The following is a 60,948-nucleotide window of genomic DNA, read 5'->3' as shown; positions in this document are numbered from 1 at the left end:
TATGAAGATACATATTAAGTTTTCCATAGTATTTCAAAGAGTTAATTAAATGAGCATTCATTTTATAGAAATTGAATTTGGAAGATTAATAATGGAAAATTAAGAGATACCAGATGAATTAAACTGGCTTTTCTAAGTCGTTACTATAAAGGGAACAGGCAACATCGCTGAAATGGCTCTGAATTGAGAAGTAGAAGGGAGGGAGAAACTCCATTGTTGTTGATTACAATATGAGCAGAACGATATGGAGCTGCAGGATAACAAGTCTGTGTCCTGATGCATTTCTTTTTTTTAAAAAAAGAGCTGAGATAGTGAAAGTACGTCTTGCATTTTTTGGATGATATTAATACACAAGAATTAGATCTGGAAATGTGCGCAAACTAACAAATGGATTCGATAGGTTGTGTTACAAGGATAGATCAGCCAGCTTATATTTTCTAGAGTTTAGAAGAGTGGGAGTGAACTGGATTAAAATGTTCAAGCTCCTAATGGGTTGGAAAAGGACAGAAGAAAATGTTTCCTCATAGGAGAGCACATATTTAAGACAATGGTAAAACACTGTACCAGTGTTGCAAAAAATTATCACCTGCATGATAAATAAGAATACAATATCCTTGAATCAAAGACATTCAAAAAAAACATTAACCAGATAAATCCACTGCATACAATTAATATAAAATTTATTTCAGCACTTGTCAAATAACATTTTAAAATTATTTCTGGATACAATGTTGATCCAAGATTATGTAAAACTCTGCTGCCAGTACCACTTGCTGCACCATGTCCTAGTCACCGATTTCTGTGCTTTTTCCCTTCCTGCTTCACCAAAGCCCAATTTTAAAATTCTCATACAAATTAATTCTACTTTCTCAGTGGAATTTATTAAAATTGTCATATGTACATTTATACAATTAAACATTTCTCTCAATACTTACAGTGCAAACTTTAATGTAAGCGGGGCAGTTAGATACAACAATTAAAGTAGAAATACTTCACTGCATTAGGCAATTTGCAAAATCTAAAATGTTTCCATTAAATGCCACAAGTTTAAATCTTATCCATAATGTACAATATTGTTACCAGCACTACTGCATATACACTGTACAAAACCACAGAAACAAGTGCATATCTGTGATTAAATAGTAAACATGCACTTTGGTTCAGTTTTCCACATTTCATTGCATTAAGTGTACTGTAAGTTTTAAGACTTGGTTACTTGCTTCCTGCAGAATTCAAAAATGTGTCTATTTTAAAAAATTAGTACAATGTACAAATTGCCAACCTGATCATCCAAATGTCCGTAATATTATGTATCTTAAAGAAAAATGGGCTTGGTAACTTTAGAACACATTTAAATTGTACTTGATATTATTTAAATAGTAACATAAATGATATCAAATGAAACGTAACCTCAGAGAAAAGAGTGAAAGATTTATTAAAGCAAAAATAATTAAGATATGAAAGCAATGTTGTAAAGAGCATTCCTTGGTTTATTTTTCACTTAGATACTTAAGATATCCAGGATGATTTAATCCATTACTGCATGTAATGGATGCAATTGAACTGCAACAGGACCATTCCAATGTTCATTAAATCCTTTGACGTTTAGCGATATGGACCTCCTAACGACACATGCAAATCAAGTTTACAAAATATGTTTAGTATTATGGATGGAGGCATGTTCAGTACAGATTGGAAGATAACCAAAGCCAAATATAGCCACTGCCAAGAGAAAAGCTTTATTACAGTATCAATAAATTAATTGCACCATGGTTAGATATATGGCTGTAGATTAAAAACGTAATTAATTTCTTCAGCACATCAGAAGGACCTTTGTGCTACACCCCAGGAAGTTCAGATATATTACTTAAGAAGAGTCCTGTTCCAGCTGTAGCCCATTTATTTGATTGGCATTTTCAATAAAGCAGTTGAAAACATGGTTCTCAAATTCTAGATATAATTGAAATAATATCTAATTAGTCCGTTTCCTTCCAACCCTTTTCCCTTTAAAATTTTGTGGAAATTACATGTATGCAGTATATAGTTTTCATAAATACAGCACCTTGGAGATCAGATAATCAGTCTTGAATCTTTTCTCTTCCTCTTTTGTCCTGTCTTATTGGTGCCCTCCTATTCCACTCTCACCTGATGGAAAAGGTTTCATTTAAAAACTGTAGAATTGAAATTAGATGCTTACTCATTCATTCTGTACACCAGCTGGTCAGCAAGTTCTGATACCAAGGGCAATGCACCATTACCTTGTGAATTGCTCATAGCAGTCTCATTATGGACGTACTGGTCCAAAGTCAATCATGTGACATGTACAACTTTGATTCATCTTTAACTGGTTATTCTATGACAATTACTGGACACATTACGGATGTTCAAATGATCCAAAGCTGGAGTTCTTTGACAAGAAGGAAAAGCCTACACTTAACCAGTGGATAGTCAATTCCAGAAGTAGTGTACTTGCACACAGAACAATGTTCCTAAACAGTCAGGAAATACAGAACCAAAGCCTTAGTCCTGATACAGTTAGATTTAAAGTTTTCAAAAGATCAACTTGTTCTCTCCATGTTGCACAATACCGGGCAATCGATAATCCTCAAAATTGGGGGAAAATAACAGTTCAGATAATGCTTGACTGCATCGATTACTCATGTCTGTGCTGTCAGTTAAAAATAAGGTAGCAGATGCAGACCAGTAACAAACACTTCCTTCTAATTAGCAGCATGGTCCTCTTCCTTACTCTGATCTGCAGTAACTCTGTAATGATTGATCAAAGCAACTGCAGCCAATACTTCAGGATTGATTTTTATGACGGACAAGGTTCTGGTCAGTGGCAGGCGAACTACGGGGCTTTGTAGCACAGTGGATATGAACAAGACTCCCATCTGGGTATCGCACAAACATTGGTTCTGTGAAAGAGCTGCAACATACTTGGCAAATTTTTTTATCTGAAAGTTTAATACTGTTTCCTCTTGATTTTACCTAAAAGGATGAGAAATTTTTAAAAAAGTTCAGTTTGCTACACAAGATCTTAAACTTCCATTGAAAAAATATAAATAACAACATGTGATACAGCAAATAGAATTAGACTTTTCACATGACCTGGCAACCCAAGGCAGCTGCATAATAGATCTGATCCAAATAAAATTCTGTGTTGATGACAGGAACAAAATCACTAAGTGAATGTCAAGCGAAATGTCTAAAGGAAAAGAAAGCACCACTGCAGTAAGGGATGAGAGATTGATTTGAAGTGAACATGTCGTTGATAGAAATGAGAATAGTAGAATTCAATAAAGGACAAGATGTCTTCATCTAGAAACCAAGTTTTTACTGAGGCCATCAGGCATTGCAATTAGATGTGCAAAGAACATGAACAATACAAGTGGGAGCAGGGTATTTCAACTCCTTGTATTCCACCATTCAATCAGAACATGGCTGATCTTTCTTCTCAGTACCTTCCATGCACTATTCCTAGATTTTTTATTCTCTTAATATCTAAGCATCTATCTATTAAGAGACAGTGAATCAGAAGTATTAAAATAAGATGGTGCATGCCAAAGATTGCATTCATAGCAAATAAGTTATTCTAAAGAGAGGTGAAGGGATGAACAACGATTCTCAACCTGTTGGCTTGAGCCAAAGATGTGAACAAGGTGAAAAGGAGGATACAAATTACAGAAGCACATCAACACAAATGGAAACCTAGAGGATTCCGTTTCATTTAATCATACAACTGTTTAGAATAAATCCACGATTAAATAAAAGATTGCATCAGAATCCAGGTTTCTAAATTAATAATGCACAATACATGTAAAATAATTATATATTTGACTTCTTGAAAGATCTATCCAACCCACTTGTTGAAAATAACTTTGGTAAGAGCAATGCTTACTTCTCCAAAAATCTACTCACCTTTGTGTGTTTAAAAATTAAGTTTTCAGACTTCGCTAAGTTGGATGAAAGTTCTGCTGTGCACTTAGAATGAAAGCTCTTTCTCATTGCTTTGGTTAAGAATGGTGAAAGCAGTTGCAATGACCACTCTTCTGGGATCAGCTGCAGAACTCGAATTGCATCAAAATGAACAGCATGTTTATTCAGAAGGTCCACACCAGCCATTACTAGCTCATCACTGGTGTCATCTGGCTGCAAATAAAGGGTTAATAACATGTGGAAGAGCCTCTGCCTCCGTAAAGGATCCTCGCCATTGGAATTCCACAAACAATAGTCCTCAGCAGCTTGGAAATCTTTTAACTTGTGAACCAGGATCTCGAGAGCTTTTTCATGTTCTTCCAGTTTTCCATGTAATATTGCACGTTCCATGTAGAGATCTGTCTCCCTAATTTTACCTGTAATGTAGAGATAAAGGAAAACACTGATTTCTATTTTTTTTAAATGTTAAGTTCCTATTTTTCAGAATCACCTTTAATGTCACTGTATATGTCATAAAGTTTGTTTTTTTTGTGGCAACAGGACATTGCAAACATTTTTTGTGGATGATCATGATTTAACTTTGGAAATTCTAATGGTTCAGCGTCTATTTTGCCAGCTGTCGTTCCCCTGCTCTCTCAAATCCTCAAAGGGACCCCAGTCCTAGGCTTCTCCCAAAACTCACTATTTTTCCCTGGAGAAGTTACTATAAGTGTATAATATCTAAAAAAACACTAATGCATTGACGTATTAATAACATCCAACTGCCTGAATAACCTGCCAGGTCAGAGACCAATGAAATCATGACTGTACCAGATTACTGAAGTTTCAATACAGTTGGTTTCAACAGTTACTTTGAAAAACCAAAGTTCAACCTTTCATGCTAAAGCCAGTTACAAAAATCTAATTATATACCAATGCATGCATCAAACCAAAATGAGCTACATTGCAAATACTGTTCAACTCTTTAGTGCAGGCGTAGCCTAGAGATGGGCGGTAGGGCAGCGTATCACTTCACAGCACCAACAAACGGGGTTCAATTCCTGCCGCTGTCTGTAAGTAGTTTGTACGTTCTCTCCATTACTGTGTGGATTTCCTCCAAGTGCTCCAGTTTTCCCCCATATTCCAATGGCATATGGGTTAGTAATGCTTAGTATGGACATGTTGACACTAAAAGCATGGCAACACTTCTAGGCTGCCTCCAGCACAATCCTCAGACTGTGTTGGTTGTAACAACGCATTTCACTATGTTTCAATGAACACGTGACAAATAAAGGTGATCTTTATATGATTATAACACCATTGTGCATAACAAACAGAAAAATGTTAACATTTTACCTAGCAAAAGATGAACTCTATAAAGATTTGAGTGCTGTAGTAAGTTTTTCAGAGTACAACGTGCTAAAGATAGTTCTTCTGAAACATTTTCTCCCTGGGAGTGCAATTCTAGTACTTTATCCAGGTATAATATAGCCAAATGTGTGTGGTATTTCTCCTTCTGTAGATGCAAACAGAGCAAGGATAAATCACTAAAGGTAACAGATAACATTGTTCTGCTACATAATTTTGAGAGAAGTCAATAGGCTTTTCTGGTCCTTTACATTTAGGGACAATTGTATATCTGTTTGAACATCAATTTGAATTGGGGGAGAAACAGCATACCCAGCAGACTGTTGAATACAAAATGTAAATTTAAAATTTACAGCATACATTACACAAATACAGTGGATTGGGATACACAAGGATCATTTTGGCCCAACTAAACAGCTGCCTCAATTAGCCAGTATCAAGGAAATAGTTAGGAACGCATAAAAAGATAAACTACAATTCAACTAAGTAATAAATTATGTATTTAAATGAAATACCAAACAAAGTAGAAAACTAACAATAACTTTACAGTATCATAAAAGTGTAATTGTTCCCAACAGATAGAGAAATTCATCCGGTGTATGCTGCCATATTCTTTTGATTAAATATAAATTAATAAAATCAGCAGACACCTATTGCAGATAATGAACTGACTTCATACAATGCTTTTGATGATAACATCCTCCAAATTTTAATTTTCATTGTAACATTCAAGATACATTCAAATTCTTCGTAACTTGAAGATGTGAAATCATTTTCACTCCTGTCCACTTCTGGCATCGCCAAGCCTGAATGCTTGAAACCATGGTGAGCAAATCAGTTCTGAATTGTCTTACCTCTTATTTCTTGGTAACTATCAGTGACAAAATTTACTGCTTTTTGAACAGAGAAACACACAACCGATGCCACTTAAAAACTGCTCTAAGCACAGTGTAGTGTCTAAAAGCCGCACAAGTGCACTCAACTCACGTTAGTTAGAAACTGTATGGTAACTGTCTCCAGTCCCAAATAAGCAGCTACTCTGATTAACCAACGGCTCAATTAACAGGAATCCACTATTTAAACATTTATATTTAAACCTAGTGATACAGCACAGAATAGGCTCTTCTGGACCTTCGAGCCAAGCCACTGCAGCACCCCCAATTAAGCCTAGCCTAATCACAGGACAATTTACAATGACCAATTCACCTACCTCGTACGTCTTTGGACTGTGGAAGGAAACCAGAGCAGCAAGGTAAACCCACATATTCCACGCAGACAACAGCACAGTATGACGCCGGAATTGAACTCCAAAGCGGCCCAAGCTGTAATAGCATCTACACTATGCTATGATGGCACCAACATACTTGAGGTAATAAAACTAGCTCCAGGGTAAAACCAATGCAAAAGAACACAGCAACATGTTCTAAATCAAGCTTCGTCAGAAATTACTTCAGACGCGTATGTAGCAAATTAAACATTCAGTGAAGGCAATGAACATAAACTCAATAAATGGATTCTCAGATGAAACATCAGGGTGGGAGGTGAGGATAACTGAAAACAAAAGGGGATAAAAGATCGACACACCAATACTTCTCAGTATGCATAAACTTAGAAGGATCAACTCCATTCCTGGGAAGAAAAAACATCAATGAGAGAAGGTAACTGATAGTTATTTCGTTTCAAAATGAGTGCTGTTTTCCCAGAGGTTTCTTCAAAACAACTCTTCAATTCAGCACAATGAAATAGAGGTGCTATTCAGCTTCTTATAATCAAATTTTTACATTGATATAAAGTATTTGAGTAGCTTAGGTGTTTTCAGTTGGTCATGCAAAACTACATGAAATATATTTTAATCTGGTATTTTCCATGAAAGTGCACCTAATAATTATAAATTAAATATCAGAATAGGTATTTTAGAACACAAACTGCATTTTCACATTTGTTGATTTGATGAATTTTTACCTGAATCTTTCTTTCAAATACTAAGTGTTCCAAATACACAACAATAGCTTTCTTATACTTGTGAAGATAGTTGACAATGTCATCTGGATTCATAGAGGTTGTCTGGTTTTCATCAACTGGTCGCCTTGTGAAAATCCGGACACCAACCTTACCAGAAACAGCAAAATGACAACCGTATTACTGGTGATTTTTAATTTACCATATCATGACCTTTCTCCTAACAGCATTTCTACTGTTTTTAAAAAGGAATATTTGAAAATTTTGCAATAATCATACAAATCAATATCTTCATTTAAGCTCCATGCACTTTAACCATCCATCACTCTTAAAAATGGACTCAAAAAACAACAGTAACAGTGAATGGAATACAATTCAAATATAAACAATCTGTAACTTGTGCAGTTAAGGGAGTTACAGTGTTTTTAAACATTGTATGCTAAAAAAAAAGTTGTGATAATTCTCAATGTAATTGGTGCTTCATTTCAAAATTGTCATTTTTCTTTAAACCCTTGCTCCATGGCATAATCCACAAACCATAAAAACTACTGCTTCAGTTGTTCAGGTTTTCAAAAAATATGTATCAAACATTTCATGGTGGATTTAGCTCTTGCACCATTTTCCATAATGTACTGCTGCTGTTCTTGATAATTAACTTACTGTAACACAAGTTAAACATTAACTCGTGTGAATGAACTCAGGTATTTTTTTTTTAAGTTTATTAATTAATCCTGTAGATATAAAGGACATACTAAACAAATACATTTTTTTTAAATTTTAAAAAATTCTTATTTATCTATATTAAGCAAAAAATATTTCAGATGCCACAAGAATACAAAAGCCATAGCCCACAATTTGCACTTAGCTGTGAGGCCACCATGTTTTTTAATGGACTACAGAAAAAAAAATTCATTTACCGGCACAGGGCTTAAAGAGAAGGCGAGGCCTTCATAGGCTTCTGCAGTGTTATCTAGCGTAGCCAAAAAAAATGTCCGCAAAAGCAGCTTTATGGACACTTTGGTAGTCAAACAACATCAATTCTAGCGTAGCCAATCATCAACACGCTCAAAAATATTGAATATTTCTGACACTTGAATAAAATTAAAAATTTACTCTAGCTATTAGAAAAGTAAATCTCAAGAGAGAGACACATACAGAAAATATTTAAATGCATGCAAATATCAGTACTTAGTACATTGGAGCTATTCTTCATTCGAATCAATTGAGTTATTTGCTTAGGTTTTTTGAGGAAATGCAATCACAAGTGGTGGGAAAAAGCCATAGATATCCTTTAGGGAAATGTCTGCAGATGAGCAAGGATCTGCTGACATTTTCCTGTAAACTCTGCAGCTCTATTAAGAAACGTTAAAACAAGATCAACTTATTTATTATTTATATCAATGAAATGAAAACCAAACCTCTTCAATTCTCTGTAAGGCCCAGTCAGCATACTTCCATACCAGTTCGCGATTAGAGCAGAAGCTTAGAAAATCAACAATATATTCAAAAAGATCGGAACGGGTTGTATCCTGGAGCTGTCCATTAACGATCTTCACCCACAACTACAAGGAAAGAAATATTGGTTCATAAATGCTTTGAATCAGAAATAGAAAAAAACTTAATAGAATTTGCAGTAATCTTTTGCCAAAGAATTTTTAAAAACTTAAATTACAAACTCAAACACTTCAATACTATAACACTTCAACACCATATTACAAATCAATACTATACCTCCAACTGTCATCACACAACCAATATTGGGCCTCCTTCCTCACCCCCAAAGCCGATCAGTGCAGAATGACACATCAGAATTCAAAAATAAATCATAATAGCAAATAAATCCATTTGTCATGTAGCTTAAAAACTTGTCAAATAGTTGAAATTACTTTCCCCTTAATATTTAACTGAATAAAGTAGCTTAGTTTGAACATGATAATTTAATCTTTTCTAAAATAAATATAACAAAAACATCAGATAGTAAGTAATTATCAAGTCACTTCTATTAGTTATCTGAAGGAAACGGTTGACATTGTCCTGAAAAACTGACTGTGTTTCTGCATCTTTCTGTTTTGGCTCAAATCTGTAAGGTTTTCTCCCTCTTTGGTCCTGATTTTCTCCAAAACAAATATTTGTTTATTCTCCAAATCAAAGCAGATATTAAGTTGATATTGAAAATACTTTCATATTCCTCCTCTGTATTTTGGGTCATGATGCTGGAGAGAAATTTTACCATAACCCAATCATTTTATACAGTTCTAGCTTGTATTCTAAGTCTTAACTAAGAAAGGAAGTACCCCAAACTCATTCCTATCATCTTACCTAAACGCTTTGCTACCTTTGGGGCGAGTGGACACACATATACTCTCAGCTCCTTGTTCTCTCATCTTCTCATTACTTACTGTCAACTAGTTTCTCAGTATCATACTGTCTGTTACCATCCCCAAATATAAGCTGCTTTTCTCTCGATCCATTCCTACCTTTCACTTTTCTTCCCTCAAAAGTTAATTCATTGGGCTTTATTCTGATGATATGGTACTTACAGATAAATGCACACAAGTTTGTGAGCATTGTTATACACGTTGAAGGAGCAACAATCACTCAGACATCCAAGACACGCTTATTTGATATAAGCAGGCAGCATCTATTGTTGGCACCCGATACAAGACTAGAGGCATTGCTCTTTTGCTAGATTGTCCATTTTAAGGATAAGGATTTCTTTGGATACCGAGCGAATTAAAATGGAGAAATCTAATGTTTTTCCAGTTCTTGGAAAGATTATGCTGATTCATCACCATCAGCAGTATCTGCAGTTGGCACTGCTCAAGAAGTCAACATGCATCAAAGATCCCAACCATCATGGCCTTGCATCTTCAGCTACCAGGAGTTAGAAGGCACAGAAGCCTGAGGACACACCATCACATTCAGGAAGAGCTACTTCCCTTCATCCATTCTGATATTGAACCAAGTGGCACAACCCTAATCACTAGTTTAGCACCACTAACTACTTTGATCATTTTGCACTAATTTTGCTACTTCTTGTAAAAATTGTGTATAATTTTTGAATTTGTTTTTCTCGTGATTGCTGCTTTATGATGGCATGTGCCTGTAATGCTACTGCAAGCAAGTTTCTTGCTGCATATGTACTTGAGCATATGACAATAAACTTTACTTTGACAGAATGCAAAAGCTATTCATTCTACAACTGTTGAAAGGTTCACTTCCAAACCTTAGGTTTGAAATGTTTCCTGCTCATCTCCCAGCTTCCCCTCTCTCCCAATCCACTTCTTGTCAAACACCACCTATAAATTCACAGATGACACAGCTGTTGTTGGTAAAATCTCTAATAGTGATGAGGAAGCTTATAGGACTGAGATAGATTGTGATGGTTGAGAGCTGCCACAACAACAAACTTGCACTCAACGTCAACAAGACCAAGGAATTGATTCTGGATTTCATGAAGGAGAAGTCCGAATAACACACATCAATCCTCACTGAGGAGTCAACAGAGGAAAGGATGAGCAGCTGTAAGTTCTTGTATGGCAACATCTTGGAGGATCTACCCTGGGCCCAGCACATTGATATAACCACGAAGAATGTGCAACAGAGGCTGTACTTCATTAGGAGTTTCAGGAGATTTGGTACGTCACCAAAGACTTACAAATTTCAGTAGATGCTTGGTGAAGGGCATTCTGATTGGTTGCATCACAGCTTGGTATGGAGTATTCAACGCACAGGGTCACAAGAGGCTGCAGATGGCTATAGACTCAGCCAGCTCCATCAGGGGCACAACACTCCTCACCATCAAGGATATTTTCAAGAGAAAGTGTTTCAGGAAGATGGCTTCCATCATAATCAGATTTATTATTATTGACATACAGTATGTTGCGCAGTTTGTTGTTTTGTGGCAGAACAGTGCAATACATACAATATATTGTAAACATAGTGCAAAACAGAGAACAAAGTAGTGAAGTAGTGTATTCACGGGATCATTGTCCATTCAGAAATCTGATGGCGAAGGGGAAGAAGCTGTTCCTAAAACATTGCGTGTGTGCACCTTCAGGCTCCTGTATCTCCTCTCTGATGGAGTCATGTGAAGAGGGTATGTCCTGGGTAGTGGAGTCCTTAAATGATGAGACATCGCCTTTAGAAGATGTCCTCAATGCTATGGAGGCTAGTGTCCACAATGAAGCTGGCTGAGTTTACAACCCTCTGCAGCCTTTTCTGATGTTGTGCATTGGCCCCTTCATACCAGATGGTGATGCAGCCAGTCAAAAGGTTCTCCTCTTTACATCGTTACTGACATATCAAATCTTCTCCAATTTCTAATGAAATATAGCTGCTGATGTGCCTTCTTCATAACTATATCAATATGTTGGGCCCAGGATTGTTCTTCAGAAATGTGGACACACAGGAACTTGAAACTGCTCACCGTTTCCACTGCGGAGCTCTCAATGAGTACTGGTGTTCCCTCCACTTCCCCTTCTTGAAGTCCACAATGAATTCTTTAGTCTTACTTATGCTGAGTGTAAGGTGGTTGTTGCAAAACTGCTATCATTAAGGACCCTCTCCATCTAGGGTATGCCCTCTTCTCATCACTACCAGCGTGGTGGTACAGGAGCCTGAAGGCCCTTATTCAACAATTTAGGAACAGCTTCTCTTCAATCCTCAGATTTCTGAATGGTCCATAAACTCATAAACACTACCATTTTATTGTTTATTGTACTATTTATATAATTTGTAATTTATAGTAATGTTATGTCTTTGCACTGTACTGCTACTACAAAACAAAGTTGACATCATATAAGATCGTGATAACATCCGCCATCTAATTTACACCTCTTCCTGCCCCAAATTACCCAGTTTGACCTCCTCCTGCTTCCATCCACCTGCACTTTTCACTCATCAGACCCCTTCCCCCACCAGGTTCTATCTATCCTTCATCTTCACTCCATGTTCACTTTATTTATCAGATTCCAGCATTAAGAACTTTAGTATCCTCTTTTTGCTTCCAGCAACTGTCTCCACCTTCATCTTGCACACCACTACCAGTCCTGGCTCCATCTGTTGTATTCACCCCTTTATCTTTGTCTGCTTCCATCAGCCTGTCTCCCAACTCCATCCCACCCCACACAAGACTATTAGACTTCATCACCTACTAATTGCCTGGCCACCTCACCCCTCTCCCCTCCTCTTTATACCAGCTATCTTTCTTCACCACTCAGTCTTAATGTAGAGTAGTGACAATTCCAAAACACAAGAGATTCTGCAGATGCTGGAAATCAAAAGCAACACACAAGCAGTTGACAATTCCTTCTCCGTCCCATCAGTCCCCACACCCCAGATGCTGCTCAATATGCTGGCTTTTTCTTTCCAAAATCTGCAGCCTCCTGTATTGCCATGTACTTTAAATTACATGCTAATATAGGACTTTACCCGTGGCTTGCTGAAAATCAAAGTAAATCATATCCAGTGATCTTCCCTTATCAATCTTAATTATTTATATCCTTTAAACTCCAGCAGGATTGAAAAACAAGCTTTATCTTACAGAAACCATAATGACCCATCCATTCTCGTTATTTTCCAAGTATTCACTTTCATCATCCTCTGGCATTTTCCCCAGTACTAATGTTAGGCTCACTGTACTATAGTACCATCTCCATCCTTTGGGGGGCTTCATTATTCATTGCTTCACAACAATGGGTAATTGCTTGAAGGCAAAACTGTTCTTTTGGCCAAAATCTTCACTTTTAATAGATTCCTTTTTCCTACTTTAGATGCTATTCAGCTGTTTAATTTTATTAAATGATCTTGACAGAAGAGGTTGTCAGCTTCATTTGACTTACACAGGCTGTAACTATAACTAGTAAAATGATAAACCCAGAACAAGAATTTATATCATTATGCATTTTGTCTGTACGGACTTATTATTTAGAGACACAGCACAAAACAGGTCCTTCCAGTGCTTTCTGCCAGCAACCCCTGATTTAACACTCGCCCAATCATGGGAAAATTTACAATGACCAATTAACCTATTAATCATTACATCTTTGGACTGTGGGAGGACACTGGAGCACCTGGAGGAGACCCAAGCATTCACAGGAAGAAGTCCGGATTGAACTCCAACACCCTGAGCTTTAACAGTGTTACACTATCTGCTATATTATCATGGCAACCTTTAAACAATGTCAGTCATAACTTTGTAATGTAAATATCTATTTACATTGTACTATTTCTAAGTTGAATACTTATGTTTTCTTGAAACTCTAGATGCAACTGCAAAACATCAATTAAACCACCACTAAGATGGTACCTGGTAAACATTACAGTTAAATCACTTGGAAACTGTTCTCATATTCCACATTTGTTTACCCAGCTACTCGTACATTTCTCTTCATGCCCATTTACACATTGAGAGAACTCAGTTTTCTTCCAAAGATTTTCACAAATGCATGCATTGAAGCAAATGCAAATTTTAAGACAGTCCAGAAAAACTAAACACAACTTTACCTGTAGTGCTGCTTCATTTTGTCCATTATAGTGATAAAGAAGACCAAGTGCAAAGTATCTGTTCAAGAAACACATTGAACTCGTTAAACTTCAAAAAGATTACATCCAGCAGAAAAATGCAGTATTTAGAGCACACAAGACAGTCATTCAAGACAACAAATATTCATTCTTTATAAATATACATGCAATCTGTTTCTGCGCATAATCGAGTCCCTGCTGCTGCACTTTTGTCTTTACAAAAAGTGATTTTGTTTCTTCAAACAGTCAAAAAACAGAAGCCCAAAAATGGAGATGCTAGAAATCTGAAATAAAAATGGAAAATGCTGAGGTCAGGCAGCATTTGTGGAGAGAAAGCCATTTTAATTTTTTATCACAAGGAGTGAAAGTATGATGAAATTGACCTGAAGGGGTAGCCATTTCTCCCTCATGGATGCTGCCTGATCAGCTCATTTCCGGCATATTTTTATTTCTTTATTTCCATTTCATCTCTTACAATTGCCACCATCTCTAGTCCAAGGTGGGGAACAATAAGTAAAATTATTCCATATATTACCTTCCGAAGTCCTGAAACAAGTGGCCATATTTTACACAACGGTTGAATCGCCAAGTGGATAGTCATTCACTTTTCCCTAACACACTAACTTCGAACTTAGAATACCTGGTGTCTTACAATATTGGACAGCGAGTATTTTAACAACGCTTTTATCAAATATGCATATATGCAAATATTCACACTGTTTTCTCTTCATATTTAAAAATGCGTTAGTTTGTTTTTCCAGAGATACATTGCATGCTTAATACCGTTATAAAAAATTGATCTCTTGAATTTACTTAGTTCTTTGTACTTAAGTTAATACTTGAATTGAAGGTTTTACTTCTTTCTGTCTAATAGACTTTATATTCTTTAATTTCCAAACAAACTTTAATCCATTTAATCCACGTTGTTTCACATACATTTCGCCCTAGTGATTTTTTTCCAACAATAACAATTTCCAATTCACTCCTTTCAATTCATCCTTTCTGTATAACCAGTGATACCATGTGATGTAATTTTATTGATACTCAGCTAAATGTACTGGAAAATGTTTACTCTACTGATACACAAACAGAGAACATGGTATCTAGCAAGGGAAACAGGAACTACAAATTGTCAGGCTGAAGCTGAATATTACAGGACCGTGCCACTTTTAATTTAAATTACAAATAACTTCAATCTTGTCCAGTCTATGGATTTACCAAACATGGGTGAAGACAATATTGAAAGACCAAAACAACGTGGTGCATAACACATAAAGAGCAGGACTGAATTTACACAAGGCGTCCTGAAAGCTCCTTGTATAAATATGCTTAATTTTCTGTACTAGTGCATAAAAGAGGAACAAGTCTAATCCTAAAGCTAAACTGAATGAAAAAGATTAGAGGTTTAACTTCTACAGTATGAAGATAAAAGATGATATCAAATAAAGTCTGTATAGAAATTAAATAAGTTGCTTCAATATAAAAAATGTAGGTCCAGAGGAAATAAATATAAGATAAACTTGCATTTGAAGAACACACAAATGGAGGTAGATAGCACGATTCATTTGCATTCTGCTTTGATGAAATCTCACAGGCATTAAAAGGCAGCAAAGGGTCTTTGCCTTGGTCTTTCTAACATTGTTTAAGGCAATAACGTCCCCACATTTATAAAAATACAAATCATTTGTTACATACTTCTGGTATTTTTCCAGCCAAGAAACAGAATCCACTAATAGACAGGAATTTTCAGAAACCAACAAATCCAGCAAACTGTCATGGTTATCTTCAGCATACAACTTTAGCAAGGCTGTGTCAATTTCTGCCTTGTAGCCATTTGCTACTTCAGTGCTTCGAATCTCATTCAAGTAGCTCATAAGGAAACGCTTGCACTTCTTAATTTTCTCTTGGTCACCCTGCATGAGTTGATTCAAGTCAGCATATTCATGTAAAGGGGGATGGGACCGTATAAATGTAGAGGTTGAAGGAAGCAGTAGTGGATAGAGAGACATTAACTCTCTTACATCGAGCTGGCCATTCCTGTCAAGAGAAAACATTCAAATAAACACAAGCTGATCAATGTTTAATAAAAACATAAACAGGACAGTCAAATGATTCAGACTACCCTGAACAACATCTGTCAACGAAAGTCATTCAACTAATAAATACAAATTAACAATTGACCTCAGAGAAAACCATTAATTACTGTAGTGAGAGAAACAGAATTATGTATAACTGGAAAGCTCTTTCATAGGGCCTAAGAAACATGCATCATAAGCCAAATGAGCTTTGTCTACACAACAAGATTATCAATTTATGATATTTAGATTCGTAATTTATTTAAACTTGCTTAGAAACAAATATATAGGGGATTAGATCTAACTGAACCTTTTGACCAATATTATAACAAATAGAAGCTTTGATAGAATACAAGAGAAGCTTTGGGAACCCAATTACAATAGTTCATTAAGCATCATCAAACACAACTGATTGAAATATTTAAAACTATGCTCAATGCCCAAGCAACACCTGAATTGTTGCTTAAAGACTATAAGAATTTGAGGCACATTACATGCAATTTGTATATATTAGGGTTGATTACAGATGTCAGTAGCGTTTTATCTCTGGACACTTCTCCCTGAACTATCATTAATTGAACAGTTGCTACATGCACCAGTTAGTTTAAAATGTCTGAATTAAGAGCAATCTAATGTAAGTTCTTAATGGCTTACTGGATCTGACCTTCCTTACCACTTAGTGTTTGTGAAACAAATGGAACTGCAGTGCAAGATCAGTAGCAATAGAGTTAAAACAAAACTACTGCAGAAAATTAGATTTGTGCTGCAAAATAAGAAGCAGAATCCACCACACATCAGTCGGAATCTACACTGTCAAAGCAATTCTTACCTGAAGAGTTCTTTAGCTTCTAAAAATTGAAGCTGGCCAAACTGTATAAACCCAGCTTGCTGCAGAATTCTTCTGTACATAACCTACAGATTATAAACAGACTTTCTTAGTCAAATAGCTTTAAAGACCATTACTCAGACATGGTTAGTCAAAGCCTTGGGACAATGAACATGGACTATGAACAAATAAATTAGTGCCTTTCCAATTCATTAGGAAAATTATATAGTGCTTAATTTTTATTTGCAATACCACACAAATAATGCAGTTTTATCATGCTGAAATACTTTTAATATTTCACCTAATATTTTCAATAATAACTGTCAATGGCAAAAGATCAAACAGGAGCATATTGCAGATGTCTCTATACTATCTATATAAATAATCACATTTAGCAATTCATTCACTATAGCTCAAAAGAATAAAATATACTCATTTTCTGTGGATATGCAGAACCACAACTGCAGCAATTAATAACAAAATAAAAATCTACATCCTTATTTTAGTGGATGGTTACTAAGGAGAAACCCTTGCCCATTTTCCACAAGGGAGTTGTACACAATTGGATGTGGATGAATAGAAAATGGACAATACAAGGATCAATTTACATCATTGGCAATAAACAATGCATGTTATATAAATATTACAACCAGGAACACACTGCTTGATTTCTACATTGAGCAGAATGGCTTTGGTAATTTAGCTCTTAATATCCTACTAACCTGAAATTTGTCTTTTGGAATATTCCGTCGCGCTGCTTTTGCTAGGACAAGAGCTTCCTCCACCCTGTGGCTGGCAAGAAGATCTTGGATCTGCCTTTCCAAAGGCAAAGGTGCCAGAATATGTATTTCTTTACTAGTGGCCAAAATCAGTTTCCCTGTTGGATAAAATAGATCTAACATGTCAGGTCTGCAGCTTATAATGCACTTAATATCTGTAGCAAATGCGTTACATGAAAACAAATGACAATATGCTGGAATGTAGAAGCATGGGGGAGGATCTCATTGAAACCTTTCAAATGTTTCACATGGTAGATGTGGAAAGGATGTTTCCCATGGTGGGCGAGTCTAGGACACAGAGATGCTGTGGAGGCCAGGTCATTGGGTGTATTTGAAGCAGAGATTGATAGGCTCTTAATTGGACACGGCATCAAAGGTTATGGGGAGAAGGCCGGGAAGTGGGGCTGAGGAGGGGGAAAAGGATCAGCCATGATTGAATGACAGAGCAGACTCGAAGGTCCAAATGGCCTAATTCTGCTCCTATGTCTTTATGGTCTCTTAATACAATGTTTATCGCCTGGACCATTTTTGAGAAAACTATTTTGACAGATGATCAACAAAACCTACCATACTTTATTTGAACCTATACAGAACTCCAGGATTCGGTTAAACATTTGAACCAAAGCAGAAATTTAGGTTATCACACAGGTTACACAAGACAACATCAGTTTCAAGCATCACAGTATTTTGTTCCTGTTTTAAAGAATTAAGGTGACATTTTAATATCACTAGCTTGAAAAATACAAAGAAGTGTTTGGTTCATGAACATCAGGAATCAACCCATCATTAAGTTCAAATATACTCTCAAATGTTCAAGTCCAAATGCTTGATAACTGGATAATATTACAAACATATGACACCACATAAAGCAGTGTTTTGCAGGGAATATGCTATCAATGTCTTTGTTTTGCTGCACTCAATCTTAAGAGCTCTCAATGGTGTGGATACTTGTAGCTGGAGCTTTTGAAGTCTACATGACACTAACAGAAATCCACCTTCATTGGTGGACTCCAATTCACTGGGAAAGAAAGAAATCTTTAGCTGGAGGCCCATGGCACAAGTTTGGAAACGCCCTTGGACAGATTTTCCTGCCAACCATACTATATTAGCTCAGGCAGCATCCATGAAAATGAATAAACAGTCGATGTTTCAGGCCAACACCCTTCTTCAGGTCCTGAAGAATGATTTCCCTTTGAAACTGTTTGTTCATTTCCATGGCTTCTGCCTGACCTGCTGAGTTCCTCCAGCATTTTAAGTATTTTGCTTTCGATTTCTAGCATCTGCAAAAATTTCTTGTGTTTATACCATTGCAGATGCAGGGATATCCCCTCTTTCATGTCATTTCATACCGCTGAGTGCATCATAGAAATCTTAACAGTAATTGTCACATCTACAAATAAATCAAAGGATCCTGATACTTTCTATTCACTTTCAAAACCTAATCACTTGCCAAGTCAGAGAGTCAAATTTGATTTCCCTAAACACAATTTGCTCCAAAGATCCTTGGTATGTTTATAGCATCGCTACTGGGACATGGTGAGCAGAAAAAGATTTTGCTCAGTTGCAGTAAATGATATTACCATTTAAAACAGTTTTATTTGCATTTAAAAAAAACGCAAATGTTTTGAATTCCTTTTGATGCTGCCTGAGTGATTCCAGCACTTTGGGGTTTTATTTTGAGAAGTCAGAATTTATACTTTTATTCACTTTGGTAAACAGCTGCTTTCTACATCACCAGATACAGGAAACTGGGAAAATGCAGGTGGAGAGCATCCTGTACTATTTACCCAAATTTCTGATTAAGTGGGGATAAAATTGGATAGCTCATTCAGGAACTCATTGGTAAGAATAAGCATGATACACAGTCTACATAAAATGAACATTATCTTAATACTCCATAGCTTATAAGGGAGTTAACTCAGCACAGCTTTGTGCATGAGAATCTCACAAATTTAATTGTTTTTTTTTGAAGTAGTGCCCAAGAGGATTGTTAAGATGGTAAACATTGTTTACATAGATTCTAGCAAGGCTTTTGCAAAGTCCCACGTGGTAGACTGGTCTGGAGGGGCAGATCTCATGGGATCCAGGGCAAGCTAGCCAGCTGGATACAAAATTGGCTTGTTGGAAGAAGTCAATAGTAGTGGAGGGTAGCTTTTCAGATTGGAGGCCCATGAGCAGCAATATACTTCAAGGACTTATACTGGGTCCTCTGCTCTTTGTCTATACTTTAATGATTTGGGTGAGTATGTAGGTGGTATGATTAGTAAATTTACAGATGACCCAAAATTTGTAGCGATAGGCATAGTGGAGAAGTCATCTAAGATTAAAGACATCTAGATCAACTAGGGAAGTGAGCAAAGGATTATGGCAGATAGTATTTAACTCAGACAAGTGTAAAATGATACATCTTTCTAAGTTTACATAGATTCTAGCAAGGTTTTTGGCAGGAATTTCATAATAAATGACACTAGAGAGTGTGGTAGAACAAAAACATAAGGATATAAGTACATAATTGACTTGAATGTGGCAACACAGATAGAAAAGGTGATAAAGAAGGAACATGAGACATTTGTCTTCATCGGGCACTTCCTTCTAAAATCATCACAAGATTTGTTTGTAAGATTAGATGTGCAGTATCACCCTCCAAGGATTTAAAATCTTGAGATCTAGTTGTGGTGTACATTTGACAGTTTCTACCAAAATAAAAAAACACTGTCAACTCCATGCCAGAATGTACAGGTTAAATGTATCAGCAGGCATGATAAAAAAAACATTGTAGAATCAAAACTATTTACAAAACGTCATTTAAAAGGACTGCATTACATTTCAGCCTTCAGATTATAAACAAGGTAATTTACTGGATTTATTGCTTGTCTTTAGTGAACAATTTGTCCCCTATATGAAAGTTCGTTGATGGTACTAAAACAGAAGTACAGGCGATAGTAGAAGTGGTTAGGTGAGCACAAAGATGATAAACAGAATTCAACCTTGTGATGTGAGGAGTAAGAAAACATACAAAGTAAAATACAGCAAAGGAGTACACAATAAATAATAGGTTACTAAAATGGTACAACAGCAGAGGGAACTTGCAGACAGATTCCTGAAGAGATAAATGGGGTGAGTGAGTTAGCATATGGGATAATTGCATCCATTTGCTCCATCACAGAATACAAAAGCAGGGATGTCATGCTGAAATGGAACAAAACTCTAATTAGGCCAGATGGAGTACCAAATATTCCGATTATTATTACATACAAAAGTGACTCTACAAAGGGCAGAGGGGAAATTTACAAAGATGCTTGGACTAGAGAATTATGATTATGAAGACAGACCAGATGGTCTGAGAATGTTTCCTCTGGATTAAATTAATTTGACCAAAGATTTAAATAATGAGCAACAATAAAACTATGAAAAGACTTGACAGGTGAAAGGGAAGTCAGTAACTAGGGAACTTAAAATTCACATTAATTATGAAAGATTTCAAGATAAGATGAGGAAAATAAAAATTCTCCCAGAGCACAGAAGTCTGGAACAAACAACTCAAAAGGCATACGTATATACAAACACATCACTTTTAAAAAAAATGTACTAGAATTAAAACTTGGTGCATTAAAACCCTCAAAACCTTGAGAACTGTAATCAACTTAAATAGCAACATTTTAGGCTGGGTTGTGCAAATGGACTAGGTGGAGGCATCTTATTTAAATTACCTTCAAAGTCTTGTAGTATGTGACCGTCTCGGAATGGAATTGTCTGCTTTTGCTGTTGGTCAAGCATACTATGTACAGTAAGAAACTCTTCATCCAGAGCCACCACATAAGGAAAACACACAGCTGCTCCAATCACATTCTCCGACCAGTGAACAGGTGCACGCTGGGAGATTCCTGCTGCTGTCACAAACATTCCTGCAAAGGAAAATTAAAGTAATTAATGAGTAGCAATTATCATGTCCCTAATGTTTTGCACTAAATTTGATGCCTGAATGGTAAGTACTTATTCATAATTATAGCACCTACAGCACTGAGAATATAAAATGTGCTAATTCACACATTTAATTACAAGCAGTTTTTCAATCCTTTCGCATTCCCTAGACTCCAACAAATGTAACTTCTATTAGGTGCTGGGTCTGCCCTTTTAAATTTCATTCATTCTCTTTTTGGTAATAAATATTGTCAATCTGAGCTGGATCAGCCATGGTAGTGATTCTGTACTGTCTCACCAATTCCAAATTGCTTAATCCTATTCTTCAATAGTTCATACATTTAGCACAAAAATGTTTCAATTATCAGAATTCTTTGCCTCAAGCAGCTGTGGAGGCCAAGCTTTCATGTATATTTATGGCAGAAGTTTATTTGATGAGTTCTTGATTGGTCAGGGCATGAAGGGATACGGGCAGAAGGCAGGCGATTGGGGTTGAGGGGAAAATTGGATAGGCCATGATAAAATGGCGGAGCAGACTTGATGGGCCAAATAGGCTAATTCTGCTCCTATATCTTATGAAATTCACATGCCAATTTTGGACGTCATTAACAAAAATGTATCTATACTAACAGCTGGGCACCACACAGTGTAGTGGTTAGTACAACGCTATTCAGCTTGGGGCATTCCAGAGTTTGGAATTCAATTCCAAGACTCTGTAGGTCCTCCCTATGGAATGCACAGGTTTTCTCTGAATCTTCCGGCTTCCTTCTACAGTCCAAAGATGTACCAGGTAGGTTAATTGGTTACTGTAAATTGCCCTGTGATTCGGTTAGGGTTAATCAGGGTTGAGAGATTGTTGAGGCAATGTGCTTGACAGGCTAACTCCAAGCCAATTAAATAAAAATAACAGTTGATTCCAAATTATTCCTACACAAATTTTTAAAATAGTTGATTTTCCATTATTAATAATGGCCACCATTAAAAAAAATTGGTACACAAATATTCGCTTTGGAGAAACACTGCAATCTCTATAGTCCATCTTTGATTCCATACCCACCAATGCTGTCGGTGCTAAAATGCCTAGCACACTACTTGATTGTATCACTAAACTGAACCACTAAATCGATTGTATCACTTGACTAGGCCACTAAATTGTGACAGAAATTACTAAGAAAACCAGTGAGCACTGTTTGGCACAATGAACTCCGGACCTACCAAAATTCACTGCACAAAGACCTAGGGACAAAAAAAAAGAGGTAAAACACAGGCTAGCCATGCTATATTACATAGGTGTCCTTAAAAACAAAATCGCACCTTATGGATAAAACACCAGAGTCTTCTATCACATCCTCCCGACATTCAACTCCCCACAGGGGTGACGCTGTGCTATACAGATAGAAAGGTAAAAAGGAGTAGCTTTGAGAATCATTCACTCTACACTCCATGAGTTTCATGGCATCAGGCCAAACATTGGCAAGGAAACCTCCGGATTTCCACCAACTGTATTCCCTCAGTGGATAAATCAACAATGAAAGGAAGCGTTCTCCTGGCACTGGACTCCAATGTCCATTATCAGAAAGGCTCAGTAGCAATATCACTGTTTGAACTCAGTCGGGAGGAGACAGCTGCCAGACTGGGGCAGCAACAAACAGTTCCCTCTACCCACCGGGAGGTGGGGGGTGTGTGGGAGTGGGAGTGGGAGTGGGAGTGGGAGTGGGAGTGGGAGTGGGAGTGGGAGTGGGAGTGGGAGTGGGAGTGGGAGTGGGAGTGGGAGTGGGAGTGGGAGTGGGAGTGGGAGTGGGAGTGGGAGAGGGAGAGGGAGAGGGAGAGGGAGAGGGAGAGGGAGAGGGAGAGGGAGAGGGAGAGGGAGAGGGAGAGGGAGAGGGAGAGGGAGATATCTGACACTCTTTAGAGATAATGCTTCAACTGCTCAATATTTCCTACATTTTCTTTTTGACTCCAAAGCTCAAAACTGGGCATCCCTGGAACAGTATGGACCACCTGCAGCAACGTACACCAAAACAATCTTTAACTTGGGGCTCGGTATTCCTTCAGCCTACCATTACTATCAAAGTAGAAATCAATCTTAGTTCAACCACTCAAGCCGCACAAGGCATGACTAGAACTGAGGTATAGCCAATGAAGCTGCAACATGTCTGCTAAACAGCAAAACAACACAGGATAGAGCAGAGGAGACCTCACAACCAACACATCAGATAAAAAGCACTGCAGATTGCCACATCACAACGTGAATGGTGATAGACAAATAGCTAATGATGCCATTAACATTCTTATTCTCAACAATGTGGCAAGTGTGGCAAGCAAGTACTAAAGACAAAGGTGAAGCAATCACAACCACATCCAGCCAGAGGTGCTGATAGACAATCTATACTGAGATATCCTTTGCTCAGATGCCCATTATTACAGAACCTAATCTTCAGCCACGTGATGACAAGAAACGGCTGAGGACTAGCTTCGACAGACAACTTGCTGCATGAATGAGCTGGGCCAAGAGGACTGTTTCCAAACTCTACAACTCATAATCCAACTAGCCAATTATCACCTAGTCTATTTTCAAGTGAAAGGTGACATCAACAGTGTTGTCAAGCAGCATTTATCTGCCAATAACCTACTTACCAATTAGTAGTTTGGATCTGAAATAAAACAATTGCTCACAGTATTGGTCCAAACATGGATTAAACATTGGCATTTTAATGCAATGTATTCCTGCAAGGGAGCATTGGCACCCAAATATCCCCTTCATATTGCAAATGGACCAGACTTATAAATATTCTATTGATCCTTCACTGATCAGTCGAAATCCTGAACTTTCTATCCAACAACAAACACAGTGGAAGTGCCTTCACCAGAAGAAATATAGGAGTTAAGGGAGCAATTCACCACCACCTTCTCAAGGGGATTTAGGGAGAGTCGATAAACACCAGCCTTGCCACTGACATCAAGATCCATACAAGACAAATACATTTTAAAATATTAAAAATTCTGTTCCAGTTTCCTTTCACTGTTTGGTATTTGCTATTTTTTGTGCTAACCCTTAGATATTGCTTTTGGTTCAGATAAGTCAAGATTTTTTCCTTCAAATGTCATATTCAACATCAGTAAAATTTGAAGCTATCAATTAAGTCTAAGTATTAGGGAACAATTAGTCTTAATTTGGAAAAAAAAACAACAGACTTCTAATGACTAGCGTTGGCAAAAATGTTAGATTAAATATTCATGGTGCTCTCCTAGAAACTTGATTGAAGTAAACTTTTAAGACAATGTGAAAATTGTGCTGGTGAAACCGCTCATGCACTATCTAAAAGTAAAATATTTAAATCCTGAAAAGCCATCAATCTGAAATATTAACTGTTTTTCTATCTACAGAAACTGAGCTACTTAATTCATCCAGCACGTTATTTTTCCCCATTACAAACCTTGATTATTTCACTTCCATTAAGTAAATGAACTGTTTTCAAATATTGCTCTGTGAGAAAATAGTGAAAACAATACTGACAATGTTGAAGTTATCCTACAGTCATGCGACACTGTTTTTTAAAAAGTATATAAAAATGCCTTTTCTTTCTCCATGCACAGGAAATGAAAAATACCACAACAACAGAAATTTGATTACAATAAATGACAATTAGCTTAACCATGTTTGATTTAAGCACAAAAACAAAATCCAATCACTATTTCTATAATAGGAGCAAATAATGACATCACTGGTAACAATGTAAATCTTCAAAAGTAGTTTCTGGGCAAAGAGAATTGGAAAAGCACAGAACTATATTTTTTAATGTGGTGACTTGAACCTTGACCAATACTCCAAAATGTTCAATCCCCTATATAAAAAAATGCAATTATTTTTACCCCACATTTTGGAGTATGTACAAGGTATGATTCTCCGCACAACAAAAATAGTTAATGGTGAGAGGACAGCCAAGTTTTAAAAAAAGGTGATTTCGCAAAACACTTGTTATGGTCACGAACATTAGAATGACCCTGGGTTGAACTTGCAGGTTTGTATGGAATTTGACTAGTCACTCATTTCCACCACCTTTTCACTCATTGTTCAGCTATATGATAAAGCCTAGAAAGCTTTAGTACAAAATAATGGCAATACAAATTTGCTAACACAAGCAGTTTGATGGGGAGAAATACAGATGCACTTAAGGAAAAGATAGTTGCACAACAGAGACGGGAATAAAGAAGGATGGGTGACGTGAAGTAAGGTGGAAAGAGATTGGTTATACTCAGAATGAAACCCTCCATACAACTCAGGGTAGAAGTTATTATATATTAGAATTAAAAAATGCCATTTTTTCTTCCAAAGTATCAAAAGGCTTTTACATTTGTTCTGGTATTAAGACGAACACATCTGGTTTAGAGTTGACAGAAAATTCACCCACAGTAAGTCTGCATATTTCTGCTGACAAACTATGTTATGGTACAGTATTTCCTCTCTTCCACCTCAGTGATGTAGAAGCAACTGCAGAAGCAAGGTGATATAGTGTAACAGCCAGCTACACTGGGTGGGTAAACTAAAGTATCTGGTTTTCAAAATACATCAGTTTGTTCTCCCATTGAAGAGTGATATTAGCTGGAAAAATTCAATCATGAGCATTACTGCTGATATCCTTTTTCAGTGAAATAGTCTTGTTACAAATGTGATGTGTCTTTGCTAGAAATGCTCAAAAGCCAGAGAGAAGAATTAAGAGTTCTCACCCACAGTGCCTCCATTATCGTAAGCTAATAACATGAAGGTGGTTATGTAGCAGAATCATTCTACATAGGAAACTATATCTATTAATATAAATTTTATTGTAAATTGTTTGCAGGTAACAGAAATAAATGATGTTTCAATAAACTGTCAACACAGTAAGATTCCTCACACAGACACTATTCACTACTTTTATTTTACATTTCCAGCCAGGGTTCCCAGCCTTTTTTTATACCATTGAGTCTTACTGTTAACCGAGGGGTCTGTGAACCCAGGTTGGGAACCCCTAATCTAAAATGTATGGCTCCAAAATAGGAAGTTCATTCTCTACAAATTATAAAGATACATATATAAAGTTTGCTATGATTTAATACCTTTACTTTTCAAGACTGGTTTGATAAAATGGGTAAGTAAACATGACGCATTTTCACGAGTGGACAGATATGCTGGCTGTTGTTTGGGAAGGAGATATAAATAGTCCATAAGGAGGTGAGAGGGAAGCAAGGAGTCAACACTAACCAACAGTATTAATGGACTAGCCACACAAAAGCAGTGATTAAAACAGCAGCTCTGAGCTTGGATATCTTGCACATACTGGTCCTCCATTTAATTCCTTAACACCTTTTCCCTATCTTTGCAAATACGTGATGAAATTCTCGCAACATGCATGAACTCTTGAACAAAGGCAGCTGTCTCAGCTCCATCAACCTGGGTTTAGCTCCAACCTCTGGTACTGTCTGTGTTCGTATGCCCAAGTACTGAGTGTGCCAGCTTCCTCTCTCATCCCAAAAATAAGCTGGTGGATAGTTTAATTTTATGCTTCAAACTGCCTTTACTGAACAGTTACTTGTAGAAGTATCAGGGGAGCGTTAATGGGCACATGAGAGAGGGAGAAAGTAGGGGAAAGAGATTAATGAGATTGCTCTGACAGTCATCTTAGATTTGATGGGCTGGGCTGACTGAAGGAGGAATGAGAAATGTAAAGCAGTGGCCAATTGACATGTGTTGTTGCTGCCCTACAACATAATCTCACTCACATATCTCAATCCAATCCTTCTGCCATTTCCGACACGAGGAAAATATAGCAGAATCAAATTTATTCACCATATATATTTACACGTATTAGGAATTTGCTGGCGCAGCATGCAAGCAAAAACATTCGACAATTATAAAGAATACAGAATTATATACAATAAAGTTTGAAGAAAGGATTTGAAATAAAATGTGCATAAATACATAAATACCAGCATGTATTTACAAAGTGAACAGCAATATATAAAGCGGGTTAAAGTGTTCACTGTGCAGAATTAATAGATGGGTCCAGAGTAAATAGAAAGATTGATCTGATTAACTGCCAAATGGAAGAATCTTTTGAGATGGCGTGAGGTTTTTGTTTCAAAAGCCCGACAGTGCTTTCCAGAAGGGAGCTTTTGGAAAAGGCGATTTGCAGGGTGAGTCATGTTCTTGCTGCCAGCTTCTTGGTCCAGGACACATACAAGTCCTGCAGTGATGGTAGGCTGCAGAAAGTTACTTTAGCTGCTGGCCTGACAATTTACTGTAGCTTTCATACACTGTGAAACGATGCTGCACCGAACCAGACAGTAATGGCTGATGTTAGGATGCTATGATAGCAATGTAGAATTGCACCAGTATATTCTGGGGAAGATGGACTTCAACCTACCAACCTGCACATACCTGATGCTAGTTCAACAAATCCAGAGAAGTGGAAAACAACCTATCTGGGTGACACCACAATTTCCAACCTAAACTTTTACTCTGGCAAATGAATCATGAGCATAATGCACTGCAGTTACTTGCCAAGGCTAATCTTCGGTGACAAGGAACCACCACCACTAGGAAGACCCCTCAAAGTTTATCATTCTGGTGTGAAAAATACTGCTACTCCTTCATCCTTGTCAAGTCGAATGCCTGTTGTTATCTGCTCATTGGGTCAGAAGCAGTTTGAGGTAGTGCTTCATCTGCAGCTTCTCAAAGGTAATTAAATGCTGGTCTTGCCAGGGATACCCAAAATCTCAAAACGGAATACTGTATAAAGTGTGGCAGCAAACAGTTCTACATGAGCTTGTATAGAATGCTGTACTTAGGCCAGTATAAACTGAAGCTCCAATACAACATGCCTGCAGCAAAGAGAAATTGGATGCTAGTGTTTATAGGTAGAACAATTAAACATACGCAAACATAATTACTTAAGGCTGCAGTTAATGAGATGAAGGTGGATAATAGGATTCAGAAAAAGAAATTCTGAGGATAAACACTTTAAGAACATCTGTTCTCATAATTGATAGTCACAAAGATAGTTTTTTTTCCCCGGGACAGAGGAAAGGCTGAAAAGGAGTTATCATCAACCTCTCCAACAGACATCTAGAAGGTATGAAGAAAGTGGAATCATAACAGACGGATTCTACATACTTGGTTCAAGCTATGTTAGGTAGATAAGGTTAACTGTGTGACCAACGATTTAAGTCACCAAAAATTGATTATTCCCTTCAGGGAGCTGAAGCATGAACCCACAGATGTTCTTCTGGTTGTTGCCTGACAGACTTCGAAGTTGCTCTTATGACCAGCCTTGGAAATTGTGACAGATCAGTCTTTCTTGCAAATAGCATATTGGGTCAGGAGGGAATAGTTGCATTGAACAGTCTGTACTGGTAATTCAGGGTAGCAGTTCCACCCTAAACATAGCTACATCCTCACTTTCATTTTCAAAGCCTGTTTCCTTTATGTGCAAAACATCACCTATTTCTGCTTTTATTTGCTTTCCACAACTACAAAAAGCAAAAATCAACATCTATACTTTTCATAGGGAGAACATGACATTGTCACTGAATGATAAATTTTATTTTCTACTATTTAGCTTTGGTATTTTAAACAAACAGTTAAGTAAATAAACGATATCAGAATAAAATGAAACTTTTCTGCACCATCAGATGTAACAATGTTGGCAGGAAAGGTAATAAAATTCAACAATGACAAAAAATAAGCTCTCAGAACACCACGACCAAATCCACCATGTAGCAGAACAATGAGGGGGAAATAAGTGAAATATCATTTCAAGCATCTTCCTTCGCTTCTAGAAATAACAGAACGATAATCTCTTGACTTGTACAGAAATTATAACCTCTGCCAGCTCCACAGGCTATGACCTCCCAGTCACCCAAAATGTCTTTTTCTCAGTTCCATACCACCTTACCTCATCACCCTCTTCACTTCCAAGTCACTGCAAACACTGAATTATTCTCTGTAATGGGAAGATTTTACCAGTAGTATTTACTGTATATTTACTAAGGAATACCTCAAAAGCTCCTTAAAAAAGGGATTAACAATTTCTGGAAACTCTGTTTGCAGGAGTTTTAAATTCGAGTAGAGCAAATTATGAGGGCATTCAGCAGGAACTAAGAAGAGTCCATTGGAAACACCTTTTTTTCTGGCAGGTCCACATCAGACAAAGATGGAAAGATCAGTGAACCCTGAAGAGAGGTGATGAATTTAGCCAAGAAGAAAAAGTATGCAAAGCTTTGGAAGTTAGGATCAAACAGAGCACATGAGGATTATGAAGAACTAAAGGAGGGAATTAGGAAAACCAGGAGGGACCATAAAAAGCCCTTGGCAAATAGGATTAAGGTGAATCCTTGGTATTCCCCTTAATCCCACTTGCCAAGGATAACTGCATCAAGAGCAAGAGGATAACTAGAGAGCAGGGGTAGAGCTACTCAAGGATAAAGAGGGGAACATTTGCTTAAATGCAGAGAATGTGAGTGAGGTACTTAATCAGTACTTTGCTTCAGTATTTATATTTACTAAGGAAAAGAATATAGAGGACCAGGAGATCAGTGCTGAGTGAATAAATATGTCAGGGATTTTAGAGAGGAGGAAGCATTGGGTCTCCTAACAAGTATTAAGATGGCTAAGTCCTCAAGGCCTGATGGAATTTACCCCAGGTTATTGAAGGAGGCAAGAGACGAGATTGTTGGGGTCTTGACAACTATTTTCACATCCTCTAGGCACAGGCAAGTTCCCAGAGGATAGGCAAGTGGCTAATGTTCTACCTCAATTTAAGAAGGGAACAAGGGAAAATTTCCAGAAACCATAGAATGATGAGTCTCACATCAGTTGTAGGAAAATCACTGCAGAAAATTCTGAAGGATAGGATATATGAGCATTTGGAAACCCATGGCCTAATTAAGGAGAGCTAGCATTGTGTGGGGCAGGTAGTGTCTTACCAACATGATTCAGTGCTTAGACAAAGTGATGAGAGAGTTTGATGAAGGTAAGGCAGTGGATGTTGTCTACATGGATTTTAGTAAGGTGTTTGGCGAAGTCCCACGTGGGAGGCTAATCCAGTAGATTAGGATGCGTGGTGTCCATGGTGAATTGGTTCTTTGAGTTCAAAAATGGCTTGCACATAGAAGACAGAGGAGACTTATTCGAGCTAGAGGTCTGTAATTCATGGTGTTTCGTTAGGATATGTGCTGGGACCTCTGCTGCTTGTGATGTATATAAATAACCTAAATGAAAATGTAAATAGGTGGGCTAGTAAGTTTGCAGACGATAACAAGATTGGTGGTGGTGTGAATAGTGTTGAAGACCAGCAAAAAAGACAGTGTGATATAGATCAGTTGCAGATAAGGGCAGAAAAATGATAAATGTGAGGTGTTGCACCTTGGTTGGGCAAATGCAAAGAGACAGTACACTGTTAAGGACAAGACCCTTAACAGTTTTGCTGAGCAGGGAGACCTTGGGATCCAAGATCCATGAAAGTGGCTACACAAGTCGATAGCATGGTTAAGAAGCCCTATAGAATGGTTGCTTTTATTAGGCAAGGCATTGAATTCAGAAGTCAAGAGGTTACATTGCAACTTTATTAAACTCTGGTGAGGCCACATTCGGAATATTGCATAGAGTTCTGGTCAACCCACTGAGGCTTTGGAGAGGGCGCAGAAGGGGTTTACCAGGATGCTGCCTGGTTTAGAGGGCATATGCTATCATGAGAGGCTGGACGACCTTGGGTTGTTTTCTTTGGAGTGGAAGAGGCTGGTGGGAGATCTCATAGAGGTTTATAAGATTATGAGAGGCATAGAGTAGACAGGGAGCATCTTTTTCCACAGGGCAGAAATATTTAATTACTGAGGAGATGCACTGCAAGGGAGAAGGGGGTAAGCTCAAAAGGGATGTGACGGGTAAGTTTTTTTCAAACTCAGTGGAGGATGCCTGCAATGCACTGCCTGATATGGTGGTAGAAGCAAATACATTAGAAGCTTTTAAGAGACGTTTAGACAGGCACTCGAATGTGAGGAAGATGGAGGGATATGAACACTGCATAGGTAGGAAAGATTAGTTTTCGATTTACTTTTTAGCTGCCCTGGCACAACATTTTGGGTTGAAGGGCCTGTTCCTGTGCTGTACTGTACTGTTCTATGACCAGCCAAGATGGGGAAACAGCATTTAAGATGGCATCAAGAAACTCAAGCCCATTCATTGAGTACTCTGAGACCCGGCATGAATGATGGATGAACTGCACTATCTTCTGAACCACCCAATTATCTAAATCCTCCTGCCTCACCTGTGGCTGAGTCTGCCAACCCAATATTAGTTTCACTGGCATCTCAGAACCCAAAGCACGGGAAGGGAAATGGGTCTTCCTCAATCTCCAGATACTGAATAAGGAGTCATAGAATTGTTTCTGCATAGAAACAGACAAGATAACACCACTCATCCATGCTGGCAGTGATGCTTACTTACACTATTCTCATTTACCCCTATTGGGCCAGTACCCCTCGACTCCAAGTACCGGTCCAAATGCCTTTTAAATGTTGCAATTCTACCTACCTCTACCACTTCTCCTGGTGGTTGTTTCCATACAAAGCCACCAACATCTGTGAAAAACCTGCCCCTCAAATCTCCTTCAAGTTTATTCCATTTTACCTTAAACCTGTGCTCTGTAAAAAAAAAGATTGACTCTCTATCCTACAGCTCTCATTTGTATAAACCTCTCGGGTAATCCCTCACCTCTTTTACTCCAGTGAGAATAAATGCAGCCTATCCAATCTCGTCTGATAAACCATCCATTTCAGGCAAAGTCCAAGTGAATCTCTTTTTGTACTCTTCCTAGTGCTAGCACATTATTCCTCTTGTGTGGATAATTTTACCTATTTAATTCATTGGCTGGGATAACCACAATGGACAATAGCTTCCTATATCACAAATATCTAATATGCTATGCCAAGTTTGCAAGTTTGCAGATTATTACAGTACCATTTTGTGGTGCAGAAATAGTTTAATCTTCCAAATTATTAAAGAGGCACTCAATACTATTGAATATCATTGAACAAATAAATAAATAATTGCTTTAGGATTAATTGCAGAAAGGAAACTAGGTTTGGCCTGTACAAATAAGATTATAAATCCAGTTTAAATATAGTAGTGAATCATTCGTTTTAATAAAAATAGATTGACAGGCTATATAGTTCAAAGGTTAATTTAGTATCAAGTTTCTTTTTGAGTAATTTGATTTTCGTATCTTATTTTCCCAACATCCTGAACAAAAATACTGAATCCAATGACCCATATTTTACTAGCCCACGGCCACAACTGCTGTACCTGGTAATCAAACACCCAATTTACTGGGCTGACATGCAGAGGGACTAACTCGTTGACCTGAAACACACTGGAATCCAATGGAGTCCTTATTATTGGAAAATCAGTGTCAGATCCTGCAATCTGAACATGATCTGAGTGTTGTTGGAGTCGTCGTAAATTGACAACTAAGGGAGCAAAGGCCCCAGACTTAACCACCACTGAAACAAAAATAGAACCACCAGTAATTACCAGCAAAATTTGGAATATTATCTTTATGATGCCAATTTAAGGCCAAATAACAGATGCTTGTGAACATTTGGATTGGCAAAAGCCATAACCAGAGCATGACTACTTTTCTAACGTAAAAGTAAATACCACTTATAACAATTGCTCCTTTGCAAGTGCATAATTACATTTCATTTTCTATAAAACTGGTTGGTTACTTCCCAATTCACTGGCCAAGATTGTTTCAATATGATTGGCTGCTTAACCAATTTGATTACATCACAGCTGCTAAACTGATGTCTGAGGTGAATGACAAGTAAAAAGTCATGCAGAATATATGAAACTGCTTTCTGTTTCTTTACTTTCTTCGATAGTGGTGCAACATTTTGTGATGCCTTTGTCAAGGTCACTTGAAGACAACATTACTTGCTAATTAGAGTCCAAACTAATAATGCAATAATCATACATTTCAGCAGAACATTCAGAACATATACTTGCAAAGAAAGGGGATATCATGCACTTCAAGAAAAAGTGGATTCTGCGAGCATCATAGAGGGGCAAACAAAAATGCAATCATAACAAATTCTCTTTGAATATGTGAATTCTACAAACAAGTCACTAAAATGAAGAATTTAAATACAGAGCAAAACAGCAGTCTGGTTTTAATTAAACATTTAATATGTATAATGCCCCAAATTCAAAACAATGCAATGAAAAATCTTCAATCTTTAAAGAGAGAAGCCAATTAGTAATTACTTTCCTGAAGAGCTTGGACAACCTCATGAATCATTTAGAAGATTTATTTTGAAAGTGAAAATTGCAATCAACCCACGTACCCTTGTCAACTCTTTCAAAAAACTATGCTATCGTAGTTGTATATAACTTGGCTCTGCACACTTTTTCCATTAAGCACTTGTTAATTTTATTTTGAAAGCTAATATCGAATCTCCTTCCATTGTCCTTCTAGACCAGGAGCCCCCTACCTTTTTTATACCATGGACCCCCACCATTAACCAAGGGGCCTGTAAATCATAGTCTGGGAACTCCTATTCTACACAATGTATTTCAGATCATAACTCACTAAAACCAAAATCTACATCTCTTGCCCAGACATGTGTCTTTTTTTTAAGTAATCTTAAATCTGTCTTCCTTAGTTACTGAACCTCTCAATAAAAGCAGCTTCTCTATAGACTTTTTTAAAAAATCAAATCTCTTCATAATTTTGAATCCCCTATAAATCCCAGTTTTGTACAATTTCTCCACATAAATTCCATGGCCATGGTTATAATTTTCACCCACTCTGTACCTGATCAAGTCCTTGAAATCCTTCCCAAGGCACAGAAACTGTAATCAGCCAAAGTTCTCTATCTGAATTCTAATAACTTTTAGGTGTTCTCCATAACATTATTTTCACATGCTTTGCCTCTATTTATCAAAAAATGTCCTTCAAAAGTTATAGTGAATCATGGAGCTAGTGTCTCTGCACTCCATTTAAGTTTATACCACCTTTCCTGACAATTAATTTTTGTCTGAAGTGCCAACTACTCTCATCTTTCCATGATCTTTTGAACTCGTGTGACTTTCCTTCTCACCATACATGCTTTTTTGAATCTTAACATCCAGTTCAAAATCGGAAAGAATGGCTAAGCAGCCCTTTCTCTGAGTACAACAGGTCTTTATAAAGCACATAAAAAGTCTCTCTGTACATTAAATATCTTAAGCAAATAGCCAGTAAACTTACCCAATGCACCTGGTCCTGCTAATAAAAATTCCTCTCGCCCAATCCGCTTTACAATCGGTTGTTTTTCCTCACTATTGAATGGGAACAGGTCCTGTGAAACACCAGTGTTGTAGCACAAAATAATATATTGTGTGCTCATCGCCAAGCAAAGGAAGTAGCCATCTACAGCTATAGCAACTGGTTGTTCTGGTGTGGATACCTCCTTCATTAACTGGACACGATCTTCATGCACTGCATATATTTGCACAGTTTTCCGTTTTAGTGAAATGGTACAAACTTCAACACAGAAAGGGTCTCCAGTCACCGGATTCTCATTTACAGCAAATTCAATTACTCCTTTGATTTTAGCTCCTGATGGGATTGGTTCCAGATTGATCATATGTAATAAAGTCACAGTATTGTCACATAGAACCAATAGTCTGTTCAAAGCCGATGCCGCTTTCAGCTCATTCACAGCTTTTTTAAGCCCCAGATACATGTGCAGTTGTTTTATTGGAGTAAACACAAGTCTTCCTGAGGAGGATACTTTTTCTTCCAATAGGAAGTGATAGATAAAACAGTCGTTTGTTCCTACATAAAGATTCTTCCCACAACATTCAATGCAGTCAATTGTCATCCACGTTTTATCGCCTATCAGCAGATCTCGCTCAAGCACAGGAACAAGTTCAAATGCCTTTATGCTCATTGTGACTTTGTAAATTTCCAGTCATCTAGGGGTGGATGCAAAATATAATAAACAACAAACTTAAGCTTAATAAATCATCTAAAAAGTTTTAAACCCCTCAGAAACTCATGCAGAGTCAAAAATATATTCAAGCGTTTTGCAAGATGCTCCCAGCAAACACATGAAAATGAGCATCCTGTCATAGATTTAGCAGAAATGAAATAAATTCATTAACGTGACATGCTCTTAAAATTGTAAAACGTTTTAGTAACATTTTAGCTTTAGTGTTTGTGAACCTCAAACATTTAATTGACATCACATGAAGCAGCAGAGCCAAAAACAAGGTTAATAAGCATCACTTGTGACTTCCACAGTTTCTCTAGCATCAAGTCAACACCTACAGAATACACTTGGTAAAGGAATGTCAAAAATAAATCAACCTACTGTTGCCAAATAGCAATCTGACACCTGAGCCAGCCAGGCTGTAGGGCAGAATTCCAGAATACTACTGATGATTGATGAGCAATCCTGATCACTAATGCAACCTGGATAAGTAGATCTGCCACCATGGTCAATAGCTCTTGTTACTCTTCTTCATGCTAATACATCAACAAGTGTAGTCTTCCTAGAGCCTAGACTGAGAAGCATAGGAAACTTCACAACAACACATTCTACCATTCATTATCATTTTGGCCAGTATTTCTTTCAAGGATTGGGATCCATATACTCCAGCTGTTTATTTGTAATAAAGCTGTTAAGATTTTTAAATAACCTACCATGACAAAGCCTGCGATTTTGACAAAACATCTGCTTTATTTTAAATAAATTTAGCTATTCTACATAGCCTAATTATTTCTGATTAATGGTTAATGTGCAAAGAAGAACAGTAATTAGGCTATTTTTAATTAATTGGTTAAAAAAAATCAAATCTAACATTTGCCCAGGCGCCATACTTTTATTGAAAATTAATTCTATTATTACAAAACAGTGTTGCTATGTAGCTAATGGATTGTATTTAGAGTGCATCATGTTTTTTATCTCCAGACTCAGTATTTCAACAATCTGCGTTTTGATTTTATGATGCAATTGAATGCAAAAATATGCAAGGGCAGAAACAAAATAAGAAATATTAAAATTGCTTAAATATTGTGTCACAAGCTACCTCTACATCATTCCTAAATATACAAAAATACTATCATTTAGAAAGTACATCCATACAAGGGATGTGCAATGGAGTGTATATTGGGACGTTAACAGAAGATCTTAAGCACATTTTCTCCTTTCTCAATATGGGTAAGTAAAAATCAGTGATGTTATCTTTCAAAAGTCTGCCATCTCTCAATTATTTGATACGTCTTTCCTGCACCATGCTCTATCAAGTAATTTGTAGAACTGCTAACTCTATTCTTGGGGTCAGCAAGAAACTATTGCAGACAGTGCCTCTGAAGCAATGCCATGTCTGGGACATCTCCGATCTGCTGGCCTAACAAATAAATAGTTTCTTTTTGACTTTTTTTTTGGATGTGTGTCAAGTACAATTCCTGTTAACTGCTTCATTTACTTTCAATCTACTCAAGCCCTTATAGATTTCCTGCTAATCCATGTACAACACTCCATTTAGAATTGAGGATTTGATTATTTAGAGATACAGTGCAAGGACCCTTCTGGTCCTTTGAGCTACTCTGCCCATTAACCCCTGACAACTCCTGATTAATCCACGGGACAACTTACAATGACCAATTAGCCTACTAACTGGCACGTCTTGGACTGCGAGAGGAAACCGGAGCACCCAGGGAAACCCCTTGCATTCCATGGGGAAGACCTACAGACCTTACCGATGATGTCAGAACTGAACTCCAGACTCTGATGCCCTAAGCTGTAACAGCATTGCACTAACCGCTATGCTACCATGCCCAAACTAACAGTGCTAACAGGCAACAAAAATTGTCAAATATGGTTATTATCATTAGGATACAAATGACTCAGACAGTGGCAAGTGCGTGGAATGGGCTGCCAGCGACGGTGATGGAGGTCCATATAGGATCTTTTAAGAGACTCTTGGATAGGTACATGGAGCTTAGAAAAATAGAGGGCTATGGGTAACCCTTGGTCATTTCTAAAGTAAGTACATGTTCAGCACAGCATTGTGGGCCGAAGGGCCTGTATTGTGCTGTAGGTAATCTATGTTTCTATGACATTAATGACACTATATGAAAAAAAACATATCTATTCTGATAACCTTTATCGTTAACAGTTGTGGAATTGACTGCTGAATCAATGCAATCAATGCAATCTATTTTAGAATTCTAATGAAATAAACATGAGGATGCTTGAGACAAACGTTTCGAGTTAACTATGCTTTCCCTGAAAAGCTAAAAAAGGAAATGTGGGATAGTGCAGAGCTAGGTTGCAGAGTCAATTAGAGTTAAACTTTTCACAAGGTTGACCTAACTTAGATCAGCCAGGATAACATGGGCGGCACAATATTTAATGAAATGTGCTGAGCATAAAATGTTGCTGGCTTGTCCCAGTGACAATATTCCAGGAGGCAAACTGCCAAAACAAATACTGTTGAGAGCATCACATGACCACTCATCACCAACTATTAGAAACCTGCGGGTGCTCATGAAAGATCAACTGATCATGGGTCATGATCTTCTGGAGAGAAGGGTAAACAAGGAATTACTGACCACACGAATTGATCTCACATCTAGTTATACAGTGACTTCAGGCATTTCAAATGATGCCTGCTACAGCATGCAGTTTAATTATAATGGAGCCACATGCAGACTTTTTAAACCCAGTTTCACCATGAAAAGAAAAACTCCCAGAGGGACACAGCAGGTCAGGAAGCATCTGTGGAGGCAAACAGATAGTCAGTATTTGAGATCGAAACCCTGACATTGGGACCACTTTAGATAAGAGCATCTGTGGTCTCAGTTCTGGAGACATCTGCCAACACAGAGTAAAATAGAAAGGTGTAGTGGGTAATACTTCTCCAGTAAACAGAAAACCACAATTAGAATAAAATCTTTAATTATCTGTTTTCAAACTGTAAACACGGATTCAGGAAAAACCAATGTGGATTGTCTGACTTTTCACATGGAATCCTATGAGATTATGTTTGTTCTTCAATTGTAATTAAATTCACTGTCAATAATTATTTGAGTTAAACAGCATTGATCCCAATTTTATTGTTTTAAAAAGCAAAAATATAATTTGAAATCAATAATTTTTTTCACTACAGCAAATCTGCAAGTGATTCCACCTCACACATTTGATATATTGAAGCCAATAATATTAAAAAGAAACCAAAGTTTCTTCAGATACCTGAAGTGTAAAACAGAGGTGAGAGTGAATATAGGACTGCTGGAAAATGATGCTGGAGAGGTAGTATTGGGGGACAAGGACATGGTGGACAAACTGAATATGCACTTTACATCAGTCTTCACTGTGGAAGACACTAATAGTATGCCAGAAGTTCAAGAGCACCAAGGGGAGAAGCGTGAGAAGTTGTCAATACTAATGTAAAGGTTTTTGAGAAACAGAAAAATCTGAAGGCAGGTAAGTTACCTAGACCAGAAGGTGCACACCCCAGGGTTCTGAATGAGGTAACTGAAGAGACTATGGAGGTATTAGTAATAATTTTTCAACAATTGGTTCTGGCATAGATCTGGTGGAATGGAAAATTGCAAATGTCAATCCATTCCTCAAGAAGGCATAGAGGCAGAAAAAAGGATATTATAGACCAGTCAGTCTGACCTCAGTGTTTGGGAAGTCATTGGACTTGATTGTTAAGGATGTGGTTCTGGGTACCTGGAGGTACATAATAACATAGATCAAAGTCAGCTTGGTTCCCTCAAGGGAAAATCTTGCCTGACAAATCTGTTGGGAATTCTCTGAGGAAATAAAAAGCAGGATAGACAAAGGAGAATCAGTTGATGTTGTATATTTGGATTTTCAAAAGGCCTTTGACATGGTGCCACACATGAGGGTGCTTAACAAGAGCCTATGTTATTACAGGAAAGATAACAACACAGACAAAACAGTGGCTGATTAGCAGGAGGCAAGGCGTGGGAATAACAGGAGCCTTTTTTGGTTGGCTGCCAGTGACTAGTGGTGTTTCACAGGGGTCACTGTTGGGTCTTCCTTTTCTGTTATATGTCAATAACTTGGATAATGGAATTGACAGCTTTCTGGCCAAGTTTGCAGACAATATGAAGGTACGTGAAGGGGTGGGTAGTTCTGAGGAAGTAGAGAGGCTACAGAAGGACTTGGATAGATTAGGAGAATGGGCAAATAAATGCAGCTGGAATACAGTGTCAAGAGGTGTATGCTCATGCAGTTTGGTAGAAGAAATGAAAGGGTATTTTCTAAATAGAGAGAAAATTCAAAAATCTGGAGGTGTATTGGAGCTGTTTTGGGCCTCTTATTTAAGAAAATGTGCTGACATTGAAGAGGATTCAAAGAGGGTTCACAACAATGGTTCCCGGATTGAAAGGCTTGTTATATGAAGAGCACTTGATGGCTATGGGCCAGTACTGAGTGGAACTCCAAAGAATGAGGGGTGACCTCATAGAAACCTATCAAATGCTGAAAGGCCTCGTTACACTGGATGTGGAGACGACGTTTCCTATGGTGAGGGAGTCTCGGACCAGAGGATACAGCCTCAGAATAGAGGGGTGTCCTTTTAGAACAGAGGTGAGGAGGAATTTCTTTAGCCAGTGAGTGGAGAATCTGTGGAACTTATTGTCCCAGATGGCTGTGGAGGCTAAGTCATTGAGATTGATAGATTCTTGATTCGTCAGGGCATGAAGGGATACAGGGAGAAGGCAGGGATTGGGGCTGACAGGAAAATGGATCAGCCATGAAGAAATAGCAGAGCAGACTTGATGAGCCAGATGGCCTAATTCTTATGGTCTTCCAATCTTCCAATATCAACTCTAACTTCATCTCCACCTCTCAATCCAAGTGCAACTATTGCTGAACACCTCATTCATTATTTTAACAAATACTAAAAACACTTAGCAGATGAATCAGCATCTGTGGAGAAAGAACAAGGGTTACTGCTTCAGATCAATGCCCTTTCATCAGGGAACGCCAGCATCTAATGCAGCTCAGGACTGGGAGAGCAAAACAGAACAAAATTGAGAGGCTGCCTGATCTGAGTATTTTCAGATTTTTTTCTTCATTCAGAATTACAATTCCTACATTTTTCTGCTTTTCCAGTATTCAAATGATTTGCTGGCTGACAACATGATAAACTAAAGACTGTATTAAAACTCCAAAATGCAGAATTAAAGCAGCTAAAAATTACCTGGGTCACTATACTTACATCAAAATTATGTGAAAATACTGTAATTTAAAAAGAGGGGAGAATATATGAAATGATATTTAGGGTGGGAAGAGAAAACCATAAACAAACAGAAGGAAGCATCCATAGAAAAGAGAAAGCAGATCAAAAGATACTGGAATTTGGAGCTACTAACAAACTGCTGAAAGAACTCAGCAGGTCAAGAAGCATCTGTAGAGGCAAAGGGATGGACAACATTTCAGTTGAGATTCTGCATCAGGGCTGAGTGTAGAGGGAAGGTACGCAAGAAGGATGGGACAAGGGCTGGTGGGTGATATCTGCAAAGAGATAAGGCTAGAGAATTCCCCCTTCCCTCTTCTCCTATTACCCACTCCAGCCTCTTTCTTCTCTGGTGCCCTCTATCACCCTGGTGCTCCTCCTTTTCTTTCTCCCACTCCAATCAAATTCCTTCTACTCCACCCATTTACCTTTCCCACCCAACTGGATTCATCTACCACCTTCTAGCTTGACCTCCTTCCCATCTTTACACCTTTTCATTCTGATGCCTTTCCAGTTCTGATGAAGGGTATCGGCCTGAAACGTCGACCGTTTGTTCATTTTTAATAGATGCTGCCTGACCTGCTGAATTCTTCCAGCATCTTGTGTGTGTTGCTCTGGATTTCCAGCATCTGCAGAATCTTTTCCGTCAATGGTAAATTTTGCTCATTGCAAGTGTTAAGTATGCATTCGTTACCGCCACATTTCCTACAATCGTTTCTATAACAAAAAAGTTATAATTTTAAAGCTCTTTGGAAGGTCGTAGGAGGGTCAATATCGATGAATTCCAGCATTGCCGAACACCTGGAGCAATTTCAATGCCGAGTTAAATGGGTATATAATTCGTTAACAGAAATAACCTATTAGCCTACGGATCGCATATTTACGTCCGTAAGTAAATATGTGATGCACAGACGAGCAGGTAGGGCAAATAATTCCTGATTGTCTCTAAATTACGAAATAGCTCTCCTTAATGCTTCCAAGCAACACCCAGTATCTATTTATCCTTTACCATCCGGTAATCATCACGATTTCCATCCGTTACGCGGCGTCAACCACCACGCCCGAAGCCTCGGTAGCTTCTGCTTCGTCTTCTTACCTAAGACTCCAGATTGGGCTTGTGCACCTTACTCTGCTACAATCCACTTCCGGCGCTTCCCCGGGTGCTTCCGGTCATGTTACCTTGGCTGCAGTCGAAGGTTGGTGTCATGTGATCCTGTGAAGCGCTTCTCCACCACCAGGGGCGCAAGCGCTGGCGTCCGCTGACTCGTGAAACCCAAACCCTTTCCCGTTCGGCGAGACCGTACGATCTGCGCTTGCGCAACTCCTGCCGTGTCCGTTGGTGTTTTCGACGATTTGTGCGTTTGGCGGCGCTGCGATTGGTGGAAAAGCGGTCACGTGGGGGCACTGGAGCATTTGTTTGTGGGAGCTGCTGAAGATGGCGGTGGGAGAAGGGATGGCTGGTTTTGATTCTAATTTGTTGCTACATCCTGAGCTTTTGACTGGGGAGTTTCTCCTGCAGCTCTTGGAGCAGGTGAGTTGGAGAGATGCAGAGCGCTTCTTAACTGAATACCATTGGTTGTTTGTGGAGACTTGTTGGGAATTCATGTAGGGCAGAACAGGGCTATTGGAAATGCGCAGAAACATCTCCAGTGAGGCCGAGCGACTTTTTGAAGGCATATCTGTGGACAGGGAAAAGGTAGATGACGTTAACTCTGGGCGAGTGTGAGATGTTGAACTTGGGGAGGTGGGGGAGCACAAAGATGAAGATCTTGCCAAACAAGCCTTTTGCTCCCTGAAAGTGATAAAGAAAGTATATATCATGCTTGCCTTTTTGTTCAGAAACCAGTTGTATAAAACACTTCAAGGACTTAATTCATTCCTGGACAGTTTATTGAAGGAAGGATGGAGAGGTAGATTCAAAGGTTCGCCAGAATATTGCCTGGATTGCGAAGATAGTGGACAATTGAAATATTTTCTCTGGTGTGTCGGATGCAGAGGAGTCACCTGCTAGAAAATATATAAATCTATGGACAATATAGATTGTCATTGTGCTAGAGTGGAAATATCAAATATGAGAAAGCATTGCTTTCAGGAGCGAGGGGGAATTTTTAAAGGAAATACGTGAGCAAGTTTGGCTTGAATAGTGTTAGGTAGCTATAATGTGAAACGGGGGAGATGGTAAAAGAAGATGTGATATCAATGTTTAAGAGGCATTTAGACATATGAGTAGGAAAGGAATAGAGGGATACAGGCTGCAGGCAGTTAGGATTAGTTGGATTGCATCATGATTTGTGCCAATGTGAATTGAAGGGTTTGTTCCTGTGCTGTATGTTTCTGAGGTTAGGTGGGATTTGGGAGCAGTATAAGTAGCCGAAGACAAAGATTGGAATGGAGTGGGGTACTTCTTGTCATGGGTGAATCCAAACATGGCAGGTGAAACTTCTGTTGTAACCCACTTGTAATAAACAAAGGAAGTTAGCTGAGGTAGCAATAGTGTAGACATAAATGGTCATCATCTGATTTGGTGGCTACAACTTTGGGAATACTACAGTGGTCAATTCTGGTGCCCCCGCAGTTCAGAATCTATCACTGAATTGAATGAGGGAATGAAGTGGACGTGATTTGGAAATGATTCAGACAGAGTTAGCAGTGTGAGCAGGTCTTGCTGGTGATTTCTGTGGTGGTGGTTGCTATAACTGAGTCAGCCTTAAGTTAATTTCAGACAGAAGACTAGTCATGCAGGTAGCTGAGAAGCTGGCATTATTTGCAACTGAACTTTCATTATTTCAGCAGTGCTGATATTCAGTGAATTAATAAAGTGAAAATAAACCAATATTTTTACTGGTGTTTGGAGCAGCAGCTCATTTCAAAAGTTGTGTGAACAGGAGCACATTTCCAAAAGTAAGCTTTTTGTTCCTTTGTTGTATCTCACAAATTAATATGTGCAGCACACTGTTATCACAGATGTTTTTTTTTCTTTCCAGAGGGAAATAGCCACAGCAAACCTGCATGCTTCAGAGAAGGATCGGATTGTCGAAGTATACATTCAGCATGTCATTCCATTGCCACAAAGAGAGCCACCCAAGAATAGATGGGGAAGAAAGATGGCTGAGAAAAGAGAACAACAGACCATTAGTGTGGCTCAGAGTGAAAGGCAAGTAATTTCTGTTTTGCGTGTTAAAGTCAAAAATGTATATTATTAATGCTGTAGAAATGATGGAAGCTCTGGTTACCCTAGTCCAAAATTCTATAGATTCTGAAACACTTCATGCAGAGGCAGTGGTAGAGGCAGGTTTGGTATTGTCATTTAAAGTAAAATTGGATAGGTAAATGGACAGGAAAGGAATGGAGGGTTATGGGCTGAGTGCAGGCCAGTGGAACTAGGTGAGTGTAAGCGTTGGCACGGATTAGAAGGGCTGAGGTGGCCTGTTTCCGTGCTGTATTGGTTATATGCAAATTGAAAGGTTCCAAATGTAACCCTACTAAATAAGAAAGGATATGGAGAGAGTGCAAAAGTGACTGGCATATTGATAGAAAGAATGTTGGAATATATGATAAAAGTTGTAACATCATTTGGAAAATAACTAAAACTGAGTAGACTCCACTTTGATTTATGAAAGGCAGGTCGTCTTTAAATGATTGGAGTTCTTTGAAGACCTATTCTCGTAGAGTAAATCAGGGAAAGCCAGTGGATGTGGTATATTTTGATTTTCATGCAGGACATTGAACAAGTTTAGAGCAAGGTAAATGATATAAGCACAGTAGCAAAGATGTAGTACCCCAATTATATCAGGAGTTGGTGAAAATGCATTTGAAATATTGAGTAAAATTTTGGTTTCTTTACTTTAACAGTAGAGTGCAGCAAAGATTTACTAGCCTAGTTCCTGCCTTAGCAAGCTGTAACATACAAGATCTTACTCTGAGATTAGAAGAATGAGAAGTGACTGAATTGAAAAGTACAAAAGTGTGTGCTTTGCAAGGAGGATGTTTCTGTCTAAGGAAGCTTGGGTCTGAAACAAGTAAATAATCAGGTGGTCTTCACCCCCCTCCCCCCCCAGACTTTGGCAACTCTGCCCCACTGATTGCACTCAACATAACATTATTAGATTTCTGGCTGGAAGGAATTGATGAGTCGTAATCTTTTTTGAATAGCAAAAAGGCTTAATGGTCTATCCTGATTTTTGTGTATGTGTATTTCGCTTCGTGAAATTGGAAATTATAAGAGCTCCTGTTAATTCATGCTAATTACTGTTGACATATTTAATTGATGGAGGGTGCTGGTGATAGTTCGGCCAGCAGTGGGAAGAATCCAGACAGCTTAAGGCCAATAAACCAAGCTTAATATGAACAAGCAATTTCTTGGGTTTGCATGATTGGACTAATGATATAATCTGTCAAAAATCATTGTGATTTTCAACAACAGTGGTCAGCCAGATTGCTTTATACCTCTGATCTAGCTGCTTCTGCTACGTACAGTTTAGTTAAAAATGTTTTTAATGTAGTTGCATAAATATTTGAGTAAATAAAAGAAAATTGATGTAATACTGAAAGTTATAAACCATCTGGAGTTATTTTTAGATTGAATTTATTTATTGACATTTTTTTGTACATAGAAGATTTTTAGTATTTGAGAGGAATTATGCCAATAAAATCAGCAAAAACCCGACTCTGCAAGACAGCCAGTATCTGTGGAGCAGTGTTTTCTATCAATGATTTGATCAAATTTTTGGACTTTTATTTTTGTTGCTTGTTCTGAACATTTTATTTAGTGCATACACTACTTCCATGATGTCATGCTACCATTTAGCCAGAATAGAAATGGCCTTCTCTCGTAGTTTCTCCATGTGACATAAAGCAACACCATTTGGTGCTGGCTCTCAGGCAATCTCTTGTAACCTATCCTCTCTTACCTCTTCATTAAACATCCATCTATCTACAAGAGGAGTCATTTAGAGTGGAAACTAATCCAATAACAAGCATGAATTTGAAATAATGAAAGAAGCTAAAATGCCCAGGAAAAACCCATATTCATACTCCATACAAAGAGCACCACAGATAAAATCAAACCCAGTCATTGGCATAACAACACATTTCAGTGTATGTTCTGATGTACCTGTGACAAATTAAGCTAATCTTTATCTATGGAACTGTGAGATAGGTGCAGCATCACTGGACCACTCTGAAGAGCAAAATATTTTGTCTTGACTAAATGTATGCGGGATGTGTTTATTTCTATTAGTTTCATATTTGGATCTCACTTATGCACTCAGCGGTTCTCATTGGGGTGAATCCGTATCATAAAGAAACAATGATTTAAAATTGTATTTTTGTTTAAACAATTTCTTAGTACTGCACTATCTATGATACATTTGCCCTCTTATTCTTCATTGTTTATTGAGTTGAATGCCATTCCTATTCCTTGCATGAGGAAGCCAGCTCATTTGAAGAAGTTCTTCATTTCCCACCTTGCATTAACACCAACCTGGCTGTTACCACCACAGTCAAGAGAAATATGGAATATCCTTCCAGCGTGGTCCTTAAGACCTTTGCATTTTCTGTATCTAGCAACCCATTACTTGAGCTCAATTTGTGACAATTCCCCATGAGCCTTGTCTCTGTCTCCGAGTATTTTGCCCATATATTGCATCATATTCTATTTTGGTCATTTTTAAATAAAGTATTCAATGGAATTCTTTTACTTTGCAGACCAACATCAGAGGCTTCAAGAAAAAGACCTCTCATTGTGTTTGATGGCAACTCTACAAGCACAAAAATAAAAATTAAAAGGAATGAAAATGGAATGGCCGATCAAGTCAAACGTCTGCCTGCAGGGACTGCTGACATGCGTCCCACTAATAAACTTCCTGTACAACCGACTGACACACACATTCTGACTGATAATAATGCAGTCAAAAATCCAGTTCGAGGTGCCGTATCTACTAATGGTATGGCTACCATGAAACATGGAGGTGACATGCCTTTGAAAACTTCACCTTTGCCGTGCCCACCATCTCCTGGAGGCACCAATCCCATAAAACTAAAACGAGCTCTTCCAAAAGATGGAGAGGGAGATCCACCAGTAAGTTTTAAGATTTACCGCTTTCAGTCAGACCTTAAAGAAAATGCAGTTATAATGTAAAATTTCTTTTGCACATCTGTAATTGCAATGTATCTTTTTGTATGGATGGAAATGAATGACACTGGTGAGCCTTGTGCTGAAGAACAGGTCGTATTGTAGAGTGACATTAGACCCAGTCTTTTTGCTTAATTGAAATCATATGAAATAGTAATGTCCTGATGCTTCAAGTTAGTGCATTTGGTCCAATAAACATAATCAAATATGGATTTACAGTTTTTGTTTGTTTTTTGTGAGTGATTATATTTACTACCTAGCTAAAAATTGGTATACAAGCCAATATTTCCTTAAGATTGCATCAATTTTCACTGCATTCACTAGTCAGTATGTTATAAATCTTAACAAAACAAAGAACATGCTGGAGGTCTTAGAAGGTCAAGCAACATCTGAGAATGGAGAAGCAGTTAATGTTTATGACAGATGTTTACCTCAGAGCTAGTAATGATTTTAAAAACTACCGAATCATGAAATCTACAATAAAATCATCTTCCTGGAAGGAGGTCAGTCCACATCTATGGAAGGAAAAAATAAGAGGAAATATTTCAAGTCCAAGGTCATCGATGCTACCTGTCATAGCTGTTTTTTTGCTTTTGGTTCTGACTGCCGGTATTTGCTGCCATTGACTTTTTACAAACAAATTATAACTCTTGTCCTAATGAAAGCTCTTGGGCTGAAACATTGACTGTTTAGACTATAAGGTATAGGAGCAGAATTAGGATATTGGGCCTGTCAAGTCTGCTCCACTATTCTATCATGACTGCTTTAATGTCCCCCTCAAACCCATTCTCCTGCCTTCGCTCTGTAGCATTTGACACTCCATGGATGCTGCATGTCCAGCTCAGTTCCTCCAGCAGTTTATGTATGTTGTCTTGGATTTCCAGCATCTGCAGAAACTCCTGTGCATAACTCTGTTGTTCCCTGGATGCCATTGTTTTTCGGTAAAGTGTCAAATTTTTGCTCTAATCTGCATAATTCAGGGCAGCACAGTAGTGTAGTAGTTAGCACAATGCTTTACAGTACTGGTGACCAGGGTTCAGTTCCTCCTACTGCCTAAAAGGAGCTTGTACGTTCTCCCTGTGACTGTGTGGGTTTCCTCTGGGTGATCAGGTTTCCTCCCACAGTCCAAAGATGAACCATTTGGTAGGTTAATTGGTTGTTTTAAATTGCCCCATGATGAGGCTTGGGTTAACTCAGGGGTTGCTGGGCGGTGTGGCTTGAAGGGCCTGTTCTGCACTGTCGTTCTATAAATAAATAATGCCAATCAGGATACTATGTGTAGCCCTTTATTTTGGAAAGAGAAAGTAAGCATACATTTCTTTCACCTTTCCTTGCTAATTATTGTGAGAGGAAAAGGTTAACATTTCAAAAGGATTACAAAATCATAGTTGCAACATTGTACATTCTGAAATATCATTAGAGTCTAGTTTCACAACATTATGTGAGCTTGCCTTGAAGTTAATGTCATATAATGCTAAAACTTCATCAGGCATTGCTTAGCCTCTAGACCAAGATCTGTACTGTTAACTGAACTATATCCGGCACCCATTCCACAAATCCCAGACCTCCTGTTTTACAACTTTGATTTAAATTCTGCATGTTGTTACTTGTTTTATCCATTTTTCCTCTGGAGAAGAGAAAAATATTGTAACATAATGGTTAATTCCTAATTGAGCTAGCAAGGTCTCTTTGATTCTTAAAATAATAAATCTAATCACAAATGTGAGCATTAATATACTTCTGTCAAAAGTTCTTGTGCTGGGCACAAATGCAGAGTTAGGGAATTTCGTATGCCAGCTTCCAGCCAGAGAGTGGTATACAAAGCCAAACCACGACCACAGTTTAAAATTTGCTTGAGACTTGTACTCATGTGTTCCTTTATCTTCCTGATGGATCCTCTTTTGCTCTTTGAACTGAGAGACGGTTACGTCATTGACAATTTTCTCATTTTCTTATGATCCTCATTAACACAAGAAAGGGAAGCTGAGCAGTAAAGATGTTGAACACCACATCCTGTTATCCCATTCCTAAGATGTAGGGTTATAAAATTCTATTTAAACTTCTGCATTCATGGGCAGGACAAGCAACAGTAATTCCATGTTAGAAGATGATGGCTTGAGAGCTTGTAAAATTTGAACTTGATGTATCTATGTATGTTTATAAAATGTCATTTCTATCATTCTATATATATATATATATATATATAGCTTAATCTTTTACTTTAGTTCCACTTTCTTCACCAACTCGTATGCCTTGATTCACCATTAGTCATTGTTTTAGGTAACTGAAGCTCCATTGGCATCTGCCATTTCAAAGACCATTCTAAAGATTCATTATCCTTTGGGTGAAGAAGTTACTTCTCACCTCTGTCCTGAATGGCTTAACATGGCTTGAGGCAGTGACCCTTAGTTTTAGATGACCCAGCCAGGCGAAACAACATTTTTATACACTTCAGTGAGACATACCTCATACTTCAAAACGTAAGAGATTTGTGATAGAGCTTGACTGAGAAAGTAAATTAAGCAAAATTTCAACATGCAGCCAACTATGCACGTACCTTAAGGGAACCACTGATGGACTGGATTGTGATCATATGTACAAAACAGATGACTCAAGCTCAAGATTGTCAACATTGAAGCAGATTGTGGCAAGGTCTTCCACCGCACGTTGGATTTTACAATCTTTATTTACATTTCATTTGTGTAAAAACATTTACTAAATGCAAAAAAAAAGTTTATTGCCCTTGGTAGCTGATCTCTAACATTGCAGATTGTTCCATGGAGGAAATCTGTGATTTTTAAATATCTTCCATGGCTCAGTACTGGAGCTTCTAAGCTTCAGAATACAAGATAAACTATTGTAACTTCCCCTTGTAATTTTAACTCTTTAAAACTATGAAGAGAATCTCAGAGGGTCTGCACTGTACCTCATCCTAAACTTGTCTCATATTTTTGAGGTGCAAAGCATAAAATTGACACTGTCTTCCAGACAGGGGTCTTAAACATCCCAAGTATGTACTTTTTTAATTCCCTCTTAATTATCATTCCATTGCTGTTTTGTTTCTTCTCTATCTATATTCAAACATGTAAATGGGCACAAAGATTCATTTGTCAGGTTAGTTTTATTGTAACTCCAGGCGAAGAGAATATTCCTGTTTTAATTTAATTCGGAATTAATTGTTTAGCTCATGTTTCCCCATATTCAACTCCATTTGCCCACTTAATTTAGGTTTGTTTGCAACCAATTACTTGTTCTCAACTAGCTTAGTGTCATGTTTCAACTTGGGGATAATTTTCTTCCTTCATGTTAACTCCAATCATCTCATCAGCTGTTTTACTCATTCCACTAAAGATTAGAGTATTGTGCAAAGTGCAGCTTCCTTCTTAAAGCTTTTACCCACACCTTACTACTTTTCTTAACCAAAAGCTTGAATGTGGAGCTCTTATCTGCTCTAAATGTTCCTGTAAAATGGAAAGAAATCTATGGTGTTAAAAGTGCTAATGTAAAAGCTGATTGTCAAACATTGTACAGTATAAAACTGAGGTCTAGTACAGACTCTTGGGGAACCTTACCCATCATAGAATCTTAATGTATGGGAAAAGGCCTTCATACACATGCCATTCTGGTTCTTTGCAGCAGTTAATTAGTCAGCTGCCTGACATTCTCCTTCAGCACTTTGTGTATGACTCCAGATTCCAGCATACAGAATCTCCTATGTCCTCTCTGTCGGGTTAGTCCTTCTGTGATCACATAGCCTTAGTTATTTTTCCCTTTTCATCTATATCTGCAGTTCACTAACAATTAGATTCTGAATCTTTTCCATTGTCTTTTAAACAGCTCATGACTCAGTGCATGAATGAATGTTTCTTCATTAGTTATTTGGCTACCAGCCCTACTAATGGCATGGGGTTCTTCTTCCACCTATTAAATCCTTAACATACTTTAAAGACAATTCTAACTTCTAGTCCTCCTGCTTATCTTAGTTTCCTCATTCATGGCATCATTCTATTGCATACTCTTAAAGACTTCAACATTATATTACAGGTGTGCCCCCCCCCCCTTTATTAAAGGTAGAGCGTTCCTATGAAACGTTTCTTAAGCCGAAATAGTATAAAGTGAAGGACCATTAATTTATATGAGAAAAATTTTTGAAAAAGCGAAAATCCTCTTTGTAATGCGAAAAAACGGTTACTAATGTAGCTCTTTTGTAAAGGCGAAGTGGCATAAAGCGGGGGACACCTGTACTTCTGATGTCTACCTAATGTTTTATATTTTAAAAATTGCATCTTCCTTACTAATGCAATCTGATCTCTGGAGTTGATTTTCATTGGCTAGGAAACAGTATGCTCCCTTGGTGAGAGCCAGCAATTAACATAAATGATCACAATTTTAAACATCAATTAGATTCATTACTAATCACATTTATTCAGCACTATTCACTAATTTACAAACTATATTGTGTTGGAAGAGAGCCCAAGGCCATATTCCCTGCTGAATTTATTGGTGGATTCTGCTAATGGTGTGTGTTTGCAGACCTTTGAAAAATTAGCTGGCTATTTTGAGTGCGTAAATATTAAAATGAGCATTTTAAAAGCTATCAAGTATAAATTCATATACTTAATAAGGAAATGGCAATCTCTGATAACTGGCAAACAATTCCGTATTTTCTGTGAGTCATTTTCACTCATTTAAAATTGTATTACCTAAGAGAAAACCAAAAGTTGAAGTTATAAATTCATTTCATCCACTGTTTGTGCACTTCTCAATGTATTTCTACTTGTGTAAGCTTTTTATCTTTATTCTCTTCAATACCCTAATGACATAATACTGCAAGCTTCAAAGGAACATGACCTTAAAAGGAAAGTGGAGGTCCTTTGGTCTGAAATATCTATTGCCCTCAAAGAGTTTAGGTATGAATTTCTTCCTCCACAGGATTCTTAAAGCACTCCTCTATTATGTTACTTCAGTTCTTGCTACTGCCCAAATTCAGATAAAGTAGTTTCAGCTTTATGGTGGAATTCTTAAAAACTCCAAAAGACTTCAAGTCAGTAGCCTTAAATACATTATATAGAAGCAATGAGTGTTTTATTCTAACTTAAAAACTTTGTTCCACTGAATAACAATTGTAACTGAATTTTGGAGGAAAAGTGTAACATTATCGCTATTATATAAAGTGTTTAATACATCCAGTGGGTTGAATTTCTGGGCAGTCAACTTATTGTAATGAAAGGATATGGTTAGTCTGCTTCTGTGCTTCCCTAGTCTTAAAGTAGCTATTACATTGGTGTTCACCAATCCATCCTTTACACTTTCTCCAAGACTGGCTTTTCGGGATTCTGTTACTGAATAAAGTTTCAGTGGTCCAGAAATGTAACACTTTACAGTACTTTAACATTGTAATGTAAATGAGAATATTAATAAGACCTTACAGCTTACATTAGTTATATAATGGCGATAATGGGATGTTATTTCTAACTGGACAGTGTGGATCTAATAAAGATGAACAGTGATCATCTGAAACCTGCAGCAGCATTCCAAATTTCTACCATTTCTGGCACAACACACAAGATGTTGGAGGAATTCCTTGGTTCACACAGCTCAAATCCGATCACTCCATATGAAGGAACCATTGTTTTTCTCCGTAGATGCTGCCTGACCTCCAGCATCGTGTGTGTTACTCTAGATTTCAACATCTGCACTCTTGTCTTCCCAGCAATTCTGCATGGAGAAGGAATCAGTTGTAAAAAAAAATTGACTGAGTCTGTGATTACTTTTATTGCTCTTCCTAGCACAGTTTCCAAAATAATTTGCATATAGGGAAGTGAGGGGAACTTCTGGTTCTAGCTGGAAACCAGAAGTTAGAAGCTATTACAAACTTGTTAAGCTAGCAATCTCCTTCCAAGCTGTAATCACTGTGTTTTGTCATGGAACTCGCCCTTTTTTAATTTGTTTTGGCAAGGAGAGTGCAGGTGGTGGACAGCACAAGGGTGAGGCATGTGAGATGTATGACCTAAGAGGATTTTCCTCTTATTTGTACCTCAACCAAATCTCAGCAAGTCAGGCAGCACTTGTGGAAGGAAGTAAAGAGTGGCACTTTCAGGCTGAGATCCTGTATCAAGAAGGGGCAGGAGCAAGAATAAGTTGAGGGGAGGTGAAGGAGTACGAGGTAATAGATGAGACCAGGTGAGGGGGAAGGTAAGTGGGTGAAGGATGGGTGATGGAGTAAGAAGCTGGGAAGTGATAGGAGGAAGAGGTAAAGGGCTGAAAAAGGAGGAGTCCAGTAGGAGAAGACAGTGGACCGTGAAGGAATGGGGAGCAGGGTGGGGGGGCAACTAGAGAGTGCTGATAGGCAATTGAGGAGAAGGGAGGGCAATCACAATAGGGAACGGAAAAAAAGAGAAGGGAAGTGGGAGTAATTACCAGAAAAGAGAAATCAACATTCATGCCATCCGACGGCTGAATTTGACCTCATCATGGAAGCATCAGGCCATATCACCTGCCAGATTGTACTTCTCCTCCCCCCACTTTCTTATTCTGGCCTCTGCTTACAGTTCTGATGAAAGCTCTCAGCCCAAAACATCAACTGTTGATTCCCCTCCATAGATGCTGCCTGATGCTGAGTCCCTCCAGCATTCTGTGTGTGTTGCTCAGTACTTCCTGTATCTGCAGAACCTAGTGTTTAAAATGGGCAGTCAATATTCATATTCTAATCATTTAACTGCAGACATATGTTCTCACAGGCACAAAACAGAGAAAAATGTCCTTTGGCCCATTGAATCTGTGCTGATCATCAGGCACTCATTCACATTATCCCATTTTATTCTCCCCTCATTTCACTTGTGGATGTATCCTCAGACCATGTAAGTGGCCAAGTATCCTGCACATCTATGATGTGGGAGGATATTGGAGCTCTCGGGAAATGCATGGGCTTATGTAGAGAACTGGAGAAGTTCACACTTATACTGGTACGTAGCTATGTACTAATGAAATATTCATAGCAAGAGCAGTACAGTGTTATAAAGTTTAATTCTGACTTCCAGTCCAATCTGTACAGAGTTTACACATTCTCATTATGAGTTTCCTCAGGTACTCTACTTTCCTCCCACTTGCTAAAGGAATGTTGGTTGATTGGTAATTGGATACTAAAAATATGCAATTATAGGCACAAGAATAAATAGCATGTAGGGAGAGTTAATGGGCATGTGATCAAGATAATATCATAGGGAATTAAATGGGAAAGTGAATGGATTGATAGGACTAATCTGACATGGGCTCAATGGACCAAATGATGACCTCCTCTGTTGTAAACGGATATGAAAAAAAATATTTGAAAACACATAGATAAGTTTAAATGTGCAATATGATCGGATATTTTAGTTTCTGGTTAAAGATAATTTAACTACATTATCACTGTTATGCACTGAATGCATAAGTACTGCAAATAATGTTTTGTTTTTGCCCACAGGGGGAATTAAGATCCACAGAGCCAAAGAGAAAGATTCAACATATTACTTGGCCTTAAAATCCATCAGTCCTAATATTCCAGGGAAGGTGTTTTATTTAAATTTATGATCTAGGCACAGCCAACAAGCACCTTGGAAATGGTGGTCTTGTAAATGAATGGGAAATGATGCACTCATACTATTTTTAAAAAGATCATAGGATCAACTTTGGTTCAGTAAAGTAGCCCAACTAATAGATTTCATCCTCCTCTAAGCAATTTTGTGCTGTAGTCCAATTTGTATAATTCTGTATATTAATGGAATTTGTGATTGAGCTTTCTTGTTGGTGAAAGGTTCCAATAATTTTTGAATAGAATGCAGATATATCATGTTGCAAATCAGTTGTGGTACATCACCTTATGCACAAGTACTGCCTAGATTATTAGGTATATATTTAACTGCATAAGCAGTAGGTGTAAAATTTTAATGTATTGAATTCAGGGTTTTGTTAATTTTATACAGTTTTTCCATATGAACACAGATTAGTTTACAGAATAAACTCCATAAACATGTTATGTTACAAACCAAAGCCTAAGTAAAACATAAAAGTTCTTGGTTCTGTTGAGCAGAAATGGAAATAACCAACATACATAAGAATAAATCCATTGAGAACAGGCAGTTTTTCATGAACTTCCCTATTCTGCTGGAAACGATCTTGTTGCTATCTATTGATTTATGAAAAGGCACTATTGTCAACATAAATTGTAAATAAAACTTAAGGCTAATTCATTTCTGAATGTACATTGTATTCACATGCACATGAATATTAGAAAATTCTTAATATATTGAAGCCTTTTTTTGGTCAAATTATTATGTGTTTTTCTGTCTGCATTTTCTGGGTTCTTATTAAGCGTTTAAACTAACAGTCCTGGATACTAACAGCCTTAATTCTGAATAAATATTTTTTCTTGTTCAAGTTTGCCATTGAAAAAATGGAGATAAAGAATTTTTAGTCATGTGATATATGATTATATTGTATCCTAATGTAGAACCAAACATGTTAAGATACTTTGCCATCATGTTAGTGAGGCACTAATGAACAAGACATATTGATTATACAGTAATGGCTATCCAATAAGAAACTTTAAAGTGCAAATGAAATACTCCGTTATGATTAGATGCCTTTTTAGGTAAGTAGTACTGTACTTGTGGTATTTTTTGTTATATTTTATTGAATTGTTGTGTTCTTCAGCATGCTTGATAGTAATAGTTCAGAATATGAAACAGCTTATCTTGCCAGTGTCCCAGAATTGGCATCAAGCACTGCCACATCAAATATACTACAGCAACTGCCTCAGCAACGTGCCTTATGCCTCTGAAACAAATACCGATGACAACTATGTGCTACTTCCATGTCTGGGAATGATTGTTCTAATGCTCTGAGAAAATTTGTAAATATGTCAAATCAGATATGATGCAATAACACAATAAGACAAATTAAGCTGATATTGCTAGAAGTTGATTTTTTTGTATCAAATCAAAGAAAAAGGAGATGTTTATCCATACAAGCTGGACCAGAATCAGACAGGATTCATCAAGGCAGAAAAACAACATTTAAGATCCTTGCAGTCTGCTTCTTCTACTACTTTGTTCAGCTAGTTCTATCAGAAAATATGATTAAAATTGAAGTAATCCTCCCGGTATTCCACTGTTATAATATGCATAGTTAGACATGCAATTTAATCAGTAGTGGAATGGACCTCTCCATTACTATCTCAAAATGGGATTAGATATATACTATATATACTATATATATCTAACATGTATATATGTTATGAGCATACATGGATATGTATGAGCATACATTATCACTCCAATGTGCTAAGAACATATACGTAGGATATAAAAACCACCATATTTGAAGTTTTTCACACAACCTTTTATTTGATGCAGTGCTGAGGCCATCTGCATGATTTAAGAAACCACCCAAGTGGAACCAATCCCAAAATCAGGTTCTGCATAGCACTGGACTCCAATTATCTGTCACACTAGTAGTCAATTATCCAAGAACCTTTGACTGTATTCTCTGAAGAAAGATCCTGGATTCATATTCTTTCTTCCATGAACTCAGCATACCACCAAGCACTTTACAGACTGCAAAATGCATTTGAGGTAAACTTGGTGTAAATTATTACTATACCCATCTGCATTTATAGCATCATGAAATTCTCACCATGCATTTTATTCAGGGAAGGATTAAATTTGTGAACAAATTAATTTTTAAGCATCAAGTTAATATGCAACTTCTATAATTGACTTTCTGCATTAAGTGCATCATAATTGTGCATAGAGGAATGTTCTGCAGATCTGCAGGCCAAGTTATTGGGCAAAGTTGAGGACATTGTTCTGAAGATTCATGAAGATATATGGGGAGAAGGCAGGAGATTGGGGCTGAGGGGGTTGGAGATGGATCAGCCATGATGAACTAGAGAAACAGACTCAATGGGCCAAATAGTCTAATTCTGCTCCTCTATCTTGTCTTCTAGTTTTATTTTAAACTGAAGTTAGAGTCATTGTGACATTACTAACCAGTTAGATAATTCCCTCTCAATCAAGCTTGGTGCTATGATTATCGGTAACTAAGGTTGATATTTCACGCATACTTTCTATGTGATTAAGTTGCCCAATCTGCATTGTTGAATTTGCCCTGCTTTTATTGGCAGATGTTGTTGCAGTTTCTGTTTCCTTTTTTTAAAAAAAAAATCAGTGTTTCCTGAAAAAAAATTGACTTTATTTACTGCTGAATATTTTATATGCTGGGAGTCATCCTCTGCATCCCACCTCTAGTTCTTTGACTCACACACTGCTGTCAATATATATTCAAAATAAAGCTAAAATCTTTGTCAAAATGAGGCCGGATTTCCAAACCTGGAACTCTATTACATCTGTACATACAATTATTTTGTTAAGCAGTAATACAGTGAAGTTAATCGTATGTTGGGTTTTAGATTTTTTTTTTGGCTGTTGTAAAATAAATTATCTTAATCTTTAAGATTTGCTCGGTTTGTTTCCTTACAAGATAAGTATAATTGACAGCATCCACCAGTTTATACACGATTGGTTTAGACATCACTGCTGCCGCAAAGAAACATTCAAGTCTGACAATAAACCTGATTCTGCAGCTGTATTTTGATTTTGCTCTGAATGCTAAAAGACTTTTACAAGTATTCAATATGATCAATGGCTGGAATTAGGATTCTGCCAAATGATAGAGCAATCCTATCCCTTATGTTCAGAATGGACCTCTGGGCCACCCAGTGAAACACTGTGCTCTAAGAAGGTACATGTTCCAATGACACATAGCTAGGGGACTTGGCTTATTCACTAGTCAGGTACAGGTCAGTTGCATTACATGCTAAGAATACACTTCTGTTTTCAAAATCAAAATCATGCAAGAACCAGTCTTCCTTTTGTGCGTGGAGATAATACTTAAAGGACTACAATATGCTTGACTAACTTGCAATACAATATATTCATCCAACCTTTGATTAATCATTGTATTACACAATGGAATATTCACCCAAAAGATTTGTACCTAAATCAGTAAGGTTTTCCAAGTTTTTGTATATTCTCACATGAGGAAATTAATGGAAGTAATTTTCAGCTACACATACAAATCTTGTAGCAGCTGATCATTTCACGGGTTCAGGCAAGCCAAGAAATAAAATGCCTTTCAAAATTTCAATTCAAATATTTTACAGGACCTGCATTAATTAATATACTAATTTAGCCAATAAACTAGGTGAACTGCTCTTGAAGCTCACAGACACATTTTTAATTTCTAAAAAGTTTTAATTTTGGAATATGCAGAAGTGTGAGAATTGCATTGGAAAATTAGAGTTTGCACTGCTCGGAGTGCTGACAATGTGCTGTAATCACCTTTGGGACTTGAAGGGTTTAAACAGTCCAATAATCCATCCTCTAACAGTATTTCTGTGACCCTGCCCAAGAGGAATGTCAATATCCATGTGTAACATGTATCTGCTCTGTTACAGGTTGACAGCAATTGATTCTACTGAAGACATGCTATCAGTGTTTGTCAATTAGCCAATATAAATTGCTAGAGCTCATGAAATGGTGCACTTCAAACAGTAGCCTTATAGGACCCATCTTCAAAATCCTACATTGAAGTCAAGTCTTCCAGCAGCTGTTGCAATCACTGAAGTAGCAATGTTGAAGTATAAAAACTGGAAATGTGACATTACACCAAGGGAACACTTACAGATGATTAGTTGAATATCATCTGGAAGAATAGACATGGGATAACTGGGCATAAAGAGGCTGTTTGAATCGATTACTCAGTTCTTAATCTTCCCCTTTTTCCCTCGACCTACTCTGTAACTACGTACTGTATAGCTGGTGGCAAGGACTGGTGATGGCATGCTGTGTTACGCTGAAAATCTCCATAAATGTTCAGATCAGATCAAGTAGTACAGGCATCTTCAGCAGTCCAGCTAGAGCAGACTATTTTTCTCAGAATGCCCATGGTTTGCTCTGTCACTGTTGCGGCAGTATGCATCCATTGTAATGCTCTATTCAGGCAACAGAGCCACATGATCAGCTTATCTTTTCTTCTAGTTGATACCTTTTGATTGATAATGGTGATTCAAGTCCAGATGGCTGAATAGGCTGTTACAGCATGATGGCATCATTATAGTTGGCAGGTCGCTGTGCACATTCATGAACCAGTTAGAAATAAAATCTTTTGACTGTCACACATCTCTTAAGCATGCAGTATGTATAAGTGATGTGCATCCCCACCAGGACACTTGAAATCCTCATGATTCTGCATGCTCCTTCTGCTTGTTGCTCTCCGCTAAAGGAAAATTAAATGCAGTCATCTCACTTTAAATAAGTTGCATGAGTGACTTTGCTAATGTAACAGTGAATGGCAAACTATTAAAGGATGCTGACACATAAACGTTCACTTGCAAAGCAGACTTTGTCCTATTTTAAAGGCTGGGGCTAAGGGAATTAGTTTTTTTTTTAAGAACGACATCCCTGCAGAGAATCCCAACAACCTGGGCTGCACAGTGACTGTGTTCATTCCATATTTGGGGTGCTGTTTGGGTGCAGTTTGCAAGGTCCACCTGTGCACTCCTAATTTTCCTCTTGATTTCTATCCACACCCTAGAGATGGGTACTTCCAAAGGCTTTTTGGCCTCCATAAATTGCCTCTGTTCTGAAAACGAATGGTAGAGTTTGGGAGGGGAAAGGGTGATGAAAATGTGGGGAGAATAAAAAAAAATTAGTATAGAATTAGAGTAATTGGTGTTGATAGTTGACATGAATATAATGGGCTGAAGAATGGATAACTATCACCATATAACAAAAAAAATCCCATGTGGAAATGGTTTATGTTGTTTTGCACAGGAAGAGAGCCTCCTGACCACCCTGCCTTGATATGGCCTCCTCCTCTTCAACATTCTTGTGTCATCTCATCATTCTCCAAAGGAGAATATCTACTAACAGTGACATCTACAAGTAACTTGTCAATACAAAAACCGAGTCAGAGTAAAGTTCTTCAATGCCTGACACATACCTACCGTACATTTCAGCAGCATTCAATCAGAGTTTTGTGACTTAGGACATGGTCTGTGGACAACTGATAATTTTCATTTGTAACAGTATAATGAAACTCGTAATAAAAAAGTTAATGAGTGTACTGGGCTGGACAGACATTAATCCAGAAAAGTGCTGTAATGTTCAAGTTTCACCACTAGATGCCATATGCATTGCATAGAATAGTGGTTCTCAACCTTTTCCTGCTGGTGGCCCACTTGTGAATTTAATGCATCTCTGGGTGGCCCAACCCTCCACAAGTTGCTAAAGTTTTGTTTTTGTCAACTACACTAAATATTCTAATATACAGTCAATATTTATGTTTTAACAGTTATAGGCATACATGTTACAGGTCTAAAAAAAACTAGCTTAAAGCTCCGAAAAGGGGAACTTCATTTTATATTTCATAAATATAATAGTCTTCCTACCAGCAATGAGAAAGCAATTAATATTGTTACTTTGTACATCTGGTGAGATCCTTGCGACTGATATTAACTTGAGAATTTTTGAATATTGTTAAAGATAATCGAAGATCACCTACACCACATCAAGGCAGTTATGAGCTTTTGATAGCAGGTGAAGAGCTCGACTTAAACCACATTTGACTAGATAAGAGGTGGGACATCCAATAAAAACAATTTTGCTTTCTCCCAGAGCTGTGGAAACTTATTTTGAATATCACTATTTATCCAGAAATTTTGCTTGTATTTGAATATGGTTTGAGCTGTTGTATCACTCTGCAGTAATGTCTTACTGAGCTGCAATGTGGAGTTAACACCACCCACTCTAGAATGTGCATCTCCATCAGGGCTCTGAACCAGAATTCAGAATCAGTCTTTTCAAATGATCTAACATGTACAAGCAGATCATCATCTTGTAATTCTGTTTTTAAATGGCCTGTGAAACAAAGTGCATAAACCCGTGACGTCCAATATGGCTGATGAAGAGTTTGAATTTTCCAAGGAAAGCGGTAATAGTCTCTTCGCATGATAAGAGAATGCAGTTTTTTTCCCTGCTCTGTTGGTTCAATAAATTCAGGTTTTCAGATATATCTGACAGCTAAAACAGGTCTGCTTA

The 60,948-nt window shown here is 37.7% G+C and overlaps 2 protein-coding genes across 6 annotated transcripts; one reads left to right on the top strand and one right to left on the bottom strand.

Annotated features, from left to right (window-relative positions):
* Positions 1 to 663: 663 nt before the first annotated feature.
* On the bottom strand, positions 664 to 41,821 carry tgfbrap1 (transforming growth factor, beta receptor associated protein 1). Of its 4 annotated transcripts, XM_059964389.1 has the most exons (13): positions 41,684 to 41,750; positions 41,254 to 41,391; positions 34,658 to 35,367; positions 21,161 to 21,355; positions 17,394 to 17,548; positions 16,675 to 16,757; positions 15,466 to 15,807; positions 13,753 to 13,810; positions 8,664 to 8,807; positions 7,249 to 7,395; positions 5,275 to 5,434; positions 3,922 to 4,355; positions 664 to 2,991 (listed from the first exon to the last, which is right to left on the bottom strand). In XM_059964389.1, exons 3-13 carry the CDS (start codon positions 35,340 to 35,342, stop codon positions 2,803 to 2,805), a joined length of 2,592 nt encoding a protein of 863 aa, XP_059820372.1. In that variant the 5' UTR covers positions 35,343 to 35,367; positions 41,254 to 41,391; positions 41,684 to 41,750; the 3' UTR covers positions 664 to 2,802. The 4 variants fall into 4 exon arrangements, with proteins under 4 accessions (XP_059820372.1, XP_059820374.1, XP_059820373.1 ...); XM_059964391.1 differs by lacking the exons at positions 41,254 to 41,391; positions 41,684 to 41,750 and adding an exon at positions 41,771 to 41,821; XM_059964390.1 differs by lacking the exon at positions 41,254 to 41,391 and having other exon boundaries at positions 41,684 to 41,807.
* A 226-nt stretch (positions 41,822 to 42,047) lies between these two features.
* On the top strand, positions 42,048 to 57,301 carry c3h2orf49 (chromosome 3 C2orf49 homolog). Of its 2 annotated transcripts, XM_059964388.1 has the most exons (4): positions 42,048 to 42,205; positions 43,659 to 43,828; positions 46,381 to 46,753; positions 54,273 to 57,301. In XM_059964388.1, exons 1-4 carry the CDS (start codon positions 42,110 to 42,112, stop codon positions 54,327 to 54,329), a joined length of 696 nt encoding a protein of 231 aa, XP_059820371.1. In that variant the 5' UTR covers positions 42,048 to 42,109; the 3' UTR covers positions 54,330 to 57,301. The 2 variants fall into 2 exon arrangements, with proteins under 2 accessions (XP_059820371.1, XP_059820370.1); XM_059964387.1 differs by lacking the exon at positions 54,273 to 57,301 and having other exon boundaries at positions 46,381 to 47,019.
* Positions 57,302 to 60,948: the final 3,647 nt, after the last annotated feature.

Source organism: Hypanus sabinus, chromosome 3, assembly GCF_030144855.1.
Source record: "Hypanus sabinus isolate sHypSab1 chromosome 3, sHypSab1.hap1, whole genome shotgun sequence".
In the NCBI taxonomy this organism is placed as follows: Eukaryota; Metazoa; Chordata; class Chondrichthyes; order Myliobatiformes; family Dasyatidae; genus Hypanus; species Hypanus sabinus.
This window is presented reverse-complemented; position numbering and strand designations above follow the sequence as displayed.

Excerpts from the sequence above, each read along its gene's own strand:
- c3h2orf49 (XM_059964387.1), top strand. The coding sequence starts at position 42,110 with ATGGCGGTGGGAGAAGGGATGGCTGGTTTTGATTCTAATTTGTTGCTA. Across the intron at positions 42,206-43,658 it reads TCCTGCAGCTCTTGGAGCAG|AGGGAAATAGCCACAGCAAA; the intron begins GTGAGTTGGAGA and ends TTTTCTTTCCAG. Across the intron at positions 43,829-46,380 it reads AGTGTGGCTCAGAGTGAAAG|ACCAACATCAGAGGCTTCAA; the intron begins GCAAGTAATTTC and ends TTTACTTTGCAG.
- tgfbrap1 (XM_059964391.1), bottom strand. The coding sequence starts at position 35,342 with ATGAGCATAAAGGCATTTGAACTTGTTCCTGTGCTTGAGCGAGATCTG. Across the intron at positions 15,808-16,674 it reads GAAGCTAAAGAACTCTTCAG|GAATGGCCAGCTCGATGTAA; the intron begins GTAAGAATTGCT and ends TTCTCTTGACAG. Across the intron at positions 7,396-8,663 it reads CCTTACAGAGAATTGAAGAG|GTTGGTGTCCGGATTTTCAC; the intron begins GTTTGGTTTTCA and ends GTTTCTGGTAAG.